At 39.3% G+C, this 72,089-nt stretch overlaps 1 protein-coding gene across 2 annotated transcripts; it reads left to right on the forward strand.

Moving 5' to 3' along the window:
- The first annotated feature begins 10,249 nt into the window (after nt 1-10,249).
- LOC129719236 (protein YIF1B-B) lies at nt 10,250-45,031 on the forward strand. Of its 2 annotated transcripts, none has more exons than XM_055670739.1 (5): nt 10,250-10,411; nt 10,540-11,027; nt 11,307-11,430; nt 44,392-44,654; nt 44,712-45,031. In XM_055670739.1, the coding sequence occupies exons 1-5, from the start codon at nt 10,384-10,386 to the stop codon at nt 44,928-44,930; spliced, it is 1,122 nt and encodes a 373-aa protein (XP_055526714.1). In that variant the 5' UTR covers nt 10,250-10,383; the 3' UTR covers nt 44,931-45,031. The 2 variants fall into 2 exon arrangements, with proteins under 2 accessions (XP_055526714.1, XP_055526715.1); XM_055670740.1 differs by having other exon boundaries at nt 10,340-10,484.
- The last annotated feature ends 27,058 nt before the right edge of the window (nt 45,032-72,089 follow it).

The raw sequence follows: 72,089 nt of genomic DNA on the forward strand, positions 1-72,089 counted from the left end.
ATTCGGTGATTTGCATTAGTCATAGAGAAGGTAAGTGGTTGGTGATCTGTAAACATTTTGAATTTCCGTCCGTATAGATACGGTCTGAAATGTTTGACCACCCAAACGATTGCCAAAAATTCCTTTTCCGTTGTTGAGTATCGTTCCTCTGTTTTACTTAAAGTTCGCGATGCGTATGCTATGGGTCTGTCATTGCCTGCGGGCCCTTGCGACAGTACTGCCCCTATTGCATAATCGCTTGCATCGGTAGTAAGAATAAATTCCTTGCTGAAATCGGGGTAAATTAACACAGGATCTAGCGTTAGAATTTGTTTACACTTTTCGAAGCATGCGTTTATTTCGGGTGTTATCTCAAACTCCGCGTCTTTTCTAAGAAGTGCTGTCAACGGTTTCACTATTTTAGCGAAGTCTTTTATAAATCTCCTATAATAGCCTAGCGTTCCTAAGAATTGACGAACTTCTTTTTCTGTTTTAGGGATTGGCCATTTTTTTATGATTTCTATTTTGTCACTGTTTGGTCTTACTCCATCTTCAGAGACAGTATGACCTAGAAACTGCGTTTCTTTTTTAAAAAATTCGCACTTGTCTAGCTGAATTTTTAGTCTAGCTTCTTTAAGTCTTTTTAGAACTTGTGCTAAATTTTTCTTGTGTTCCTGAAGTGAACTGGAAAATATGATTATATCGTCCATATAGACGAAACAACATACTCCAATTAAATCCCTTAGTATACAGTCCATTACCCTTTGAAAAGTTGCCGGGGCGTTTTTCAACCCAAATGGCATGCGAGTAAACTCGTACTTTCCTCCGTTCACAGAAAATGCTGTTTTCTCTGTGTCTTCTTCTGCCAGCTGGATCTGGTGGAAGCCAGAAACTAAATCAATAGTTGAGAAATATGTAGCCCTTCCCAGTTTATCCAAGATGTCGGTAATCTCGGGTATGGGGTACTTGTCGTTGATAGTTTTTTCATTTAGCTTTCTTGTTTTGGTTTGGTTTCGTGGTTGTTCACCTCCGTACGGGACTTTGCGGTTTTCATTGAAACGTCGTAGTCCACCGGTGGGCCTCTAGGGGTTTTAAATTTCCCTGATCCGTTCGGTTTCGCGTTGAACGTGTTACCGTGCTTGTTGTTGCTGTTGTTGTTGTTGTTCGTGTAGTTGGGTTTTGTATTCGTCTGATTACCGTTGTTGGAATTTGAAAACGGTTTTGAATTGAATGAATTGTTAGAGGTTGAACTGGAATGTTTGTTAAATTTTTGCCTGTACGCGGCATTCGCGTATTGCGTTGTTATAGCGTAGGCTTCTTCCAATGTTTTTGGTCGATAGCTCCTCACATGCATAGACAATTCGTCTGTGAGGCCATCTATGAATCTAGTAAGCGTCATCAAGCTTACTAAATTGTTTATTGCCTTAGTTGCATTCTGATAATCTTCCATCGTCGCTGCTGTCGATTTGATAGCGGTGTCGATGGTTTTGATTTTATTATAATACTCAGGAATTGTCTTTTTCCCTTGTGTTATGTAGAATAATGATTGGATGTGTGACGTAAGGTCACGTCTATCCCCGGAGGAATTCAAAATCACCTCTTTAATTTCTAGCCAGCTGTTCGGGTTGCCAGCAGCGATCAAAATCTCTTTGGCTTCGCCCGTAATTTTGTTTTTCACTGCCCTGACTAATTGGCTATACACTGGTTCATCTCGGTATCTTCTAAAAAGTTCGAGAGTATTTTCCGCGTCTTCCAGCCATGCATGGGTCTCTTTTTTATTTCCACTAAATGTTGTTAGATTTTTGATTGGGTCTGGAGTCCTGAATTGCATAAAAGGATCATCCGCCTTCTCTTTTAAATTTCTGAGTTGTTCAATCAACTCATTTTGGTTCTGGGTTAAACTTCTTATGTGCTGAAGTAAACCCTCAATTGTGATTGCCGGTTGTGGGGCTGGTTGAGGAGCTGGTTGTGGCTCTTCTTCATAAAGTTCTGGGGCTGCGAGATCTGGTGAGATCATTAAGTCGCGCTCGGCCATTATAATAAATTAACTTCGTTTGCTTTGTATTGCGTATAGATTTGTTGTCAGTATTCACTTACACTGCACTTTCACGGTTAGTTGTTAGTTTTGTTTTTTCACTTTGTGATATTTCAGGTGTCCGCTTACCGCTGGTGGGGGCTCGCACCTCTGAATTAGTATGGTTTTGTTTGTGTTAATCTTAGAAAAATGATTGTGGTTACTTACAGGAAGATTACTGCTTTCATCTCCTGGAGTCTTGGTGTGAAGTGACGGATGGATGGGGTAGGTTTCCAAATGGCGGGATCGGTCCTCTGATATCCGCAAGTCCTTGATGTTCACTCAGGGGTTGTTCTTGCTGGGTGTATCAGTTGTCTGCCATAGACGTGGGCTGTTCCTCTTTGTAGAACTCGGTGACTGTGATACTAGATATTCACTCTGTTAACACTGTTCACTTTGTCTAACCACTTGGCCTTGCGACTGCGCCAATTATGCCGTGATTTATCGCGGGAACTAAAAAAAAACTTTATTACTACGATTAACACTTTAGTGTCCGATCACTACTGAATTACACACAAGACTGAATTGAAAATTAAATCTAGAAAGCTTAAATAAACTAAATCCGCTGACTCGTCGTTCCTCCGGTGGTTCAATTCTGATGCAGCCTTTGTCCGCGTGGTTCGATCGAATCCTGCAGTCGTCATCGATTGTCAATTTATGGTTTCGTTGCTGGTTTGGTTCCTCCGCTTGTTGCTACGGGCCTCAGCTGGGTTTTTGCTGACGTCTCGGCTCCGGGTGCGCCTAGGCCGGTCGGTCGTGGTGTAACGTATATATTTTTCAGCTGGGAGGACATTTTTCGAAAAACCGAAGCTTCTGAGCCCTACCGCTTCAATTCTGAACTCTCCGGAGGTCGTTGATTCGGAAACCTACTCCGATTGTGTATTGGCATCTGTGGGGGATTCAGAGATGAAAGCCACCACAGAGACTGAACAAAAAAGTCATGAAGAGTCGGCGCATGCCAAAGGGGCTCTTCAGGGCAGGAAATTTCCTAGGCGACTGTGTGGTTCGGAGAGAAAGCGGTTCAAAAAGTTGCTTGAAGATGGGCACGACAGAGAGGAGGCCCGTCTTCTCGCAATTAACCCTTCAACAATGAACTCAAATCAAACAGCTAAGAGACCAAGGCAAATTGACTCCTCCAATTGCAGTGAAAGCAATCCTCGTCCAAAAAGGAAGAAGGAATGCCAAATTCCTGCAACCACTCGGAAGGAGTCAGTAAACAGGCGGAGGGAGGTGATTAGAGGAAATGCCACTGGGACTGAAAACAGCTCGGCCGGCAAACCTAAAGCGCCTCCCACCTACTGTGAGGTCCTTAGCCAGTTTAAAGTCGGACTAATGCCTAAGGACTATCCCACGTCTGTGCTCTCGACGACTATGATGGAACTAATCGAAGAGTCCATCCTAGCCAAAGTCGTTGAACAAAGGAAGGAAAAGTTCAAGCCCAAATTCACTAACTGCAGGTTTAAGTCCGGGTTTATGGTAATCGAGTGCCAAAACGAGGATACTGCAGAATGGTTGAAAGGGATTGCTCTGAAAATTAAGCCATGGGAAACGGCTGATCTGATGGTTGTTGATAGTAAATCTATCCCGAGACCAGAAATTTTGGCTGTCTTTTTTCCAAAGAGTGGCAAGAACGATAACGAAACCATATTAGCTCTAATCGAGGGCCATAACGATATTGCTACTGATTCTTGGAGGGTGCTAAAGCGCCCAAGCCCAACAAGAATCATGTCCAGCTCATCCTATCAGTGGACGAAGCGTCACCGAAAAAAATCGCCGATTGGAAGTACAAACTGAGCTACAAGTTCGGAGTAATCTATCCACGGAAAATCAGGGCTGGTCGAAACTTCACAAGCGCCAAGTCCGAATCCATGGAAATTACGGATGTTTTAGCTTCACAACCGAGTGGTAGTAAAAACCAACCGAAACAGCCTGTTCAAGGGGCAATGACTGAGGGCGAACAACACGAGCACCCAAAAACACCCATGAACAACCATCGGGCAAAGGGGGAGCGTAAGAAGCCCCCAGGAACAAAATTAGTCCGAAATGAACGACAAGAACATTAAGTTCATCCAAGTGAACCTGCATCGCGCAAAAGGGGCTAGTGGAATCCTTTGCCGCAGGTTCACCGAAGAAAACTTCAACGTGGCTATTGTGCAAGAGCCATGGGTGAACAAAAATAAAGTCTTGGGACTTTTAACAAATACGGGTAAGCTCCTTTATGATGATTCTTCGCTAGCACCAAGGGCAGCGCTTTTGGTAAGTAGTAGCACTAACTTTACGCCAATTACAGAATTCATTAGACGGGATATAGTTGCTGTACAAGTGGAACTGCCAACGACACGAGGAAAAGCTGAAGTAATGATGGCCTCCGCCTACTTTCCGGGGGAACAAAAAGAAGCCCCTCCTAGGGAAGTTCAGGAGTTTATAGCGCACTGCAAGAGGCTGAATAAACAGTTCATCGTTGGGTGTGACGCAAACGCCCATCATACAATATGGGGAAGTACAGACACAAACAAAAGAGGTGAGTGCCTTTTTGACTATATACTATCTAACAATGTTGATATATGTAATCGAGGTAATAATCCAACTTTTGTAAATACAATTCGACAAGAAGTACTTGATCTTACTTTATCAAGTGCTAAACTACTTTTTTATTCTAAAATACTTTGCGATGAATCGACCTTTGAAGGCCGAATACAGACAGTACAAGGTCTGGAAGAATCATCGCAGGTATTTACAAATAAAATAATATCCCTTTATAACGAAAGCTGTCCACTTCAAACGCGCGTATCTAGCAAAGACGCGCCTTGGTGGAACAAAAATCTAGAAAAACTAAGGAAGGTAACTAGAAGGTTGTTCAACAGAGCCAAGCTAACCTCAAACTGGGATGCTTACAGAGAGTCCCTTACAAAAAATCACGCAGGAGGGGATGGAGATTGATGTGTGAACAAATTGAAAGCACCCCTGCAGCTGCAAGAGTACACAAAGCCCTGTCGAAAGATCACACGAATGGCTTGGGCAGAATAAAGAAGGACGACGGTACTTTTACTGCTGATTCCCTTGAAACACTCAATGTTATGATGGAGAAACATTTCTCAGGTTCACGATCTATTCAAGAAGAAGAAATTCCGGATCCAAATGCGTTATGTGCTGGTTCGACTATCGCTAACACAAATGCGCATAATATAGCCTGCGATATCTTTACTGAATCGAGAGTGGAATGGGCAATTAACTCCTTTGAGCCCTATAAGTCCCCGGGGTTGGATGGATTATTGCCAATAATGCTTCAACGGTGTAAAAGGGTAATAATTCCATTCATAACCGGGATATTTAGGGCTAGTTTAACACTTGATTATATACCCACTAATTGGAGAAAAACGAGAGTGATCTTTATACCGCAGGCGGGGAAGCGCGACAGAACACTTCCAAAAGCCTTTAGACCAATTAGTCTAACCTCAATTATGTTAAAAAATATGGAAAAACTCATTGGTTACCACGTCAAATCAACTTACATCAAAACCTCTCCGCTAAGCAAATATCAATTTGCATACCGAAGCAATATGTCAACAGTGGATGCGTTACACATGCTGACTACAAAAATAGAGAAATCTATAAAGGCAAAAGAAATCGCACTTGCTGCGTTTTTAGACATAGAGGGAGCTTTTGATAATGTATCCCATCGCTCAATGCTAACAGCAATGAGATGTCATCGATTCGATATATATACTTCAAAATGGATTCAAACAATGCTGAACAGTCGTGAAATGACTGAAGTATTGGGAAATACCACCGTCACAAGAAAAACAACAAAAGGATGCCCGCAAGGTGGAGTTTTATCGCCTTTGCTGTGGTCACTGGTTGTAGACCAGCTGCTTAGAAACCTGACTGAACAAGGTTTCGAAGTAGTCGGCTTCGCCGACGATGTAGTTATTCTTGTGAGGGGAAAATTTGACAGTATAGTATCGGAAAGAATGCAGTTAGCTTTGAACTGCTCTTTAAAATGGTGTAAACGAGAGGGGCTGACCAATAACCCCTCAAAAACAACCATTATTCCCTTCACTCGGAAGAGAAGGTATAACATAGATAGCCTGAAATTGGGTGAAACCACACTTATGCTTTCCATTGAGACCAAACACCTTGGAGTGGTTTTGGATCAGAAACTCAGCTGGAATGCACATATTGAATATGTCATCGGTAAAGCTACGAGTGCCCTCTGGGCATGTAGCAAAGCTATTGGCAGAACATGGGGTCTATGGCCAAGTATGATTTATTGGTTGTACCAGGCAATAATAAGACCAAGAATAACGTATGCCTCGCTAGTGTGGTGGCCTAAAACAAAAGAAAGGTCAACGCAGAACAAGCTTGGCAAGTTGCAAAGGCTAATTTGTAATGCAATTACAGAAGTAATGAAAAGTGCTCCGTCAAAAGCCTTAGATGCAATTCTGCATCTATTACCACTCCACCAGGTAGTACAACTAGAGGCGGAAAAAAGTGCATTGAGACTAACACGCCTTAAAAAAGTACCTGATGGAGATCAGACAGGCCAACTGGCAATCCTCAAACATTTCCAGCTGAGCAAACATATACCAGGTATCGAAGACTGGATGAATACAGAAGCAAACTTCGAAATACCTTTCAAAATCATAGAGACCGAACGGAAAGTTTGGAAACAAGGTGGCCCGAATATCCGGCAAGGCTCTGTCGTCTTTTACACAGATGGCTCAAAAACGAATGATTCAACCGGAGCAGGTATAAATGGTCCTGGGATAAGTATCTCGATACCAATGGGCCGTTGGCCTACAGTGTTCCAGGCCGAAATATTTGCAATTTATGAATGTACACAAGTCTGTTTGGCTAGGAAATATAGGCATGCTAACATATGCATTTTTTTCTGATAGCCAAGCAGCACATAAAGCACTAAAAGCCTTCACATGTACCTCTAAGCTAGTATGGGAGTGCATCCTTTCACTGAAACAAGTGGCAGAAAGGAACCAAGTATGGTTATACTGGGTTCCTGGTCACTGCGGAGTGGAAGGCAATGAAAAAGCCGATACGTTAGCTAGACAGGGGTCATGTACCGATTTCATTGGCCCAGAACCGTTCTGTGGGGTGTCATCAAGCGCCTTGAAAGCAGAATTGAAAACCTGGGAACATAGGACTATTCAAGAGAACTGGATATGATCAGTAGGGCTACGCCAGTCTAAACGCTTCATAAAACCAAGCGTCAAGAATAGCCAGCAATTGCTTAGTTTAAATAAAAAGGGACTAAGAACGATTACCGGACGGTTTACAGGACACTGTCCAAGTAAGTATCACCTGAAACAAATTAGTCAGTCAGATGACGAAATTTGTCGTCTCTGCGGGTTCGAATGTGAAACCGCAGAACATTTGCTCTGCCACTGCAGTGCACTAATACAGCGCAGAATAAGAGCCTTTGGAAAAGGAACTTTGGAGCCTTTTGAGGTCTGGTCTGCGAATCCTAATGAGGTAATACATTTCATACGAAATTCAGTGCCTAATTGGGAGAAAGGGTGCGATATGACAACGACGATCACTTCCATCAATAGTGATATGTCTGCCACGAGTACCTAGACTAAAGAAGAGGTATACCACAAAAGATCAAAACAATGGTCACAGTGGTCCAAATCTTATTAAAAAAAGCCCTACCGCTAAACGAAATTCGAAGGCCTAGTTTACCCATAACTTTTGTTGGTTCCAGCTTGAGAATTCCTATGCTTCAGAAAGTATTTTTTTTTTTTGAAAATTTGTTTCCTGAGATAACATAAATGTCTTCCAGTACCGCAGCGCATCGTTTCTATGTCTGTCTCCTGCATCTTCAAAATTGAGCTTTATAGACATAGTTGTCCCACGACTTTTATTTTATATATCATGGCATTGTTGTGATAAATACATCAAATCACCAAAAGCATGCGAACTTTAACAAACCCGTACCCGATGTTGTCGTATCATATTCACTAACCGATCTAAAAATAGGCGAAATGGTGCCTATCGCTAAAGGCAATAAATCGTCCATGCCTTTGATAATGAATATGATATTCTTTGCTCGATCAAGACAAACGAAAACCTAAGAAACAAATAAAAAGACTCTAATTAACTAATGAGGTGTAGAGAATAAAATTTATTCGGATATTTTTGTATTTCATTTACGAACATTTCACTATCCCCAGTTGAACGTGTATTGAGTGCTATTCCTTACAGCACTTTTTTACCAGTGTTTGAGATGTTGTCAGTTGCGGGTGTTGCTTCTTCTTTTTCTTAAAAATACCCTGCTGCATCCTAATTTTTTTGTGAAAGGACAATACCCTGCATTAGTGTTGGGAAATATCGAGCAAAATCGTTAACAATAACATCGATAGTTTCCAGTCTCTTATCAATATTATCAATAAGTTATCGATATTTTTTGCGCGGATGTGAGGTCGCAAAACCAACGATAATGTGAATTTTCCCAGTACAGAATTGGGAACAATAATTGGCTATTTTGGATGACTACTATCTGATATTTTGCAAGTGCAAGAAATAATTCGCATGCTTTGTGCCACCTGAACTGCCGCCTGCGATTAACCGATAATTATCGTTAACGCCAAAATTTAACAATATTATCGATATAAAGCAATTATCGATATTAATGATAAATATCGATAACTTTCCCATATAATATATCCCCCTTCTCTTATTAATTAATTTGAAATGATTTTGCATTTTAAACTAAACTTATAAAACATACTTTTCTGAAAAGTTATAGAAATGATGTTGAAACATGTTTTCTTCGTGGGGAATACATAAACATGCTGCGGTTTAGGTAAAATATGCTGTTTTTCATCAATTTGCCGGTAACCTTTTTGCACTTTTCGTTATTTTCTTGTACTCTAATAGCGCTTCTAAATAGAGTCGCTTATGTTTAATACAGTAACAAAAGTCATGAGCTATGACAATGACTAAGATTATGCTCCAACTATTAGAAATATAGCATTTATATATATTTTATTTCGACATTGTCGCAATTTTTCACACTAAATCTGAATTACATCAATTTCTAGTGTGTTTCAACTGGAGATTCACTCTCCAACCAAAAAATCAGATATAAAACAACATAAAACGAGAAATTTCCAAAAATGTTCTGAATTCCATATAAAACGCGAAATTTTTCATAACGAGATTTGTTTGTGTGCGTGGATAGACAAAAATGTAGCATACACGCTCCCTAAAATGAATTCAAAAATGATTAGAAAACAATTCATTTTCATAAAAAGTGGAACAACACGAAAATTGAGTAACTCTGTTGTTATTCAAAATTGTGTAACCATAGTATGGGCAAATACTGTGTATTTATTATTCAGAATGATGTATACAATTGAACTCATTTTTTGTGTTTAATAAAACTCATTTAGTTCTTAAAAAATATCAGTTTATGTGTACAAAATTATCCATTTATTGAATTTAAAACTACTCAGTTTTAAAATTGAAACCTACACAGATTTAGATTTTGAAACTATCAAATTTTTGAATAGAAAAATATTCATTTTTGAATTTAAAACTAACCATTTTCAGAATTTAAAAGTACTCAGTTTAAGAATTGAAAACCACTCAGTTTGAAATGCGATGTTAGCGTAGAGAGGGAGGTTTGTGCCGGTAACAGTCAGAACAAAGCAAACAAAATCTGAACGGTGTCTAATTATATTTATTTTTTAAGTATATTTTGCTCTTTTTTTGTGATGCATAATCACTTGATATTTTACTCTCCCACAATTTTCCTGATGACACGAACAACCTGAAAACTTTTGGTTCTTTAGAATGAATAATGAAAAAAGTTTATATGTGTACCTTGAAGCTTTTTAAAATGTCCGTGACCACCTTCCCAGCGATTTTCTAATTTTTTGGAATCACTCAAACAGCCACAAGAATAGATAACACGGCCGCAAAGGCTAAATAATGGCGCACAAATGTTGAATCATGGTGCCGCCTTTTCACTCGTGTCAAATAATGGTGTCGTTTTTTCATGCTTGCTACTCAAAATTGAGTTATAGTGGTAAATTCAAAAATAAGTTATTCTAGATTAATCTAAAATCAGTGTAAAAATTACACAGAATCACCAAATGCGGTATTCATTTTTTGACGTTTCCATGCAACTTATGAAATTGAATTAAGCTAATTCATTCGCCGTGTTACTTTTCACGAGCGTGTATACCTTGTAGAACTGTCATCATACTTGGCTCTTAGATCAGGCCTGCATAGCATTCTATTTTTTTTGTGAAAGGACAATATTATTCCGCATCTATATAGAAGAATATAAATAGTTGAATTGAGTAACAATGAATTACAACGCTAACAGTCGCATCCGTAAGTTTTTCAACAGAACGTGTTCTCAAAAGTGATCTGTTTAAGTTTTGGAAGAACTTTAGTGCTTTAATGAGTAAATTCAGAAGAAAAAAAAAAGTTACACTAATTTATTTTTTTGGTTTACCCAGCCTCAGGTACAGGCCCGAAAAAACCTAAAAGGGTTAGTGACGTGAACGCCATGGGTGCGCCACCATTCAGTACATTTGAACAAACAGCACAACCTGTTATGGGCAACGTTGGTTTCATTCCACCAACTTCTGGAGCAAATCCGTACATATCAAACAATGTATATGATTTCCAACAATACGCAGGCTATCCCAGTGTATCGCAAGCACATTCACCACAACAATCAGTTATACAATCGAATCAAAATTTGCCAAATCAGCAGACTAGCGTTAGTTCAGGATTCCCTAACCAATTTGTTGTTTTTCAACAACCAATTGTGCAGGACATGGCATTACAATATGGTCAAAAGTTAGCTGATCATGGTAAGGAGCTAGTGAACACGCAATTCGAAAAATACGTTCCAGTTACCAAACTTAAATACTACTTTGCTGTTGATAATAAGTACGTCATTAATAAACTCGGATTAATTTTTTTCCCGTTTTCTCATATGGTAAGTTGTACTCTAAGCAGCGATGTCACGTACATAGATTTATGTGTCATTGCATGGATTTTTAAACGACCTATAATCCCCTTCCCCCTTTTCAATTTGTTTCTTGACATCACTGCAGAATTTTAGTGATTTGATTAAATTTTTAAAGAAATTATCCTAGTTCTTGTGTTTGTAATAAGATTTAATATGTGCTATTTTCTTTCAAATATTAATTTTAATTTTACTTATGCAGTTCCAAGAAATTAATTATCTATAGTTATATAATATGTTTATTTACAGAATTGGTCCTTAAAATATGATCACGACAACCCGGTTCAGCCGCGATATGATATAAACGCTCCTGATTTATATATACCGACAATGGCATATATCACGTACGTCGTTTTAGCTGGTTTAGTGCTAGGTAATATTTCTATTGAATTTATAATTTTTGTGCATTTGCAATTATGCAGCTTCACGAGCAGTAGGGTGTGACAAAAATGAATGTTGGCTCCCATGCACTTTACTGTGTTCCTTATGGGTTTATAACAACTGTGTAACTTTTCAGATTGTTCTATGGACTATATTTTTCAAGTTTCCATAGGATTTTATATGGAAAAATCCACTTTCTCAAAACCTCCAGAGATATTCAGTTGACTTCTAAAAATATATCGATACATGATATTTATAGGAAATTTTATTAGAAGAAGCTCTTCTAAAGACCTTAAGGCGCTACGATGTTTGTAGAAAAAGTTATTCCCCACAAACTGATTGAATATCTGATGAACAGCTCAACATTGAATTTTCCTTGCAAGACTGCTGCAGCACCCAAGTAACCGAAGCATTAAGAGATAGCTTATAATTGGCCCTAATTCAGTCTTCCTAATACCAAATCAGCTAATCTAATGCGTATTAACTTTATATGAAAATTACTAATGTTTAACAACATTATGGTAATCTAGTATTACTGACAACTAAATACCACGAACCAGGATTCGTTAATGACAAGGTATTCTGGACTGACCAGTGCATTAGTAGTAGATAGGCTGTGACGTGTTAGCTTTTTGCAACTTGCATGGAGTTGTATAAAAAATTCGACTAAATTGGTTTATTTTTGTTCTATTTTAGTTTAATGTACAGAAGGGATTCTATCTTGGGCTTCTTTTTCATCTAAACATTGGGTTATTTAGAGTGCCTGTATGAGCAGACTTAATCAAAGTCTCCCAGCAACTGTCACTAATTCTGGTTAATTTTACTTGAGTCTCGTGTACAGTATTTATTTATAGAATTCGATGAAGTTAAGTTTAGTTTTAAGCAGTGCTGGGATATACCACACATACTTGACCTGCCCTATTTTCATGGACTTTCGCCCATACACTTTTTTGAAAATTCAATTCGAGCGTAGATTCTGGTCTAAAAGCCTCTTTAACTTCCTACATGTCAACGTTTATGGAATTATTATCCCATAAATTTACCTACTTGACAATAACAAAAATCTATGTCCCTTCTCATCTGAAATGTTAGTATCATACTTTAGCCTATGGATAGTCCGTCGCAGTTGCAGGCAGGGATGCCACATATACAGATATTTCTTTATTTTACAGATTTTTGAACTGAAAATACAGAATACAGAATCTGTACTACAGAATTACAGAATATTGCCAAAAAAATACAGTTTTTTTTTTTTGCTATACCGACGAACTGAAATCAATTTCAAAGGTAGAATTCGATTATACGACTTTCATAGTTTTGTAAAAAAACAACATTAGGATTATGTTGGTATCGATCCAGAAGAAATGGAGTGTGACTTGAACGAAGCGCGAAAATAAATGTTTCGAAATATTTTTCGGGATTTCTATGCAAAGTCCGTAAAACAAATTGCAAATAGATGCGATTCCACCGATCCTGCTGTAAAAACGGCAACTTTCAGTAATCTTAAATCGTTCGTGAATTTGGAAAATTTAAACGACTTGATGCGACAATTTCCCAAATTTGTAACAGGAAATGACTGATAAGGGCTATCTAACGGATTTCGCACGCTTGGAAAACCTTTTTGACCGGAAGATTCATTAAAACAAATGACTTAACTTGGTCTGAGTTGTTAAACACCACTGGTAATTTCAAGTTTCCGTTACAGATCACTTGTGAAATTTTTCTGGCGTAGGACTACGTCTTTGTTTTCTAAACTAGATTACATTTTGTGAAATTGAAAATGAAACTGGCAAATGTTGCGTCAGATTTCAAACGATTATAGCAAGCGAACGACTTAATGCATCTTAGTCATTTATATGTCGGTGGATAGATAAAATGTGTAACAATTTTTTGATATGATGTTTAACATTGTTGCTTTACTGCTTAATGGTAAATAAGGTGAAAAGTTCCAAGGTCATGCTTTTCCATACATTTCCCTCGCTATTGGCTTGCTTCCCGAGCACAGATAACAATAACATGGAGACGGAATAAATTCCACATATTTCGATTCAAAAAAATGTTTTGTTCCGTTTGTCTTTCTCAAAACTGCGTGGCCACGCCCTCATGGCGCTGAGCTCGAAACAAAAGACTGCGTGTAGAAAATTCAGCTTCAGTCTAGTTTGTCACACAATAGCAAATGGAGTATAGCTGTTAGAGGTACGCGACATTGAGAAACGAGGCTGCATACGAATCATCTTTCTGGCACTGAGGAACATGCTACCTTTATTTTGCATACGCAGCAACAGTTACCATCATACGCTGCAGAATATTTAGCTGGCACAGTTACTGGAGGGCACAGCGGAGAGCAAACTTTATAATGCGCGGTCAAGCAAAATATTCAATGCTACCGATGGTGCGATCATCAGCGTTCTGTTGCAAGAATTTCTAACTGAAGATTATGGAATCGGTTCTTTTCAGAACTATAGATGCTTAGATAAGAGTTATGAGAATTTTCGCAACTACTACTAGTGTAAAATAAATAAATTTAGTCCTACGTCACTATTTTATACATCCCCTAGGGCTGTATACCTTGTAGTATTTTAATAAATCCACACTTTTCTGTATACTTTTAATATTTAGTTAAAACCAGAAATTGCATGGCCTCTAAGCTAATGATCTCAATTTTAAAAGCTGAATGCTACATTGCAGACCAAGGAGGAGATACTAATATTAAATTAACGAAAACTTTTAAAAATAAATTAAACAAAACCTGTATAAACATCACGTAGAGAAAAATGAATTTGTTCAAATATATTCTGCATTCGTTGTTTTGCTTTCGTCTCGATTAGACGCAAATTGTTTATCTCCGTTTGAGTTCGCAAAATAACAATACACGAGTTATCGTACGGGTGTTTTTTTGTCGATTAGTTCTTGTGCTGCGCGATAACAATAGCCTGTTATATATCGGCAGAAACATCTGCACACTGGTAGGGGCAGGCTACCCCGCCAGTGATTCGATACGCAGCTGATATATCAGCAAGAATAATTCTCCCGCACCGCTGTTACCCCGCTAGCAGCACGGACCATCATACGATCGAGCGAGTGGAAGTCAACTACAAGTGGCATCTACAAGGTCGCGTGTAGGACACGGCCACTGCGTCTCAACACGAAGCTGGATCGTCATTGTTTGTTCTGCGGAAACGCTCGATTAATTCTACTATCAGCCGTGAGGTCGTGACTTAGACGTTAGGTGACGTATTACCTTTAGAATTTTTACTATTATTATCAATACTATTACTATGTTATAATATTATTATTAATATTATTATTGATATTATTATTGTTATTATTAATATTATTACTATAATTATTATTATTATTATTATTACTATTGTTATTAGAATTAGTATTACTGTCTTTTTTTATTTGATCCATTGTAGATTGAAAAATTGTTTTTAAAATTTAACATCAACTACTTGAACCCCCCCCCCCCCCATATTCGAATATTTATCGTTTGTGTGCGGTAGAGCGTAACGCTCCCGCAAAATGGACGACATGCAGGTGCAACTTTTCCTGGAGGTGGAAACAAACGGGGAAGAAATTGAAATTTCTCCCATCAGCTCACCCCTACCTTCCCCTGTGCCCTCCCCTTTGCCAAGTCCTGTACCAAGAATACCGGAAGTACGGGTAAAAGCTTACCCAGATGCCGCTGGCGGTCCCTACGTTGTTTTTTTCCGGCCCATAAAGAAGCCATTGAATATTATTCAAATTGGCAAAGACCTGGCAAAACATTTTTCGGCCGTAACCGAGATTACGAAGGTGAGGCCGAACAAACTGCGAGTTGTCGTGAGTAGCTTGAAGCAAGCAAACGAAATTGCTGGCTACGAGCTCTTCACGAGAGAGTATCGCGTGTACATCCCTGCCAAGGATGTAGAAATCGACGGTGTGGTTACCGAGGGGAATCTCACTGTCGATGACATTTTGCGTCATGGAGTTGGCTGTTTTGAAAACCCCTTGATGCAAAGTGTAAAGATACTGGATTGCAAGCAATTGCATTCAGTATCCATCGAAGAAGGGAAGAAGAAATTCCTCCCTTCGGATTCCTTCCGAGTAACATTCGCCGGATCCGCGCTGCCGAACTACGTCCGCTTGGACAGGGTTCGTCTACCTGTACGCCTGTTCGTACCGCGGGTCATGCATTGCCAAAACTGTAAGCAGTTAGGTCACACAGCCACCTACTGCTGCAACAAGGCACGCTGTAGCAAGTGCGGAGGCAATCATGCTGAGAACGCTTGCAGTGGGGATACTGAAAAGTGTCTTTATTGCGAGGGAACTCGGCATGACCTTCCGGCATGTCCCGTGTACAAACAGCGCGAGGAAAAAATTAAGCGTTCCCTTAAGGAACGATCAAAGCGCTCTTTTGCAGAAATGCTTAAGAGGGCTGAGCCACCCTCGACAGGAAACATCTTTTCCTTTTTGCCAACCGATGAGGGTACATCTGACGATCCCGTCGAAGGGTGTTCCTATGCCTTGCCAGAGGGATCTAGGAAGAGGAGAATGCTCAACTCTCCTAATCTTTCTCGTAAAGGTCGTAAGATAACCCCTAGCGGAATGACCAATAAGACAACACAAAAAGGAAGCGGTGAAGAAAAACCGAAGCAAGTACCCCCCGGTTTTAATTTCAAATCAAACCAGGAGTACCCACCGCTTCCTGGGGCACCAAAAACCCCTCGTGCACCCATTTCTCGATCAGAAGACATAAAAGAAACAGGGCTCATAAAATTCTCTGATATTGTGGACTGGATATTTAAAACATTCAACATACCAGATCCCCTTCAAAACATTCTTCTTGCCCTTCTCCCAACAGTGAAAACCTTTTTGAAGCAACTCACAGCAACTTGGCCCCTCATTTCAGCTATCGTATCTTTCGATGACTAATACGTTGAAAGAGGTTAGGAATTTTGTCACTGTGTTACAGTGGAACTGCAGAAGTATCATCCCCAAATTTGATTTATTTTCACATTTGATAAACACATACAATTGTGATGCGTTCGCGCTTTGTGAAACTTTTCTCAATTCAAATGACCAACTTAATTTCCACGATTTTAACATCATTCGTCGAGATCGAGACTCACACGGTGGAGGGGTACTTTTAGGGATCAAAAAGTGCTATTCTTTTTTCAGAATCGACCTCCCCTCGATCTCGAATATTGAAGTTGTTGCCATTCAAACGAATATGAATGGAAAAGACCTTTGTCTTGTTTCGTTATATATTCCCCCATCCGCGCGGATTGAACAGAAGCAACTCCTTGATATAGCAGAGTTGCTTCCCGCACCTTTTTTGATTTTGGGAGATTTTAACTCTCACTGTTCGCTATGGGGGTCGCTGTACGACGACAACCGATCTTCTTTAATTTGTAACTTGATCGACGACTTCAATATGACACTTTTGAATACTGGGGAAGCGACACGTGTACCTAATCCTCCAGCACGTGAAAGCGTGCTTGACCTATCCCTCTGCTCGACATCACTTGCGTTAGATTGCCAGTGGAAAGTAATCAACGATCCCCACGGTAGTGATCATCTTCCAATCGTTATATCAATTGCTAATGGTTCAACTCCCCCGAACCCAATCAATATTTCCTACGACCTTACACGTAATATTGATTGGAGGCGTTATGAGTCTATTACAGCGGAATCTATCGAGACTCACGAGGAACTTCCTCCGGAGGAAGAATACGCGTTCTTAGCTGGCTTGATAATCGACGCCGCGACGCAAGCTCAGACGAAACCGATACCCGGGGTAACGATTATACAACGCCCTCCCAACAAATGGTGGGACAAAGAGTGCTCTGAGCTGTACGCGCGAAGGTCCGCGGCGTATAAGGACTACCGGGAGTACGGCACTGTCAACCTACTACGAAAGTACGAGGCACTGGGCAGGCAGATGAAGAGCTTAGTAAAGGCGAAAAAACGCGGGTACTGGCGGCGGTTCGTAAACGCGTTGTCGAGGGAAACAGCGATGAGCACTCTTTGGGATACCGCCAGGCGCATGCGGAACCGTGACGTTTCGAATGAGAGTGGGGAGTATTCAGATCGCTGGATACTCGATTTTGCCAAAAAGGTCTGTCCGGATTCTGTACCGGAACAGAAAACCTTTCGCGACGCGTTTATAGTAACTACGGAAGAGCCTCCATTTTCGATGTTGGAATTTTCAATGGCTCTCCTGTCGTGCAACAATAAGGCTCCAGGGTTAGATAGAATAAAATTCAACCTGTTGAAGAATCTACCCGACTCTGCAAAAAGACGCTTGTTGGACTTGTTCAACAAGTTTCTTGAGCTAAATATTGTTCCGCATGACTGGAGGGAGGTAAAAGTCATTGCTATTCGGAAACCCGGGAAACCTGCCTCTGATCACAATTCATATAGGCCGATTGCGATGCTCTCTTGCCTCCGGAAATTAATGGAGAAAATGATCCTATTACGGTTAGACAAATGGGTCGAAACAAACGGTTTACTTTCAGATACTCAATTTGGCTTTCGCCGGGGCAAAGGGACGAACGATTGCCTAGCGTTGCTTTCTACTGAAATTCAACTCGCATTTGCTCGAAAAGAGCAAATGGCTTCTGCGTTTTTGGATATTAAGGGGGCTTTTGACTCTGTCTCTGTAGAAGTTTTAAGCGCGAAACTTCATTCGCAGGGACTTTCACTAAATCTGTATAACTTTTTGCTCAATTTGTTGTCAGAAAAGCATATGTATTTCTCACATGGCAATTCGACAACTTCCCGAATTAGTTACATGGGCCTTCCCCGGGGCTCATGTTTAAGTCCTCTCTTATATAATTTTTACGTCAATGACATCGATGAATGTCTTGCAAATTCATGCACGCTAAGGCAACTTGCAGACGATAGCGTTGTATCCATTACTGGTAGCCAGGCTAGCGATCTGCAAGGACCATTGCAAGATACCTTAGACACTGTGAAATTTTCTGGTGATCACTTGTGAAATTTTTCTGGCGTAGGACTACGTCTTTGTTTTCTATACTAGATTACATTTTGTGAAATCTCTGTAGAAGTTTTAAGCGCGAAACTTCATTCGCAGGGACTTTCACTAAATCTGAATAACTTTTTGCTCAATTTGTTGTCAGAAAAGCATATGTATTTCTCACATGGCAATTCGACAACTTCCCGAATTAGTTACATGGGCCTTCCCCAGGGCTCATGTTTAAGTCCTCTCTTATATAATTTTTACGTCAATGACATCGATGAATGTCTTGCAAATTCATGCACGCTAAGGCAACTTGCAGACGATAGCGTTGTATCCATTACTGGTAGCGAGGCTAGCGATCTGCAAGGACCATTGCAAGATACCTTAGACACTGTGAAATTTTCTGGTGATCACTTGTGAAATTTTTCTGGCGTAGGACTACGTCTTTGTTTTCTATACTAGATTACATTTTGTGAAATCTCTGTAGAAGTTTTAAGCGCGAAACTTCATTCGCAGGGACTTTCACTAAATCTGAATAACTTTTTGCTCAATTTGTTGTCAGAAAAGCATATGTATTTCTCACATGGCAATTCGACAACTTCCCGAATTAGTTACATGGGCCTTCCCCAGGGCTCATGTTTAAGTCCTCTCTTATATAATTTTTACGTCAATGACATCGATGAATGTCTTGCAAATTCATGCACGCTAAGGCAACTTGCAGACGATAGCGTTGTATCCATTACTGGTAGCGAGGCTAGCGATCTGCAAGGACCATTGCAAGATACCTTAGACACTGTGAAATTTTCTGGTGATCACTTGTGAAATTTTTCTGGCGTAGGACTACGTCTTTGTTTTTTATACTAGATTACATTTTGTGAAATTGAAAATGAAACTGGCAAATGTTGCGTCAGATTTCAAACGATTATAGCAAGCGAACGACTTAATGCATCTTAGTCATTTATATGTCGGTGGATAGATAAAATGTGTAACAATTTTTTGATATGATGTTTAACATTGTTGCTTTACTGCTTAATGGTAAATAAGGTGAAAAGTTCCAAGGTCATGCTTATCCATACATTTCCCTCGCTATTGGCTTGCTTCCCGAGCACAGATAACAATAACATGGAGACGGAATAAATTCCACATATTTCGATTTAAAAAAATGTTTTGTTCCGTTTGTCTTTCTCAAAACTGCGAGGCCACGCCCTCATGGCGCTGAGCTCGAAACAAAAGACTGCGTGTAGAAAATTCAGCTTCAGTCTAGTTTGTCACACAATAGCAAATGGAGTATAGCTGTTAGAGGTACGCGACATTGAGAAACGAGGCTGCATACGAATCATCTTTCTGGCACTGAGGAACATGCTACCTTTATTTTGCATACGCAGCAACAGTTACCATCATACGCTGCAGAATATTTAGCTGGCACAGTTACTGGAGGGCACAGCGGAGAGCAAACTTTATAATGCGCGGTCAAGCAAAATATTCAATGCTACCGATGGTGCGATCATCAGCGTTCTGTTGCAAGAATTTCTAACTGAAGATTATGGAATCGGTTCTTTTCAGAACTATAGATGCTTAGATAAGAGTTATGAGAATTTTCGCAACTACTACTAGTGTAAAATAAATAGATTTAGTCCTACGTCACTATTTTATACATCCCCTAGGGCTGTATACCTTGTAGTATTTTAATAAATCCACACTTTTCTGTATACTTTCAATATTTAGTTAAAACCAGAAATTGCATGGCCTCTAAGCTAATGATTTCAATTTTAAAAGCTGAATGCTACATTGCAGACCAAGGAGGAGATACTAATATTAAATTAACGAAAACTTTTAAAAATAAATTAAACAAAACCTGTATAAACATCACGTAGAGAAAAATGAATTTGTTCAAATATATTCTGCATTCGTTGTTTTGCTTTCGTCTCGATTAGACGCAAATTGTTTATCTCCGTTTGAGTTCGCAAAATAACAATACACGAGTTATCGTACGGGTGTTTTTTTGTCGATTAGTTCTTGTGCTGCGCGATAACAATAGCCTGTTATATATCGGCAGAAACATCTGCACACTGGTAGGGGCAGGCTACCCCGCCAGTGATTCGATACGCAGCTGATATATCAGCAAGAATAATTCTCCCGCACCGCTGTTACCCCGCTAGCAGCACGGACCATCATACGATCGAGCGAGTGGAAGTCAACTACAAGTGGCATCTACAAGGTCGCGTGTAGAACACGGCCACTGCGTCTCAACACGAAGCTGAATCGTCATTGTTTGTTCTGCGGAGACGCTCGATTAATTCTACCATCAGCCGTGAGGTCGTGACTTAGACGTTCGGTGACGTATTACCTTTAGAATTTTTACTATTATTATCAATTCTATTACTATGTTATAATATTATAATAAATATTATTATTGATATTATTTTTGTTATTATTAATATTATTACTATAATTATTATTATTACTATTGTTCTTAGAATTAGTATTACTGTCTTTTTTTATTTGATCCATTGTAGATTGAAAAATTGTTTTTAAAATTTAACATCAACTACTTGAACCCCCCCCCCCCCCCATATTCGAATATTTATCGTTTGTGTGCGGTAGAGCGTAACGCTCCCGCAAAATGGACGACATGCAGGTTCAACTTTTCCTGGAGGTGGAAACAAACGGGGAAGAAATTGAAATTTCTCCCATCAGCTCACCCCTACCTTCCCCTGTGCCCTCCCCTTTGCCAAGTCCTGTACCAAGAGTACCGGAAGTACGAGTAAAAGCTTACCCAGATGCCGCTGGCGGTCCCTACGTTGTTTTTTTCCGGCCCATAAAGAAGCCATTGAATATTATTCAAATTGGCAAAGACCTGGCAAAACATTTTTCGGCCGTAACCGAGATTACGAAGGTGAGGCCGAACAAACTGCGAGTTGTCGTGAGTAGCTTGAAGCAAGCAGACGAAATTGCTGGCTACGAGCTCTTCACGAGAGAGTATCGCGTGTACATCCCTGCCAAGGATGTAGAAATCGACGGTGTGGTTACCGAGGGGAATCTCACTGTCGATGACATTTTGCGTCATGGAGTTGGCTGTTTTAAAAACCCCTTGATGCAAAGTGTAAAGATACTGGATTGCAAGCAATTGCATTCAGTGTTCATCGAAGAAGGGAAGAAGAAATTCCTCCCTTCGGATTCCTTCCGAGTAACATTCGCCGGATCCGCGCTGCCGAACTACGTCCGCTTGGACAGGGTTCGTCTACCTGTACGCCTGTTCGTACCGCGGGTCATGCATTGCCAAAACTGTAAGCAGTTAGGTCACACAGCCACCTACTGCTGCAACAAGGCACGCTGTAGCAAGTGCGGAGGCAATCATGCTGAGAACGCTTGCAGTGGGGATACTGAAAAGTGTCTTTATTGCGAGGGAACTCGGCATGACCTTCCGGCATGTCCCGCGTACAAACAGCGCGAGGAAAAAATTAAGCGTTCCCTTAAGGAACGATCAAAGCGCTCTTTTGCAGAAATGCTTAAGAGGGCTGAGCCACCCTCGACAGGAAACATCTTTTCCTTTTTGCCAACCGATGAGGGTACATCTGACGATCCCGTCGAAGGGTGTTCCTATGCCTTGCCAGAGGGATCTAGGAAGAGGAGAATGCTCAACTCTCCTAATCTTTCTCGTAAAGGTCGTAAGAAGCGGAATGACCGTAAAGGTCGTAAGAAGCGGAATGACCAATAAGACAACACAAAAAGGAAGCGGTGAAGAAAAACCGAAGCAAGTACCCCCCGGTTTTAATTTCAAACAGTGGCGTCTCGTCCTATTGTGCACTACGTGCACTACACCAGGTGTTGTGGGTGGGGGCCGATTTCAAGAATATCAAACAAAAGTCAAAAGCTAAAAAAATCCATCAAACAGTATCAATGATCAACTAGTATTGCTCGCTGTGTACCATTTCTAGTGCACAAAATGAAAAAATACATGTGACCATGCTTTACCCACTCTACCTTAAGTTAACTCTGGAAATCAATGAGTGATGAGAACGTGAGACATAAAACAGACCCAAAATCTCTCTGCGCAGTGCACTTTTCAATGTACACAATATTGTTATGTATCTACATACCGAGCGTTTACGCGTGTGGCAAGTGGTTTTGGTTTCAAGACCGATGTGTTAGTGTTGATTCCGTGCACTCCCGTCAGTGAACTTGAAGAGATGAGAGCAAACACGGAGAGCGTTGAAATTTGACAACGTTGTACACTCTCCGCAAGTATTGAATGCTGCTTCATCAGAGAAGGGATAGGTGGGAAACTGAGGCCTCTGTCATGCCGAGTGCGGCGCGGCGCGAACTACGGCAAAACAGTTCGGGATCTGCTCTGACGCGCGTGAGTCTTCATTGCTGATATTATTCCTCACCGTGAGAAGAGACGCAGCTCGCGCCGCGCCGCACTCGGCATGACAGAGGCCTGAGTGAGGCCCTCGCCATGCAGTATGCGGCAATACGCGACAAGTGTCTTTTCTCACGGTGAGGAATAATATTAACAATGAAAATCCCGAACTGTTTCGACGCTATTCGCGTCTCGCCGCATTCTGCATGACAAGGGCCTAAGGCCGGTGTTAGTATTGGCTACTGAAAATACGCTCGGTGGCATTGTATATATGTAACACACACGCGATGTTGTATTGCCTGGGTGGTAGAATGAAATGATTTTCATTCAGTACTTTTTAAGAGGCAAGTGCAGTACGTTAAAATAAATATGGAGCTAGATCTTGTTGAAGACCTTCTAGTCAAGCCATTCGTAAGGCGATCTGTTGAAGAAAAGCTCTTGATCACAAAAATGCAAGTTCCTCGACCAAAGCTAGAAAATCTCAAGTCAACGTTTGTCAGAGGTGGAAAGACAATTACACGAAAATTTAACGTGAACGCTTATGATGCAACGTGGCTGTGCGGCTCACAGACACGTGGTAAACTATTTTGCTGGCCGTGTCTCTTGTTTCAAAATCCTAGTGATAAATGCGTGTGGATAAAGGATGGATATGGAGATTTGAACCATCTTTCCTCGGCCATGAAGGGGCATGCAGCGACTAAAGAGCATATTAACAACGCTATGGCACACCGCACGTTTGAAAGAACGAGGATTGATGAGGCGCTGGATCATGCACACGAAATTGCAAGGAAAAACCATAACGCTCAAGTGAAAAGAAATAGGGAAGGAATGACAACATTGATTGATTTAACATGTTTCCTTGGCTCGCATGGTCTAAGCTTTCGAGGTCATAACGAACAACACGATTCCGTCAATAAAGGCAACTATAAGGATCTCTGTGAATTCATAGCATCCAGAGACGTGGCCTTCGCTGATTTCATCAACAACAATTCAGTGTTTTCGGGAACATCCGCTTCCATTCAGAACGAGCTTATAGAAGTCATTGGATCTTTTATGATTGAAGAAATCTTCCGGGAAGTGCAAAATGCTGAATTTATTTCTGTGATGGTCGATGAAACCACTGATGTTGCGAGAAAATCTCAGTTGGCTACGACTTTTCGATATTGTTTGAAAGATGGTAAGTAAAATTAATAGTATTTTTTGTGTAATGAAAAGGATTGAGTTGAAATGCATTGTTATCTTTGTGAAACCCGTCTGTAGGTACGCCCGTTGAAAGATTCGTGGATTTGTGTGATGTAAGCAACGACAAAACCGCTGTAGCCCTTGCCAGAGAAGTAGTTTCGTTGTTGGAAAAATTCAGCGTGACCCCTGAAAAATTGGTAGCACAGACATACGATGGAGCTCATGTTATGTCGGGTGTTGCTGGCGGAACGCAAGCGATCGTCAAAAAATTATACCGTGATGCCGACTACATACATTGTAAGGCCCATGTTTTAAATCTTGTTTTGCTGCACGCTTGCAACTACCAAGATACAAGAAAGTTTCTCACTACACTGTCTACACTGGCTTCGTTCTTTACTCAAAGTCCTAAAAGAGATTCAGAATTGAAAAACTACATCCAGCGTAAAATTCCAAACGTTTGTAAAGTGAAGTGGGCATATACATCCAGAATGGTTAATATTGTAGAAGCTCACTATTCTGAACTAACCACGTGTTTGGGCGAAATGTATCTCGGAAACGTTAAATGGGACGGCGAAACTTGTTCCCTAGCAAGGGGGTTACACAGTTTCATGCTCGAATTTGACACCATCTTTTATTTGAAAGTATTTTCGGCAGTATTTTCGTTCACTGATATTTTGTATCAAACTCTTCAAACGAAGGAACTTGACTACATTGAATGCGGCAAAAGCGTGAGAAATACTCGTGAAAACATTAGTAATTTACAGACGGACAAGAAGTACAAAGCGATCTGGCAGGAATGCTTGGAAATTACTGGTGAAACATACGACGGAAATCGATACGACCAATACTTCAAGAAATATAACGCAGTGATCACACGTATAATTTCTGAATTTGACCAACGTTTTGCTGACTTAAACAAGCGGAGCTATTTGAGTTTGCTGGACTGTTCTAAGTTTAGCGGATATTGCGAGCAGTTCCCTAAGGATTTGGTTGATGCTATCTGTTCTCGGTACACTGGTTTTGACAAAGTGAAACTGGGAAACGAACTTAAAGTTTTCTACTCAAAAGAGGAATTTTCGGGAGAAAAAGTACCGGAAATCATGCAGATCCTAATGGAAAAAAACCTTGAAGACATCTTCTCGGAGATTTCACGCCTTGTCCGATTGGTCTTGACGCTCCCTTCCACAACAGCATCAGTCGAAAGAAGCTTCTCAATCCTGAGAAGACTCAAATCATATCTACGATCAACGATGGGAGACAATAGGCTAAAATGGCTTATGCTGATGGCTGTTGAAAGTTCTTTGCTACACAAATTACAACATCAGAGTGGTTTCAGTGATGAAACAATTGATAGATTCGCCCGTAGAGCGGATCGTAGAATTCCGCTGCTGTACAAATGAATGCTTAATTGAGAGTTTCTAAGAATAAATCTGGTGTTTGAAGACGATATTTTTATAAATAAATTTGATTCTTTTTATGACAGCTAATGATAGATTTTCAGAAAATATGAATACTAAATCAGATAAATGCAATGCATGTGTTTTATTATGTACATTTCTGGCGATGGCCACTGGGGAAGGAGGAGGGGAGGGGGTAGGTGTTTGTATGGGACAACCTTGAGTGCACAGTCAATATCCAAATCCACGAGACGCCACTGATTTCAAATCAAACCAGGAGTACCCACCGCTTCCTGGGGCACCAAAAACCCCTCGTGCACCCATTTCTCGATCAGAAGACATAAAAGAAACAGGGCTCATAAAATTCTCTGATATTGTGGACTGGATATTTAAAACATTCAACATACCAGATCCCCTTCAAAACATTCTTCTTGCCCTTCTCCCAACAGTGAAAACCTTTTTGAAGCAACTCACAGCAACTTGGCCCCTCATTTCAGCTATCGTATCTTTCGATGACTAATACGTTGAAAGAGGTTAGGAATTTTGTCACTGTGTTACAGTGGAACTGCAGAAGTATCATCCCCAAATTTGATTTATTTTCACATTTGATAAACACATAAAATTGTGATGCGTTCGCGCTTTGTGAAACTTTTCTCAATTCAAATGACCAACTTAATTTCCACGATTTTAACATCATTCGTCGAGATCGAGACTCACACGGTGGAGGGGTACTTTTAGGGATCAAAAAGTGCTATTCTTTTTTCAGAATCGACCTCCCCTCGATCTCGAATATTGAAGTTGTTGCCATTCAAACCAATATGAATGGAAAAGACCTTTGCCTTGTTTCGTTATATATTCCCCCATCCGCGCGGATTGAACAGAAGCAACTCCTTGATATAGCAGAATTGCTTCCCGCACCTTTTTTGATCTTGGGAGATTTTAACTCTCACTGTTCGCTATGGGGGTCGCTGTACGACGACAACCGATCTTCTTTAATTTGTAACTTGATCGACGACTTCAATATGACACTTTTGAATACTGGGGAAGCGACACGTGTACCTAATCCTCCAGCACGTGAAAGCGTGCTTGACCTATCCCTCTGCTCGACATCACTTGCGTTAGATTGCCAGTGGAAAGTAATCAACGATCCCCACGGTAGTGATCATCTTCCAATCGTTATATCAATTGCTAATGGTTCAACTCCCCCGAACCCAATCAATATTTCCTACGACCTTACACGTAATATTGATTGGAGGCGTTATGAGTCTATTACAGCGGAATCTATCGAGACTCACGAGGAACTTCCTCCGGAGGAAGAATACGCGTTCTTAGCTGGCTTGATAATCGACGCCGCGACGCAAGCTCAGACGAAACCGATACCCGGGGTAACGATTAGACAACGCCCTCCCAACAAATGGTGGGACAAAGAGTGCTCTGAGCTGTACGCGCGAAGGTCCGCGGCGTATAAGGACTACCGGGAGTACGGCACTGTCAACCTACTACGAAAGTACGAGGCACTGGGCAGGCAGATGAAGAGCTTAGTAAAGGCGAAAAAACGCGGGTATTGGCGGCGGTTCGTGAACGCGTTGCCGAGGGAAACAGCGATGAGCACTCTTTGGGATACCGCCAGGCGCATGCGGAACCGTGACGTTTCGAATGAGAGTGAGGAGTATTCAGATCGCTGGATACTCGATTTTGCCAAAAAGGTCTGTCCGGATTCTGTACCGGAACAGAAAACCTTTCGCGACGCGTTTATAGTAACTACGGAAGAGCCTCCATTTTCGATGTTGGAATTTTCAATGGCTCTCCTGTCGTGCAACAATAAGGCTCCAGGGTTAGATAGAATAAAATTCAACCTGTTGAAGAATCTACCCGACTCTGCAAAAAGACGCTTGTTGGACTTGTTCAACAAGTTTCTTGAGCTAAATATTGTTCCGCATGACTGGAGGGAGGTAAAAGTCATTGCTATTCGGAAACCCGGGAAACCTGCCTCTGATCACAATTCATATAGGCCGATTGCGATGCTCTCTTGCCTCCGGAAATTAATGGAGAAAATGATCCTATTACGGTTAGACAAATGGGTCGAAACAAACGGTTTACTTTCAGATACTCAATTTGGCTTTCGCCGGGGCAAAGGGACGAACGATTGCCTAGCGTTGCTTTCTACTGAAATTCAACTCGCATTTGCTCGAAAAGAGCAAATGGCTTCTGCGTTCTTGGATATTAAGGGGGCTTTTGACTCTGTCTCTGTAGAAGTTTTAAGCGCGAAACTTCATTCGCAGGGACTTTCACTAAATCTGAATAACTTTTTGCTCAATTTGTTGTCAGAAAAGCATATGTATTTCTCACATGGCAATTCGACAACTTCCCGAATTAGTTACATGGGCCTTCCCCAGGGCTCATGTTTAAGTCCTCTCTTATATAATTTTTACGTCAATGACATCGATGAATGTCTTGCAAATTCATGCACGCTAAGGCAACTTGCAGACGATAGCGTTGTATCCATTACTGGTAGCGAGGCTAGCGATCTGCAAGGACCATTGCAAGATACCTTAGACAATTTGTCTGAGTAAAACGATCTCTCAGGTTTTAGTCGCTAAATATCTCGGGGTCTGGTTCGACTCTAAATGCAGCTGGGCTTGTCATATTAGGTATCTGACACGAAAATGCCAACAGAGGATTAATTTTCTTCGTACGATTACCGGAACCTGGTGGGGAGCCCACCCAGGAGACCTTCTAAGGCTTTACCAAACAACGATATTGTCAGTTCTTGAGTACGGCTGTTTCTGCTTTCGCTCCGCCGCGAACACGCACATTATAAAATTAGAGAGAATACAATATCGTTGTTTGCGTATTGCCTTGGGTTGCATGCAGTCGACCCATACGATGAGTCTTGAAGTGTTAGCGGGTATTCTTCCGTTGAAACATCGTTTTTGAAATCTCTCTTACCGGTTGCTAATTCGATGCACAGTTATGAACCCATTAGTAATTGAAAATTTCGAGAGGTTGGTCGACCTTCAATCTCAATCCAGATTTATGACTTTATATTTTGACTATATGGCTCAAGATATTAATCCTTCTTCATACGATTCCTCCAATGTCGCACTTTTAGATACTTCTAATAATGCTATATTCTTCGACACCACCATGAAACAAGACATTTCTGGTATCCCGGATCAATTGCGACCCCAAGAGATCCCTAAGATTTTTTCGAATAAGTTTAAACATGTTAGTTATGATAAAAGGTTTTACACTGACGGATCTAATCTAGATGAGTCCACTGGCTTCGGTGTTTTCCACGAAAATTTTACCGCCTCCTACAAACTCGATGCTCCTGCTTCCGTGTACGTCGCAGAACTTGCTGCTATTCAGTACTCTCTTGGAATCATCGAAACCCTACCCACAGACCACTACTTCATCTTCACAGATAGTCTCAGTGCCATTGAGGCTCTGCGATCGATGAAGCCTGTGAAGCACACCCCGTATTTCCTGGGGAAAATACGGCGGTTTTTAAGTGCTTTAACAGATAAAAATTACCGGGTTACCTTAGCGTGGGTCCCTTCTCATTGCTCGATTCCGGGTAATGAAAAGGCTGACTCTTTTGCTAAGGTGGGTGCTATTGATGGCGATATTTATGAAAGACAAATTGCTTATGATGAATTTCATAGCATTTTGCGTCAGAGAACACTCAACAGTTGGCAATCATCATGGAACTCAGATGAACTGGGACGGTGGCTACATTCCATTTTTCCTATGGTATCGACGAAAGCATGGTTCAAGGGGTTGGATGTAGGTCGGGACTTCATTCGCGTGATGTCCAGACTTATGTCCAATCACTACACGTTAAACACGCATCTCTTTCGTATAGGGCTTGTAGACAGTAATCACTGCGTTTGTGGCGATGGCTACCATGACATCGAGCATGTTGTTTGGTCGTGTACCGAATACTGTGGTGTTAGGTCCGAGCTTATAGATTCCCTTCGGGCCCGAGGAAAACAACCGAACGTACCCGTTAGAGACATTCTGGGAATCGGTGATCTCCAGTACATGACACAGCTATACTGCTTTCTGAAAAACGCTGACATTAAAATTTAAAATTTTCTTTGTCTATTTGTCAGATTAAGGATACAAATATGCTATGCTGAAGACACGGAAACGAGAGCCCGCATCTATGCTTACACAAATATTTTGAACCCACAACAAACAAGAATACAATTGCTCTACCAGTTGAAAAACGAAGTTCCAAAATAGTTTTAAGTCAAAATTGTATCTCCCCTCCTCTCACCTTAAATCCCCACTAGCTCGTAGTCGGCCGCGAGAATAAAGAAAAGGCCTCCCTCTTTTCCCTGCTAACGTAGAATTAATACGAATTGTACTTGGCTCAGTAAAACAGAAAATGTATCGTGTCGTGTCAAATAAACTAATTTAAACCTAAAAAAAAAATATATTCTGCAAGCAAAAATGTTTTCATCCAAAAGTCTGAGTTTGCTCGATACAGATTTTTTTTTTCTTGAGATACAGGGGTGGTATTGCGCAGCTCGATTCGAGCGATTTTCGAGTAGGTCACATACTGCCAGGTATGCTTTAAGCTGAGAAGGAGCTGTCATTGTCATTAGTCCCGCGACTCATCTAACCCGCAAAGTCGGAAAAAACACAAAAATGGAACATAACGCCCCTCAGCGACCATTTAGTTTTATTCGAGTTGCTCGAAACGAAATACGCAATGCCACCCCAGATATACAGATATTTTCAAAGAAAAATACAGATATAAATGTGGCAACCCTGGTCGCAGGATCAGTTCAGACACGCTGTTTGTTTCAGCTTTAAAGGTATACTAGATGTATACTACGTTTTACTGCAGTATTATCGAGGAAAAAGTAGTAAAGCGAGTAGTATTTGCAGCAAAAAAATACTCTCGTTATGAAATGCTATGCATTTGCCGCATTTCATTAAAGCTAACACGTCCTATTTAAGAGTGTATGTGTGAATCGTGTATCGAAACACTTCGAGTCCAGAGTATCTTTCCATTAACGTACCCTGACCGCGAACGCTAAAATGTAGAAATGTGGAGAAAGCTTTTAATTTTATCGTGCCAAAGTGCCAAAAACAAGTTTAAAATGAGCGGTGATTCTTAAAAACAGGTATTCTGTGCTCATTCATGTAGTTCAGCAGCGGCCGAAACAACAACGAACGAATACCTGGAATAAACCATGTGGATTACTCGAGAGTGCTCCAAATAAGCAATTATGATGCTTATTATTCCTGAAAAGATAGTCCAATTCTGGCGTTGAATTAATGCATGATTTTTAGATTACTAAAAATGCTAGTTTTTTTTATTGAAACATAATAATGAGTGATCATTACGGTGTTAACACATCGATACATATCAAATACCAAAATTTAGTTTTTTTTGAAAAACGTGAACGAATGCGGATATTTGAAAAAAAGGTGGCAATTTCACTTAAAGCGAGGAGTCAAATTGCTGCAGACTTTCTTTCTAGGGTTAAGAGTTGCCATCTGCAGCACTTTATTGGCTTTATTGGGCAAGCTGCTGGCTGCTGTTGCAATCTATCCGTAAGTAGGACGAGAAATAATTTCGCATGCCGCAGAAGTATTGCTAGAAAAGTTAAAAGTTTAGCCGTTCGTCAGATATTCAATCAGTTTGGGGTGAATAACTGTTCCTACAAATATCGTAGCGCCTTACGGCTTTCAGATAAGTTTTCCCAGGAGAAATTATTCCAAATATGTATTGATATATTTTTATAACTGGACATCTTTGGAAACTAGGGGGGTAGAGCTCATCGAAACTTAGCCAGCTGAACACTCACCGATTACCTGACGATCTTCCCGACAGGAAAACGTCTGCAAATATTGTCTCTCATAATAGTATTTCGCTCACTGTATCACAAGCTATTGCGAGCAGATGGGCGATGGAGAGAAGAGAAAAGCATCGGGGCACGAGAGCCAAGTATCTCCTGGGTGGCGCTGAACGGTGAGAGCGAAAATGCACAAGAATGAAAAGGTGCAATAGAGGTGCCTCACCAGACCTCGCCACCGAACTGGAGAGATCATCATCATCATCGAATTTAAAGAGGCCTGTGGCCTGTGCGGGGTTTCGGCTTGGTCGGGCATGGTTTGGGGGTGCCTCAGGGCGCTCAAGGTTTCGGTGTTTTGACCCTCGAGGGTTAGCATTCTTGATGGAGGGTTATGTTTAGGATGCCTGCTGAGCATTGGAATAATTAACTTGTGGTTTGGTGAATCATTTTTATGTTTACTAGGTATCTTGACCTAAATTTGTTGTTGGGAATGTCCATTTTTGGGGGTCGGAGCTTCGGCGCTTTGGAGCGCCATTGGATAGTGTCCGATTGGGCTGAAATTTTGCGCAGATTGTTTGACATGACCAGTTTCGCTGCCACCCTAACACACATACATACACCCATATGCACATATGTGATTCGTTTTAAACTACGCGACTTTTTTACTTTTGACGTAGAACTACGTTTTTCTTTAGCCTACCACATAGGGATGTAAATACGAAAACTATAAACGAAAAGGGGACAAAATATGTCCCTTTTTAAATGCTTATAAATCGGTTTGTTTTCAACCGATTTCCTTCATTTCCGCAGCAATTGTTCGGAAAATTATACACGCATCCACCCAAATGAAGAAAATTGTTGATTGATTATGCAAACTATTGTTCTATTGATAATTGTCAAGCCTTGTTTAAACGAAAATTACGTCCTCTGATTGGTCACTCGCTGCCTTTCCCTAAAAAGGTCGACAGAATAGTATAACTAGTTACCTGCAGTAGCGGGTTGCGCCAGTACACAAATCACAGTACACAGCAGCAGCGAGGTAGCTGTCTTATTTACTGAATGCGGAAACTGCTTTTACAGAGTTTGAACAGCGAAATGCCTTTCTCAAGGCGAATAATCAAGTAATTGAAGGTTAATAATTTTTGGCAATAACACAATCATGCTGTGCTGGATTCTAGCAATCAAATTACTTTATTTATTTACTTAATTCTCCTCACTGCTGGGGCAGCACAGAGGCTGCGATCAGCATAACCAATCTAAGCAACAAACTGCACTGTTTGAACGCATTTTCAAAGGCAGTTAATTCGACTATGCAGAACTGATATGAAGTCGATATAATCCATCAGCATGGAGAGAACTTCGTCGTCTCCCAGAGTCCCAGCTGCTTAGTTGCAATTGCAACATGATGCAACACGCAACAGCGAGCAAACGAAATCGCTTGCTTGATTACAAGCCGTAATACGATACGGGTTAAAATCGTTGCGTGCATGAGATCACTATCGGTGTTTATTCGCTGGATACAAAATTAAATGCGAATTGTGGAATAATTCGTCTAAAGAAAATTACAGAACGGGTAAACAGAACGGAAAGGCGTGGCCTATTTCGTAGCAACTTTCGGCTATGAAACAGTGTTTCTGGTAAAATCAGCTACTACATTCGTTAGTCGAAAGGTGAGCTGGCTGGATCATCCACAACGTGGGCAGGAGGCAGATAATGGCACTTAGTAGTCAGGGATGCCACATATACAGATTTTTCTGTATTTTACAGACTTTTGAACTGAAAAAGCAATACAAATTCTGTATTACAGAATTACAGAATAATGCCAAAAATACAGATTTTACAGATTTTTTTTTTTGTTATACCGACGAACTGAAATAAATTTCAAAGGTAGAATTCGATTATACGATTTTCAAAGTTTTGTAAAGTAAACAACATCAGGATTATGTAGGTATCGATGAAGAAGTAGGTAGTGGAATGTGACTTGAACGAAGTGCGAAAACGAACGTTTTGAAATATTTGTCAGGATTCCTATTCAAGATTCGTAAAACAAATCGCAAAGAGGTGCATTTTCACAGATCCTGTTGTTAAAATGGCTTTAAGTTATCTTAAATCGTTCGTGAAAATGAAGAATTTAAACGATTTGATGCGACAATTCCTCAAGTTCGTAACAGTAACTGACTGACAAGGGCTGTCTAACGAATTTCGCACGCTTGAAAAAAACTTTTTGACCGGAAGATTTATTGAAACAAATGACTCGACTTAGTGTGAGCTGTTGACCACCATTAGGCGGAATGGTCAAGTTTCCATTACAGATCATTTGTGAGAATTTTTTAAATAAATCCACACTCTTCTGCTTGCTGAAAACGCTTATTTTGAGTATATAGTTGAAACCAGAAATTGCATGGCCCCTAAGCTAATGATCTCAAATTTAAAAGCTGAGAGCGACGTTCTATACCAAGGAGGAGATGCTAATATTAAATTAACAAAAACTTTAAAAAATAAATTCTGTATAAAAATCAAGTAGAGAAGAATGAATTCGTTTAAATATGATCTGCAATTAACATTTTCACCATCCAACCTTCTGAGTTTGCTCGATACAGATTTTTTGGCCCGAGATACAGATATACAGATATTTTCAAAGAAAAATACAGATATAAATGTGGCAACCCTGTTAGTAGTAACAGCGGTTTGGTCACCATGTCTCAGGAGCAGCGCGGTTCTTCTCAGCGTGTGTCGCCAGACTGCTATTATTCCCCCACTGTTGGGGCAGCATAATAATTACCATCAGCAAATCTAGTTTTAAACAGCTAAATGCCTTTTTCAAGGCAAATAAACAAGTCATTGAAAGTTAATAATTTTTGACAACGTAAGCAAGCGTTCTGTGCTGTGGATCCTAGCAATTTAAATCTGTTGCGGCCGTCTAATTTACTGATTGTGAAACAGCTTTTACAGTTCGTGTTTTCAATGTCTTTATTTCCTCACTGTTGAGGCTGCTCAAAGGTTACGATCAATACCCGATCATGATCAGTAAAATGCCTTTTTCAAGGCAAATAAACAAATAATTGAAGTTTAATAATTTTCTGACATCAACACAAGCAAACATTCTTTGCGGGATCCTAGCAATCAAATACTGCTGTAGTTGTCTAAATTTTACTTTATTTAGTTAATACCCCACTATTGGGATAGCACAGAGGCTGCGATCAGCATAACCGATTTTAAGCAACAAACTGCACTGTTAGAACGCATTTTCAAAGGCAGTTAATTCGACTATGTAGAACTGATATGTAGTCGATTCAATCAATCAGCATGAACAGAATTTCGTCGTCTTCCAGCTGTCCAGTTGCAACATGATGCAACACGCAACAGTGAGCAAACGAAATCGCTTGCTGGATTACAAACCGTAATACGATACGGGTTAAAACCGTTGCGTGTGTGAGAGCACCATCGGTGTTTATTCGCTGGATATAAAAATCAAATGCGAATTGTGGAATAATTCGTCTAAAGAAAATTACAGAACGGGAAAACAACAGAAAGGCGTGGCCTTTTTCGTAGCAACTTTCGGCTATAAAAGAGTGTTCCTGGTATAATCAGCTACATTCATTAGTCGGAAGGTAAGCTGGCTGGACCGTCCGGTCTGGTCCGGAGCGCGGTTCTTCTTAGAGTGTGTCGCCAGACTGCCATTATCCTCCCGCTGTTGGGGCAGATTGCCATCAGCAAATCCAATTTTGAACAGCAAAATGCCTTTTTCAAGGCAAATAAACAAGTCATTGAAAGTTAATAATTTCTACAACGCAAACAAGCGTTCTGTGCTGGATCCTAGCAATTTAAATCTGTCGCGGCCGTCTAATTTACTAAATGTGGAATAGCTTCCACAATGCATGTTGTCCGTGTATCTCAATTCCCCCACTGTGAGAGCAGCACATGGGTTGGCGATCAGTAACCGATTTTGAACAGCAAAATGCCTTTTTCAAGGCAAATAAACAAGTAATTGAAAGTTGATAATTTTCTGGCATCAACACAAGCAAACATTCTTTGCGGGATCCTAGTAATCAAATTGTTGTAGTTGTCAAATTTTACCTTATTTAGTTGATACCCCCACATTTGGGACAGCACAAAAGCTGCGATCAGCATAACCGATTTTGAATAACAAACTGCCCTGTTAGAAAGCATTCACAAAGGCAGTTAGTTCGACTATGCAGAACTGATATAAAGTCGATTCTATCAAACAGCATAATAAACAAGCCGTAATACGAAACGGGTTAAAATCGTTGCGTGTGTGAGAGCACCATCGGTGTTCATTCGCTGGAAACAAATATCGAATGCGAATTGTGGAATAATTCGTCTAAAGAATATTAGAGAATTAGACAACTGAACAGAAAGGCGTGGCCTATTTCTAAGCACCCTTCGGTTATAAACGAGTGTTTCTGGTAAAACTAGTTACATTTTTGAGGCGGAAGGCGAACCGGATGGACAGTCTACACAACATTGACTGATAGTAGCGGCAGCAGTAGCAGCTGCAGCGGGTTGCGCTGGTAGCTGTTTCCGAATTTGCATTCGGATTGAACATGCTACTTGAACGGTTGGTCACATGTCTCTGTAGCAGTTCGTTACCTCTCAATGTGTATGGTCAGAGTGCCTTTATTCCTCCATCAGCATATCCGATTTGGAAAAGCAAAATGCCTTTTTCAAGGCAAATAAACAAGTAATTGAAGGGTAATATTTTTATAAAACACAAGCCAGCATTTTGTGCTGGATCTAAACAATCAAATTTTGTCGCGGCCCTCTATTTTACTGAATGTGAAAACAGCTTTCAAAGTGCGTGTTGTCAGAGTGCCTTATTCCCCACTATCAGAACAGCACAAAGGATGCGATCAGCAATCGATTTGGAACAGCAAAATGCCTTTTTCAAGGCAAATAAACAAGTAATTGAAGGTTAATAATTTTCTGGCATCAACACAAGCAGACATTCTGTGCAGGATCCTAGCAATCGAATTCTGTTGTAGTTGTCTAATTTTTACTCTATTTAGTTAGTTCCCCCACTGTTGTGGCAGCACAAAGGCTGCGATCAGCATTACCAATTTTGAACAACAAACTGCCCTGTTCTGTTTGAGCGCCTTAACAAAGGTGATTAATTCGACTTTACAGGAATAAATTGAAGTCGATTCAATCAATCAGCATGAACAGAATTTTGTCGTCTCCCAGCTGCTCAGTTGCAACACGATGCAACACGCAACAGCGAGCAAACGAAAACGCTTGATAGTTACAAACCGCAACACGATACGGGTTAAAACAGTTGCGTGTGTGAGAGCACTATCGGTTTTTATTCGCTGGATACAAAAATCAATAAAACTGAACAGAAAGACGTGGCGTATTTCGTAGCAACCTTCGGTTATAAAAGAGTGTTTCTGGTAAAATCAGCTACTACATTCATTAGTCGGAAGGTGAGTTGGCTAGTTGTCAGCAGTAGCAGCAGATATCAGCACTCAGTAACAGCGGATTGCAGTGGATAGCAGCGGGTTGCGCCTGTGGCTGCCTTTAAATCAAACAAATCACCCGCCCGGTGGTTGGTCACCATATCTCAGGAGCAGCGCGGTTCTTCTCGCTTCTCAGTGTGTGTCGTCAGACTGCCGTTATTGCCCCACTACTGAGGTAGCATAAAGGTTGCCATCAGCAAATTCAATTTTGAGCAGCAAAATGTCTTTCTCAAAGCAAATAAACAAATATTTGAAGGTTAATAATTTTTGACAACTCAAGCGAGCAATCTGTGCTGGATAGTAGCAATTTAAATCTGTAGCAGCCGTCTAATTTACAGAATGTGGAACAGCTTTTAAAGCTCGTGTTTTCAGTGTCTTTATTCCCCCACTGTTGAGGCAGCACAAAGCAAGCATTAGTAGACTTTATGACTCATTAATGAAACACCTAGAACAATGCATTTGTTAATAGTGTGCGTAGTTCTACGTCAGTTATGCGGTCGTGTCTTGGATACAACCTCCTACTTTTTTTTTTGCGCGGACGCATCAATGCGTATAAAAAATAAAAAATTATACATTCTACGCATCTAGTGCATATTCGAAGTAGCGATGCTTATTGTTCCCTAGGATAACGGATAGGCTTTGTAGGTTACCACTCAGCGAAAGCAGATGGTCAGGCAGCGGCCGGACAGAGTGGTAACTTAGTAATTACAATTATAATTACAACTGGACATCTTTGCAGAATAAGTTTTGAAAAAGTGGTTCTCCCCATATAAAATTGTATGGAAACATAAAATATCGGGCGCGAAAATATAGTTCCACCGGTCGATCCAAAGAGTTACACAGTATGGCCTATAAGAAACACGAAAAGTGCATGGGAGCGAGAAAATAACACCATCGCTTCTTCCCATATAACCGTGTCCCAGTCTAACGAGTAGTTAGCTTTTACCGCTCAGTGGGACCAAACTGAAAGAAGACGATCAAAAGGCTTCTCCGATGTTTTAGCACGTAGGTTGCTTCGGAAAAGTTTCTCAAAATAATGTGACGGTATGGCATTCGTTACAAATATTATAATAATGAAGGACTAGCGTAAAGATAACACTAACAATATATCTGCTCATAATTGAAGACTGGAATAATGTGCTATTTTTACTCCAATCGAGAAAACAGTTTCTCGTGACACTAACTCCTGGGAAGACAATCATATTTTGATGTGCGTGAAAGGATAATCATGTGTCAAATTGACTCCCGACTTTCAAACAGTGGAAAATTCAAATTTTACTTCATAAATTATCAATGAATGGTCGTTACGGTGTTAACACGTCGATGGATCACAAACACCAGAATTCAGGTTTCAGTATTACTTTATTGATTGAGAACATAAATACACAATGTAATATTGCTGTGAGCTAGTAAACCTCGCCGAGGAGTCAAATTGACGCATAACGTCTTTACGGAAGCCGACTTGTAAAAATGCATTTGCAGAGGCAGAAAATGTAATACCATATTGGCTAATATCCAAAATAATTGAAAAGTTGGCTGAAGTTCTTGTGGGTACGGGCGTCAAGTGAGCAATCGTAAGGTTCTTGCATCGAATTTCGCCTTTTCTTCGAAACATATTTGAGGCGACAAGATTTTTTACGCACCGTTAAACTAATGATCATATGATCAAAATTTGTAACTTTTTTTTTGCTTTTCACATTCTTACACATGCTACTTAGCTCTTTGATTAGAGAAGAGCATTGAAGAGAAAATTCAGATTTCTTTTCGGACTTGATGAAATATACATAACAGGAAAGTGAATTTTGAGTTCATCATGAATTAATTATGTTATTTTCTGGGCTTGGTGGTTGAGCTCCGATCTCGGGTTCTTATAGCTTTACGGAATCCTTCTACACGCAAAAGTTGGATGGTGCGAAACCAGTACAAAATTGTGCGTTCTTAGCGCAATTGTTGACGTAATTCGGAACCAGTACAATGATTGCGTGTTGGGCATAACGCAATTAATGCTCTAGCGTTTCTCCAATGTATTTGGCAGCTCCAAACTACTACACCTAAACAGTTTCAACTGGTATCAAGCACATCCCTGTCACGAACGTCATCCCCATACATTTCGCTTGAAGCCGTTTTTCTCTGGCTCTCTGGCTCGATTATACGTCAAAAAGCTGTCAGTGCTTGCGAAACAGCCGATTAAGCACCGTCCATGCGAGATCAACTGTTGCTGCAAGTGGTGTGAAGAGATGCAAAAAGCGAAAAACGATTGTTTTGTTTTGAACGTTTTATGGATTTTATGCCATAAATGGTCACGTTCAAACATGTTTCAACACGTTCCGGATAGCCCTACATTAAATATAGTTAGAAGCACGCAAAAAATCCGTACAGTAACACATGCGGCACAATGAACGGAGCTTATGACCATATTTCCAACAGTAGCGCCATCATCATCGGCGGCGGCTTCAGGAAACTGTTGCCATGACATCGGTCTAGTATCAAGCAGCATTGCAATGCGAGCGAGAAGCAAAACCATTCTCCTCCTTTCTGCTTGAGGACGAGACATATGCTACGCTTTTCAAGTCTTTTGCACACACGCTTTTGAGACACTTTTTCTTCTTCATGCATTCCTCTGAATCTGTTTAAAGCATTGAACGTTAAAATATTTTTTTCTCAACTGTGGTAAAATAAATATGTACTTCAATTGTCTTTACAACAAATGTAATTTTGTGTAAATAACCTAAGTAATTTTGCTATACACTAATGTCGCTTTTTACGCGGGGGATACGTACCCGCGTTAAAAAAATCGCATTAATTCCGGAATCCGCGTAAAAAAACGCGTAAATTCCGGAACCCGCGTCAAAAAAACCCATGTAAATTCTGCAATTCGAGTGAAGAGAAACCAAAATCCGCTTAAATTCCGGAATCCGCGTGAAAAAACCGCGTAAATTCTGCAATCCGAGTGAAGAGAAACCGAAATCCGCGTAAAAACAATGCGTTAACTCCTGAATTCGCATAAAAAACCGCGTAAAAAGCTACGTTAGTGTATTTATGCACGCCAATCCAGCACGCAAGATTGTTAAAATATGCCATTTCGCGTTTTTCTTATTCAACATTCATTTTCCTATGTCCAAACCTATCTTTAAGCGAATGCAAAAGATTATTTCCCTGTATCGCATTTTTCAACCCAAAAATAAAATTAAGAAAAACCACCTCCGACCAATGAGGACACTTTGAAGAAAGCGCTATACCTTTTAAATAAAATCTGTTGGTTGCAAATTCATTTTTTCATCTCCAAGATAAATGAATTGAAAGCTACAATTTGTTTATTTACCGTATATTGCAAACATCGATTAATAAATAATTTTTAAAATTTATGTAACCTTATTTACCGAGTACAGGAATTATTTATAAGCAAACTACCTGTTCGGTTATTTTAAAAATTTGGTTATTCAGATTGGAATATTTTTAAAATTCCAGATAAATGAGACAGACGTCGCAAATTGAGCATGGCGCTGCCATTGTGCTGCCATGCATCTTCAAAAACCGAAAAAATATGAGCAATATGTTCCCTGTCGTCAATCATAATAAATTCAACTAATAATAAATTAAACCGTCTACAACCTCGAAGAGTTTTTGAACCTGAGCCGGCAGTTCAGTGAGATGTGTAGTTTGTGCGGGTTGCTCTAACTGTGGAGTTGCATATCTGCTATATATGAGCTAATAGAACGACCGTTCAGCAATTCTCTGCATTCCGGGCAAATGAACATAATTTTGCCAAGTGCGAAAAGATCTTTGCACACTCTACTGTTAAAACCACAGCATTGTTGGTTTATGTGGTAACAGTCTTCACAGAAGCCACATCGGATTGGTTCGATATCATTGACAGCTTGTTTACATTCTCCACACAGTTTCTTCTCCATTCTGTTTTGATTCATTTCGTGGCGCAAAGAGCGGCAAAATTCGACGAAAGATGTGTTTTACTATCAAACCAAAACAAAGGTAGCCTGTACAACTTGGCTGGAGAATCCACACAATAAAATTGCTCGTTGGCGGCAGCAAACTAATGATTCAACGATATTTCACAACGTTCGGGTGATTTAACAAGTACACTTTACTATACGCAGGTAAATATCACAAAGGAATAGCTTTGTCTCTTTACGAAATGTAAACTAGATTGAGAAAATCGAAAAGAAATTCACCATAAACTCAACGAAACATGAATTTTTTATATGGAATATGGTATATCTAGAGAGAGTTTTTATAAAAGAGAAACGCAATTGCGTTTTTATACAGTATGCTAGATGGGTTCTGATTACACTGAACGGATTCAAGTGCCATGTTCGATTTGAGGGTTGAATTCGACTCCGAACAAAACCTTTAAAAAAATATAAGAAAAGCAAAGCCTTGGTGTTACATTCCGTATCGGAATTCGACCTTCTGTTTTACTATACACAGATTTCGCAGCCGACTGTTAAGTGTACAGGGCAATTGCGGGGCTAGGCGCTACGATCCTACTGACACTAACAGTCTCTCCCGAGCCGGGTTTCGAACATACGACGACTGGCTTGTTAGGCCCGCATCGTATTTCGAGACCAGCTGGGATCGATCTTTAAATAAATATGTTTCATTCAAATACATCATGCATTTTTTGATAAGGTTATAATCGAAAAGTCACTGTACGTCTATTTGCTTTTTTAAAATTTCCCAATTTCCACGTACGTTCTTATATACTGCAATTGTATACGAAAATGTGTTTTCCAAATTTTTTGCTCCAATTATGCTCTAAATCGTTATAGCTCTGGGTCGTATCAAAAGATCGTAAACTCGTTTTTTATTTTATTCAAAAATTTTATATTGTTCCAATCATATTGAAGGACTTTTTTATTGGTTCTCAGGGTGACAATTTCTAAAAAGGAGTGATATATACATATTTTCTTTAAATTTCAATTTTTAAATAATTTGTAACTGTTGAGTTGTTGGATCGATTTTAAATTTTTTGGCATTAAATTGAGGGTAGTTAATGGGTCTTGCAAGTTAATTAACTATGCGAAAATCATGATACAAACCGTATTTTGTTAATTTGAGACCCAGAAAATTCTATCGTTTAAATATTTCGGATTCCTCCTTGGACTTCTGTTTCTTGGATTAAATTTTACCCATGGGCGCAACTACGGGGGGGCTAAGGGGGGCTACAGCCCCCCCTAGCAAGTTTTAAGCCCCCCCTAGAATTTCCCAGAGAATAAGTAGTCAATATAAATACATCCCATACTTCCTATCAGAGCATCAAAATCAACACAAATTGAGAAGTCATCATTCATTGGCTGAGAACTAGTACTGTGCCCAGGATCGAATCTCAAACCTAGCTCTCTTACTTACCTCACTAATAAGATGAGTGCCGTGGTGGCTCGTGCTGTATCAAGGAGTTGTTGCCATGCTGCTCGGTTTTGGGGCTGTGTTTCGCCAGTTCCTCAGACGTCTCATCACCCGCAAGTCTCTTTCGATCTGGTCGAGCCATCGCGCACGCTGCGCCCCCTAGTCCACAGGGTTGCTGAAGAGAAGTGATTTCACAGGATCATCGTCCGGCATCCTTACGACGCGACCGGGCCACCGCAACCTATTGACTTTCGCCAGCTGTGCAACGGGGTTCTCTCCAAGCAGCGCGTGCAGCTCATGGTTCATGCACTGTTATCCGTCGTCTGTCTGTACTCCACAATAGATAGTCCGCAGCACCTTCTGTTCGAAAACTCCAAGAGCGTTGAGGCCAAGAGCGTTGATGTATCGATTCCGTAGAGAACTACCGGTCGTATCAGCTACATCGTCAACTTTTTACTTCGTCGCACTAGACTCGATCGAAGTGGTCATGCCAATACACCCACCACAATTGGTGTGTACGTTTGCATGCCTGAGAAAAAAGAGCCGTCGTAGAGAACATGGTCAATTTGGTTTGTTGTACGTTGGTCAGGTGATCTCCAGGTGGTTTCGTGGTTGTCTTTTTGGGGAAAGCAGATTTTTTTTCCGTGTTGGGTATTTTATCACTGCGACCAATTTTTTGACCTATTGTTACAAAGCAGGTTCTTCGGACTGCCAGTCTGCGGGAAGCTGCGAAGTTGACGCATCCCTGGCCGTTGTCGTTCGTGACGGTGTGCAGCACCTCCCTGACACGTTCGTAGTCTGTACTTGTGTATACGCGGGAATGAAATGGCATGTTACACTGCTGTGCTTCACACTGCTATAAACAGCGACATCGATAGATTGGGCAACACTGAACGGGAGTGAAGAGCACGTCAGATATCTTCTCTTTGCGGCCATTGTTGTTTGGGGCTCGGCATCGAGGGGTTCGTCATAATGGAGGTACTGTCAAACTATAGGAAATGAGATTACGGTGTCAGGGAGGTGGTGTGCAGGCTGTGCGGGCTAATCACCGGCTTATATATGTTTTCCTTACCGACCTGAGCGTTCATGTCCCCAATGACGATCTTGATGTCTCTACGTGAGCAGCTATCGTAGAGTTTCCCCAGCTGTGCGTAGAACGTTCCTTTCTCTATATCGGCACGTCCTTCGAGAGGGCAGTAGGCATTGAGGATGGTGTAGTTGTAGAACCGGCCTTTTATCCTCAACAAACACAACGTGTCGCTGAACGCCTGCCACTTGATCGCACGATTCTTCATCCTGCCCAGCACTATAAAACCGGTACCCAGCTCATTGTTTGTGCCGCCGTTCTGGTAAAATTGTGCCCTGCGGCCACAAATTCGCCGTACCTTCTCTCCTTTTCGGTAAAGCTCCTGGAGCGCAACGATGCCGAACTGGTGAAGTTCTAGCTGATCCAGCAGGATACGGTCGGCATCCGAGGCGTTAAGCGATCTACTGTTACATGTACCGTGTTTTTATCGTCGGCCTTATTTCGTCACTAGATCATTGCGGGTAATTCCGGTTCGTTTTCAATTCTTGATTGTTCGTAGCATGTTTATTTTAGCATGCTGCTTTACTAGGGCTGCAATACCTAGTCTCGCGACGGGGCCGCCGTATTGGGTGTAGAGGCGAGACACCGCATTTCATAGTTCACCGTCCACTTCGGATCAGTCGCTGTTCGAGCCGCCCCCATCCTGAGAAAACAGACGCTCAGACAAGCTGCTCTCCAAGGAGAACAACTACCGCTTCCCTGTCAGCATACGACCAAGTTCCCACCGGTTCCCCAATCTTCTCATGGTTGCTCGTATTCCAGTCGGTTCCACGTGGAGTTAAGAATATGGCATTATGCCTTGGACCACACTGGGATCTATTTTATACCGACTAGCACGGGTGTACTGCTGGTACGCACTGCCCAGCCGTTTACCAAACCTAGTTCGCCTCAACATCGAATCAGTGTCAGCTGAAAGAGATGGTCAAGATATTCAATACATCTTCGGAGATTTATTCCCGATTGAAGTGATTTTGTCTTCTGTTACGACACTACTTTATGCGTTTTTAAATAGGCGCATTGTAACTCTTTTTCCTATTTTTTTTTTAAATGAAGTGTATGAAAACTAGCCCCCCCCCACCCCCCCTAGAAATTTTCTTTAGTTGCGCCCATGATTTTACCTAAAATGTCGAATTTCTACGGAGGTATATATTTTTATTGTAATATATACCAATCGATTTAGCTCGACGAATTAAGCAATGTCTGTTCGTGTGTATGTGTGTTGTCTGTGTGTATATGACGCTCCATATTTATACATGCATATCCTATTTTATACATGCGTTTAATATATTTGTTTATATTTCAGGATTTCAAAATCGTTTCTCTCCAGAACAATTAGGAATTCAAGCGTCCAGTGCATTGGCATACAGCATTTGCGAACTTGTGATATATATATTGACTCTGTACATTGCTAACATATCAACAACATTGAAAACGCTGGATTTATTGGCTTTGAGTGGTTATAAATATGCATCAATTGTGTTTATTCTACTCTGCAGCATACTTCTTAGAAAAGTTGGTTACTATCTCTCATGGTTATATGTCAGTGCTTGTCTTGCATTTTTTTTGGTAATCTATATACAATTCATGGAAAAAATATATTCATATATACAAATATATTTTTAGCTACGCACTCTTAAGGCTAAAGTGCTATCGGAACCAGCACAAACCCACGAACCACCTTCTTACGATCCATATCGTCAGCAACAGCAACAATTTGAACACAGCGTGGGTCGTAAAAGAAAGCTGTATTTTTTATTTTTGGTTACCGGATTACAACCGCTGTTGGCGTTTTGGTTGTCGATGCATTTGATTCCAAATGATGTAGTTGCAAATGTTCAGTGATTTACAGTTTATAACAGAGCTGTTACTTATTCTAAATGTTTGGTAATTTATGTTTTTTGTAAAGCACTGTTAAAAAAATAACTAAGTAATCGATGTGTGAATGTTCCATTGTGTACAACTGATAACTAGAAAAAGAAGGAATATCCCAATAAATGTTTTACACCTCCGAACATCTTAAATGTAGAATATGTAGGTATGTATCATTGACGATGCGGCTTACTAAACATAAAATTTTTCCAGTCTAGTGGAAATACTAGGGACGATGTTTGCAGCACCCTCTCAGATTCCAATGAAACTTTGTGGGCGAACATATTTTTAACTAGGAACATCCACTAACTTCGGATAACATTCACCTGCTCCGCCCCGTTAATAATTTATAGAAAGTTTAGGAATTAATAAACAACACTCATCCACGCTTCTCAACAAAGACACAGGTAACCACCCTGCATGGCTATTGAATCTTCTTCCCAAAAACCCTAGCTATATGGTACGGTAAACAACCGATAATTCACGACCTAACTTCAATTCAGAGGGCTAAATTTCAATTTTTACTTACTACAAATAAAAAACAGAATTTACGCTTTGCTCTTTACCAGTCCACATAAGCACTGCTGATGATTGTATGTAGCAATCGAAATACGTATTTGTACGGACTAGTAATATTTTCAATATTTAGTTCTCAAATTTTCAGTAGAGTTTAATGGAAACTTATAATTCTTTTTTTGAAGTAGAATACTTCTCTCAGGAAGTTCGGCTACATAGGGATGTGAAATGAAAATCTAAAACCGAAAAAAGTGAAAAATATGTCCAATTTCAAATGCTAATAAATCGGTTAGTATTTGATGAATTTCTTTCATTCTTGCAGCAATAGATTGGAAAATCTTCTAAGATTTTTTCCAAAAGAAGATAATTGTAATTTTATTATTCACACTATTGTACTATTGAAAATAGTCAAGCCTTGTCAAAACGAAAAATTCGACCTCTGATTGGTCGTTATATGATTGCTTCCCAAGCACGGTCGACAGAATCATATACCTTGCAATTGAAAACATGCTATTTGGCCTATATAAGAGCCTGTTTCAGCCGAAGCCGCTCATAATAGTTCTAGACAGCGACAATGAAGTCGTCCTCCCTTAGCAGCAGCACTAGCAGTGCAGTAGCTACCAGCGATGGCGGTAAGCGGCCACAGCTGTGGCGTAGCAATGGATAGCGCACTAGTTGCAGCGGATTTCAGCAACGATAGCAGCTGGGCCAGCTGATTCAGGTACAGTGGATACCAACGGCAGCGTATAGCGGCCACAACTGTGGCATGGCTATGGATAGCGAACAAGTTGCAGCGGATCTCAGCATCGATAGCGGCCGATGCACTGAGGCACTTTAGTAAAATGCAGTCTCTGTGCGATAGTGGGCACTAGTAAATGCATTCAATGAAAAGTTGACTCATTTTGACAACACGTGAGCCGTCTAGTTTTGAGTGTTATATCAGCATTTCATTGTTTACTTTATCACAAGGAATGCTTTATTCGCCCTGTCAGCGATAACGCAAAGATGTAATCGGCATCTTATCCGATAGTAAAATGAACAACAAATTGTCCTTTTCAGGATGAAATAAAAACTTGATTGAAGAGTTAATATTTTCTAATGAGTTAATTCACATTTTTAAATTTGTAAAACTTATAAATTTTACTTCATCTCTGTGTCTCAAAACGTACTGAATTATCTTTTTCTTCAGTCATGAGCACGACATCCGAAAAAATTTCATCTCAAAATTTAAAAATTGTCAAGCCCCAACCATGACAAGCAACTTACTATATTGCTGAAAATGGTCAATCCTTGTTGAAGCGCAAAATTCGATTGATCTGATTAGTCAACGTTTATTAACTAGAAAAAATGACTGACACGCAAGCAGCCGGGTTATCTTTCTTGTAAAAGTATTCTACTTCAACCTTGCGGTCGTGGCTTTGCTCACAACCCTCCTGTTTTTATTTCTCACTAAACTAAGCAATTTTCCATAATTCATTTTTCAAAAATTGTCTAAACTCATTGTCGAAAAAAGCTGAAAAGCTGTCGATATATATCTGAATATGTAATTACAAGAAATCCGGGACTACGAGGGTGCTGATATTTGTTTGATTTTTGCATAAGAAAAAGAAAGTAGGAAATATTTTTGCGTTTGTCATGACAAACATTTAAACAATCACATATGAGAGTTCGCGTGAGTGCGAACAGCGTGACGATCAAAGAACGGCCTCCCACTTCATGGTGGGACAAAGAGTGCTCCGATGTCTACACGGAAAAATCCGACGCGTAAATGCCTTCTTTCGGGTGGAAGTTAACCCCGACGACTTTAAACGGTATTTGGAGCTTGAGACCAAGTAAACGAAACGTCGAGGAAGACATCGATGAGCACTCTTTGGAACACAGCCCGAAGAATGCCAAATCGTATAACGGTCAACAAAAGCGAGGAGTCTTCATGTCGGCGGATATTTGATTTTTCCAGGAAAATATGTCTGGGCTCTGTTCCTGTGCAAAACTTTGTTCGCGATACGTCTCCGGGCCATGACGCGATAGAACCACCTTTTACGATGGCAGAATTTTCAGTTGCCCTCCTGTCCAGTAGCAATAACGCGCCTGGGTTAGATAGAATCAAATTCAACTTGGTGAAGAATCTACCCGGCACTGCCAAGAGGCGCTTATTGAATTTATTCAATAAGTTCCTGGAGCAGAACATTGTACCGCGGGATTGGAGGCAAGTGAAGGTGATCGCCATCCAAAAACCGGGAAACCCAGCCTCTGATCACAACTCTTATATGCCGATTGCAATGCTATCCTGTATCCGGAAATTGATGGAGAAAATGATACTCCGTCGTTTAGACCATTGGGTCAAATCAAATGGTCTACTATCAGATACTCAATTTGGCTTCCGCCGTGCCAAAAGAATGAATGATTGTCTTGCGTTGCTTTCTACAGATATTCAGCTAGACTATGCTCGCAAAGAACGAATGGCATCTGTGTTCTTGGACATTAAGGGGGCTTTTGATTCCGTTTCTATTGACATTCTTTCGGGCAAACTTCACCGACAAGAATTTTCACTAATTTGAACAATTTTTGCATAATTTGTTGTCCGAAAAGCATATGCATTTTACGCATGGCGATTTGGCAACATTTCGTATTAGTTTCCCCAGGACTCATGCTTAAGCCCCCTTCTTTACAATTTTCATGTGAATGACATTGACGCATGTCTGGCAAATTTATGCACGACTAGTTGAACATTCCCGGCGATGCTCGGGATCAAAGGTTTCAAAGATAAGAATCATTTTTTTTATATTTCAGTGGAAGTCGGCATTTTTTAATCCACAAAACTTGGTAGAAAATAAGAAAATAAAAGATTTTCAATGCTTGGGCTGCCTCTTATTCGATATTCAAACCAATGATTCGTAACCTTTCCTCCAGCTAAATGTCCCAAGAGTTCTAGTTTGGATTAACGTAAAAAAAAGTAAAAAAGTAAGTCTAAGAGCTGAATGACTTTCTGGTTCAAAGTCAAATTCAAAAGTAAAAAAGTAAATCGAATGCCGTAATATGTAGCTATTCACAAAACTACGAAAACATCAGAAATGTAAACTGTTTATGCTCGAGACATGGATTATTCTGCAAAAAAAAGTAGATGCTGAAGGAACAACGAACATTTTATTGAAAAAAAAACACAAATCTTTGAATTTTGATTAGGAGGCGAATTGCGCATAAAAAGTTAAAATTTCGCATATATACGTATAATACGTATAAATTAAAAAAAAGTATTTTCAGGTGTTTTTCTGTATTCTGTATGCTGTATGTGGTCCTCGTGGCTCTGTGGTGAGCGATGTCGATTGACTCCCACACGGTTGTGATATCGAGTTCGATCCCCGATCAGGTCGAGAATATCTTCGATCTGGAATTTTTTTCGACTCAGTCCTGGGGCACGGTGTATCGTTGTACTTACCCTACAACATGCAAAATGTGCTAAAACTATATCGATAACGAATTTTTTCAACTAATCTGGTTGATCGAGAACGCTATTAGAAAGCTAGCGTGCAATATTGTTATGCTGTATAAAGAAAATCATCTTCAAACACACATTTTATTTATCCTGAACGTTAACAAATATTTTAATGAAAAAAATCACATGTCATCGCTTTGAAATTAGATTTAGAGGCAAATTCAGTATGAAAATCATAATTTTGCATGTTTTACGTAGTTTTGTGAATGAAATCTCAAGTTTTAGTAATCAGATACTTTTTATTTTCCTCAAATGTCTTTTCTGAACATTAACAAACATTTTAATGAAAAAAAATCACATGTCATTACTTTAAATTTTGATTTAGAGGCAAATTCAGTATAAAAAATAGGTAATATTTTTGCATGTTTCACGTAGTTTTGTGAATTATACCTCAAGTTTTAGTAATCAGATTCCTTTTATTTTTCCTCAAATGTCTTTCCAGAACATTAAAAAACATTTTAATGGATAAAGAATCACATTTCATCGCTTTAAATTTTGATTTAGAGGCAAATTCAGCATAAAAAGTAATATTTTTGCATGTTTTACGTAGTTTTCTGAATAAAATCAAACCAAACACTTTATTTTTCCTCAAATGTCTTTCCTAACCGTAACAAACATTTTCATGTAAAAAATGATAGTGGTGACTGTACACCACTGAGACGGAGGTAATAACATCAATAAGATCAAGCGTTACGGAATTCCATTTTTATATAGTAGATAATACAACTTGCAAACGACAGCGTGGTGCCGATTTGCAAGGACCATTGCAAGATACCTTGGACAATTTGTTGCTTGAGCTTTACAGCTAGGTATTGAATTCTCTCCGGAGAAGACTGAGTTAGTAGTTTTTTCTAGGAAGAGCGAGCCTGCTCAGCTCCATTTACAGTTAATGGGTGAAACGATTTCTCAGGTTTTGGTATATAGATATCTTGGTGTCTGGTTCGATTCGAAAGGCACCTGGGGATGTCACGTGCGGTATTTGATGAAAAAAATGTTAACAGCGAGTAAATTTTCTCCGGACAATTACTGGGTTATGGTGAGGCGCCCACCCAGGAGACCTTATAAGGCTTTACCAAACAACGATATTGTCGGTGCTTGAGTACGGGTGTTCCTGCTTCCGCTCCGCTGCAAACACCCATTTAATCAAGCTGGAACGATTGCAGTATCGTTGTTTGCGTATTGCCTTAGGTTGCATGCATTCGACCCATACAACGAGTTTGGAAGTTTTGGCGGGCGTTCTCCCATTTAAAGACCGCTTTTGGGATCTGACCACTCGAATTCTCATCAAATGTGAGGTTTTGAACCCCTTGGTAATTGGAAATTTCGAGGCTAGTTGAACTTAATTCTCAAACCCGTTTCATGACTGTGTGTTTCAGTCACATGTCTCAAAGTATATACCCTTCCTCATACACCTCCAATCGTGCTAACTTGTTAGATACTTCTGTTTCTACCGTGTTTTTCGATACATCCTTGATGGAAGAAACTCGTGGAATCCCGGATCATTTACGCGTGCAGCAGAATACTAAAATATTCTATAACAAATATAAAAACATCAACTGCGACAATGCGGTTTATACTAATGAATCACTTCTCAACGGGTCTACTGGCTTCGGTATCTTCAACAATATTTTTACCGCTTCCTACAAGCTCGATAATCCTGCTTCTGTTTACGTCGCAGAATTGGCTGCTATTCAGTATACCTTAGGGATTATTGAAAAAATGCCCACGGACCATTACTTCATTTTACGGACAGTCTCAGTTCTATTGAGGCTCTCCGATCGATGAAGGATGTAGGGCACGGGAACATCTGAGTGCTTTATCCGAAAAATCTTCTCATATTACCTTAGTGTGGGTCCCTTCTCATTGTTCCATTCCGGGCAATAAGAAAGCGGACACTTTTGCTAAGGTGGGCGCAACAAACGATGATATTTACAACAGACCAATTGCCTGCAATGAATTTTTAATATTTTCACGTCAGAGTACACTCATCAACTGGCAGGCCTCGTGGGATAAGGGAGAACTGGGGAGGTGGCTACACAGCATCATCCCCAAGGTTTCCACCAAACCTTGGTTTCGGGGGTTGGATATAGGCCGAGATTTTATTCGCATGATGTCTCGGATTATGTCGAACCACTACGGGTTAGATGCACATCTCCTACGTATTGGGCTGGCGAGCAGTAATCATTGCGTTTGTGGATTGGGGTATCAAGACATTGAACACGTGGTTTGGGTGTGTGCTGAATTCCGCAGCGCCAGATCTCTTCTTTTGGATACCCTCAGGGCCCGAGGAATACTGCCCTATGTGCCAGTTCGTGATATCTTCGCTCAGTGAAACTTGCCATACATGCTACATATTTATAGCTATTTGAAGAGCATAAAGGTGCCCATTTAACAGCGAAACGAGTCCCGGATAAAAAAAAAACATGTTAGTTTTAGTATTAGATTTTGTTTCAGCTCGTAGTCGGCAACGAGGATAAAAAATTTGCTTTTAGCTTATAAGATATTTTAGACCATAAGGCATTAGATTTAATTGGCTCCGTAAAACATAATTTGTAATGTGCCATGTCAAATAAATGTTGTGTGAACAAAAAAAAAACTTAATCAATCCACCTAGCGGTGAGACCCAGCCTTACTCAATCGAACTTATTATTTGTTAAAATAGATTTACACCAACGCTTAAAAAATACACCTTGATAATTTCAGCTGGATTTGTTATTCATTCTTTACAACAAATTTTTGGTAGCCAACAGCACAACTATACCGAACATTTAAAATATAACATTCACACACATATGAACATACATTAACACATATACATGCAAATAACATCAAATTCTTTCAAATATATGATGCGATTTTGTTTTTGATCGTGGTATAATCGATTTGTACTCATATGTTGCGTATAAATATTTAGATTGTTTATGTAAACTTTAGTCAGTAGATTTTAAAAAATGTATAACTAAATGTTGTTCTTTGTACATTGATTTGAATGATCTTATCAGTGAAAATGAAATTCTTTAAAGCAGTTGATATTACTGGTCGTTTCTGAAAGACATCCAATGTATGGCCAAATACCAATCAATATGGGTTCTTGAAACCTGGATTATATCCAGTGGCCAGAATCCGACCTCAAACCCCATTTTTAATCTAGATGACCACTTCTGGTTGCCTGATAATCATAAAATCACAAAATCCATCATAAAATTGCCGAACTGCCTGGGTATTTCGATGGCAAAGATGGCGACAGTTTCCGATCAACAGCCAAAGTGACAAATATCATCCAATATGATTTAGGGTAGCAGTATTATACCCGGAGGCCAGAAATCATCTTCAGACGCCATTTTAAATCACTAGACAGTAGCTTCCGGTTTCTGGAAACCAGTATAAAAGGGACAAACATTACGCAATGTGAGTTTTTCAGTACCCGGGATGATGCTCAGAGGCCAGGAATCAACTCCGTACTTCATTTTGAAATCCGAATTTGCGAATTCCGGTTTCTGGAAAACATCCTTCAATTGCCAAATATAATCCAATACAGGTATATCAACTCTGGATTTTAGAATATTGATGTTGTATTTGAAGGAATAATTGGAGCATAGTATTTGAAATTTGACGTAATATTTGTACTAAATAAATAGTTTCTCTATCATAATGACTCCTAATTTCGAACTTTGATCAAAGCAGCTAGTTTTAAACAGCCTTTGGGTTTTGATTCTTTGGAAGTTTGAGGAACAACCTGTTCGTTTGACACCTGTTTTCTTTAAATAAGTCGTGTAATCTTTGAGAGAATAAACTTTCAATATTTTTACAATTTAACACATAACGGTTAAAATAAAAGTCCGATTACACTGGTCAACACAAGTGTGGCCCCGAAGGTCAAACTGACAAAAATGAAAAAATATAGCTTTTCCTGTGAATTTTTTTCTTTCTAGGGCAACTATTGTGAGCTTTAGAGCAGCATTTTTTTCGATTTTGTCAACCAGTGTTATAATCAAATGAAATGGGTTCCAATGAAGCAACTAAACCTTCAATTTAAAACTAAGGTTGTTGAAATCAGTCATGCCATCTTTGGCAAAACGAGTGAAATAAAAAAAAGTTTTATGAACACGTTTCTTTTCATAACCTTCGAACTACATGTTCAATCATCATAAAATTCGTTATTAAGGGGTTTTGAAGGCAGTCCGTTCATTTGATACCTATTTTATTCAAATCGGTTGTGTAGTTTCTGAGATAATGGAGTTTCATAACTTTTACATTTTGATACATAACAGACAAAGTTACAGTCCGATTATAATAAAATTCAATAGGGTCTCGTCAGGCAACTAGTCCTTTCTATTGCGACTTATTTTGTGAAGATCGGTCCATCCATCTCTGAGAAAAGTGGGTGAGTTCAAGTAGTCTTAGAAACATGGGTCTTGTCATAGCCTGATTTCCCATTATTATACATAACGGACAGAGTTAAAATCCAATAACAATAGTTGCTAGTTGTATAGTTTCTGAGATAATGAAGTTTTGTGATTTTCACATTTTGATACATAACCTCGAAACTAGAAATCCGATTACAATAAAATTCAATAGGGTCTTATGGGACAACTAGACCTTTCATTTGCAATTAATTCCATGGAAATAGGTACATCTCTGAGAAAATCGAGTGAGAATGGGAGACCGTTACATGCATACACACACACATACAGAAAATGCTCAACTCGTCGAACTTAGTCGATTGATATACGAGATTCGACCCTTTGGAGCACTTTTATACCTTTGGTTTTTTTCAGTGATTGCTATACCTTTCTAGGAGGAAGGCAAAAACGTGCGAACTTTGATTGAATATGGTGGTGGTCAGTCTGAAGACCAAGATGCAATATTACAAATTTGAACCAAAAATTGTGATTTATTTTTGAAAACTGATATATTATTATCTTTGTCCTAAAACGGAAAACGTGATTGGAACGAAGTCGATATCTTGTACCATTTCTGAGTTTTTGAAAAAGCAACCGAAGCTGCCGAATACCGCTGGTTACCGTACCATACACACCTTTTATTTGGCGGTTATAGACGTAAAGAGACACAATAATGAGTAGAGTTATATTTCAGTACGACTTAAACTGCCTTGCAGAACGGTCGCATTTTATCAACAGCTCGAGGCTTGTCTTAAGCCTGTATCAGACTAACCGTTGCAGCGGTCAACCGCTACCGTTCCGTTCTTTTTCGACCAATCAGAACACAGTGGTCGACCGTCGCTTGTTGTTGTTGCAAAAAATAGACTGCTGTCATTGTCATGGCGAAGGCAAACGTGCCTCTTAACACCTACACAAATTCACATTTAGAGACATGTCAAATAAAAATGTGTGCTTCTCTTTTTGGAACACACGACAGCCAGTCAAAACATTGATAGTACCGGCAACGCTGGTTGGCGATGTCTAGTTTCAACCAACGCACACTGGCAAAAATGAACCCAAATTTCCACTCTCAGATTTCATTTTGGATGATGAGAAAATATAGGAAAGTGGATTGTGAGATTACCATGAATAATAATATTTTCGTTATATTATTATATTGCTGCACGTAACAATTGTCTCGTCGTCCTTTTCATCCACACTTGTGCTTCCGTGTTGTTTAAATAAATTTAAAATCATTTTCATCACCAACGAGTACGATATAATTCACATCGTATGGATATTAGCCAAATTGCACACCGTTTTGTCAACTGACCTTTCGTTTATAATTGTAAAACGGCTACTGTGTTAAAAATACGTGGCGGATGGAATTTTTCTACAGATTTCTCTGTTTCAACTCATCGGCATGGTTCCAGCATATATGAAGGGTGATATACTCAATAAAAAAGTTGTCATGAACAGTCAAAATATGTTGTACCGACAAAAAACTTTCAAATGCGTTTTTCTCGATTTGATGCCTATGGCATATTAGCCAATTTTTGAATTATGGGCAGTATAGGGGATCAAGAATTTGAAGCTTCTTATTCTGAGCAAAATGCCGGTTTTAAGGAAGCTCAAGTTCCACCTATTATGGTAATCGTTGCAAATTTTAAAGCTTTTCGTTCAGAACTTTCATAATTTTTTGCTGATGTGAAAGTTAATTTTCAAATTGGCCGCTGAGGCGAAATCCGTATTTTGGCCGAATCTTTTGAAGGCCATAAACATCTTTTACAGTATTTGACTGAAAAGATGTACAAATTTTATACATATGATGCCAAAAACGAGAAACCGTATAAGGCTGTTTTGAAAGGTTTTTCACTATTCATGAAATTAAAGATTGTTTGAAAGAATTACTTGGTTTTCCCCCAACCAAGTAATTTTGATGAAACGCAAGTCAAATACAAAAAATGATAATACTGGAATACACCAGGAAAATTACTTGGTACATTTTGATCATACCAAAGTACACTAAAAATATGTTTCACGTTATAATTACCGGAAAAGTTATGTGTATATTTTCCACTGTCATTTTCATGTAGATTTTACGTGATTGTCATTTGAGTTCATCATGAACTGGGGAGATAATTTATCCTGTAAATCTTATTCAGTAGACATATGCATTTCATGTGAGTTTCACGTAGAATTTAACTACCGGTAAAGTGAAAAGTATTTGATTGTCTGATAAGTTCTACGTTTTATACAACGTATAATTTTCAGTTGTGGTTTCCCAAATTTTTGAGAGACTAGGAATAGTTTTTAGAAATTTTCCAAATATGTTGCTTGATAAGTCGCACGGGCATGCAAAATCGCCAATTCGTAAATGATTAACTCATTACATTACATACAAAATGGCAAAATGATATCGAGACATTCGCTGGCGAGCATCACTGTTAGCTGCAACAGCTTACGTTCAGGAAATTCCTCGCAATTTGAACTGAATCTGTGTGAAATCTCGATGCCGGATTCTTATGGTTTTTCCAAAGCTCACTTGTTGGGAAGTCATCGAGGAATTGCTTTCATGTTCAAAGACTGAATCAGACAACAGCTTCGCCATTTTGATTGCTTTGTATTTTTGCACGGAGAGTTCACGCGGTACTTCATTCTGTTTGGCGTTGCCTAGTTGACGTAGATACTACGTGATAAAACATAGTATGCATGTGATTTTCACGCAGATGTTATGTTTGTCACATAAATCATGCAAAATGATAGAAAATGAATAAGTACAGGAAATTTCACGTAACAATAACGTGAAAAATATTTTGAGTGTAAGTAATTCAAAATTTTAAGAAAAGGCACGTGTTTTATTCAATGTGCGAATAAAGTGGGAAAATTTCAAGAGACATGGAGGCATCCATAATCTCACGCAATGCCGAAATTGTCAAGCCTATGGCCATGTAACTCGCAACTGCCATATGACAACAAAATGCATGATTTGTGGTAACTCATCTCACACAAAGGACATCTGTCCTGTGAAAGAGACCACTGATAATTTCAAATGTGTAAATTGTAAGGGTAAACACAAATCAAATTTCTTTGATTGTCCTGTTAGGTCGAAAATTATTACCTCAAGACAACGTAGGTATTCAAAACCACCTGCTGTCAATAACATTCAAGTAAGTAATCAAAAAACTTTCAATACTGTTCAGGCATCACCAGCCTCTCCTGTAGCTAGTATGTCTGTAGGTAATATTTCAAATTTAGAAAACAACAAAATTGAAAACAAATAATCCTGTTCAGGCAGCACCAGGCATTTCATATGCTCGTGTCCTTTCAGGTAAAATTTCGAATTCAAACAGCAACAAGCCTTTCGTGTTTGGTGCTGAAAAGTCAGCCAGTATTGATTTAGGTAGTTCAACTTCCGAGAAGATTGACTACCTACAACAATCCGTGCAGCAGCTAATGTCCGCTTTGTTGAACTGTAACTGTAACTGATGTACGACGCTGTTCAAGAAGGTAAAAAATTTACAACTAATATTGTTATGAAATTAAAATTCAGCAATGAATTTAAATAATGCTGTAAATTTTCTAAATTGGAATGCTCACTCTTTAAAAGCGAAAGAAGATGATTTGTTTTAATTTTTCAACAGTCCATGGTGTGCATATTGCAGTTGTGACTGAAACGCTTTTAAAGCCTAACATTAAACTAAAAAGAAACCCCAATTGTATAGTTCACAGGTTCGATAGAATTGATGTTGCCGGCGGTGGAGTTGCAATAGTTACCCACCGTCGAATAAAACATCGTGTTATGCCCCATCTTGAAACGAAGGTTATTGAAAGTTTGGGAATTGAAATCGAAACAGATATTGGTATTTTATTTATAGCCGCAGTGTATTTACCTTTTCAATGCACTGGTGAGCAGAAAAATCATTTCAAGGGAGATTTACAAAAATTCACGAGGAAATAAATCTTAGTTTTTTATCATTGGTGATTTCAATGCAAAACATCGATCGTGGAATAATGCACGAAGCAATTCCAATGGAAAAATATTGTTCAACGATTGCTCGGCTGGATTTTATTCAGTTTTATTCCCAAATGGTCCTACATGTGTTTCTTCTGTTAGAAATCCATCCACAATTGATTTGGTATTAACAAATGCTGATCATGCTGATTTTGATTCTGATCATCTTCCTATAACTTTTTTCCATATCCCGTGATACTGTTTCAAATTTCACTAGGTCTGTGTTTAATTATCACAAGGCCAATTGGGATCGATATCGTACCACGATCGAAGAAAGTTTGAACTGTGATATTGTTCTACAAAACAGTGCTGACATTGACGGAGCATTGGATGATTTGTGCAGTTTAATACTCAATGCCCGAAACTTATCAGTTCCTCAGGCTAGAGTGAAATTTAATACACCAATCACTGACAATGAGCTTTAACTTCCTATACGTTTGAAGAACATGCGGAGACGTCAATATCAAAGAACTCGTGATCCTGCTTTGAAAGTTATTTTTAAAGATTTACAAACGAAAATCAAACATAGATTCACTTTCTTGAGAAATGAAAATTTCATGAGAGAAGTTGAACAACTAAAACCATGTTCCAAACCTTTCTGGAAGCTTTCGAAGGTTCTTAAGAAACCTTCAAAGCCCATTGCAGTCCTCAAAGATGGTGACCACATATTTCTTACGAATGAACAAAAAGCTCAAAAACTTGCTCAGCAGTTCGAGATTGTTCATAATTTCAATTTGAACGTAATGAGTCCTATTGAAAATGAAGTATTACAAAAGTATGATCAGATTACCACTCAAGAATTTTTTCCTGAAGAGGTACTAGAAACAAACTTGAATGAAATACGAACTATTATCAAGAACTTTAAAAACATGAAAGCACCATGAGCATGATGGGATTTTTTATATCCTCCTCAAAAAGCTTCCCGAAAACTTTTTAAATTCCTTGGTGAGAATTTTAAAACAGATGCTTTGAATTAGCATATTTTCCCTCAAAATGGAAAAATTCCAAAGTCACTCCAACTTTAAACCCTGAAAAAAATCCAGCTGAAGCATTAAGTTATCGTCCAATTAGTTTACTCTCTTCTATAAGCAAACTTTTTGAAAGAATGATTCTTAATAGAATGATGACACATATCAATGAAAATTCAATTCTTGCAAATCAGCAGTTTGGATTTCGCTATGAGCATTCGACTACTCATCAGTTACTTAGAGTAACTAATATGATTTGTACTAATAAATCTGAAGGTTATTCCACTGGAGCTGCTCTCCTAGACATAGAAAAAGCATTCGACAATGTTTGGCATAAAGGTCCAATTTTCGTTTCCTCTTTACATCACAAAAATGATACAAAGTTACTTGACAGACCGCACTCTTCAGGTTAACTATTTGAATAGTAAATCTGATAGCACAGACTAACAGACGTAACACTGGAACCTGGCTCCATCGCCACAAAAAACGTTCATTTTAAATTTTCAATCGAATAACAGCCATCGCGCGAAAACGTCGTCTGGGGCGCTGTCATGCAATCTCATACATATTTTGTAGTTCCCCATTTGACACATGCAGTAAAGCTGGCGCTGATGTCGAAATACATGACGTAGCGCGAACACGACAGCAGATGGTGTTAGTGTTACTAACGTTAAGTACTGGAATCATCCAAACGATGATTATATTGAAAATTTGTTCGACGTGTTATGTCTGTTAGTCTGTGCTGATAGATTGCCTGTTAGAGCTGGTGTACCTCAAGGAAGTATCTTGGGCCCAGTCTTATATAATATTTTTACTTCTGATCTGCCTGATTTACCACCAGGATGTGAGAAATCTCTGTTTTGTGACGATATAAGTATTTCCATAAAAGGAAAAAGCCTTCGTCTCATATGCAGTAGGCTGCAAAAAAGTCTAGATATATTCTCTTCATATTTGCAAAAATTGAAGATATCTCCTAATGCATCAAAAATACAATTAATTATTTTTCCTCATAAACCAAAAGTTTCCCATCTCAAACCCACCAATAATCATGTTGTTAAGATGAACGGTGCAATCTTGGTCTGAACAAGTTAATAATTTAGGGCTAATTTATGATAAAAATCTTACCTTATATCCAAACAAAGTGCGATAAATATATAAAATGTATCCTCTTATCAACAGAAATTCTAGACTTTGTCTCAAGAATAAACTAATTTACAAACAAATATTTAGACCAGCAATGTTATATGCAGTCCCCATTGTACACACCTAATTTAACTCGGCAAACTTCCCAACAGCTGATGGAGCTCGGCGAATTTTTTAACAAATGTCAGCAATAAATTTCGACGAACATTCAGCAAATATATCGATCCACCGTAAACCAGCAGATATTTAATTTCGTTTGCCGAAGTTTTTGAAAATTCTGCCGAAAATTTGTAGAACATTTCGCTGAATTTATCAGCTGTTCAGTTCTCGGCAATAATCTAAGTGTGTAGTAGTTACGAGTTTTAGAGTGTTTTATTTATTGGAAATTGGAGAAAAATATTTTTCAGTGTTTCACACGCAACTTTATTCGTGTTAGGATATAGCTAACGCAAAATTATATGCAGCAAATGGCAATTCAAAAAACAATAAGTATGTGCGCGCCGTTACGTGTGATGAAGAAGGTGAACAATGTGATTTGTCAGTAGAAGAGCTTTATATTGGGGTTGTCGATGATGATGATGATAACAATGACGATGTGTGGCTTGAACAAGTAAAAATCAACGGAAAAAGTGTTACTCTGAAGCTGGACGGTGGTGCGACGTGTAACGTGCTACCCTATAGCATTTTTCGCACACTTGGGGAAAAGTTGATGGACTCAACAACAAAACGCTTAGTATCGTACAGTAATCACAAGTTGTACGTGAAAGGAGAAGCGGATTTGCCAGTTATCATAAAGGGCCGGTCAGAGAGGGCAGTTTTTAAAGTGGTTGATGGGGATGTGACGCCGATACTTGGCCGTAAAACGTGCGTTCGTTTAAACTTGACTGCTAAAGTAGAACAGTTGACGATGGAGAAGTCCTTGTTTAGTGGTCTAGGGTGTGTTAAAGGTTTCGAATACGACATAGATTTGGTTGAAAATCCGACGTTCCAGTACAATCCACCCAGGAGGATTCCACACTCTTTGCGCAACCAGGTTAAGACAGAACTAGATGTTATGGAGGAATTAGGCGTCATTGAAAGTCATAATAGTTAAAAATCTGTCCACGTGGTATGTAAATGGCCCCTTATTCAAATATTTTACCATCATGACGCCACCGTCGGTCCCTGCCGCCTTCGTCGACATTGGAAGCCGGCATGAGTGTCTTCTGTTGAAGGCTCGACCATTGGTTAAAATCTTTTTGATATCTGTGAAACATTGTGAGTTTGGTGATTTTGGTAGATTTAGTCGTCTGTGAGATGGGTCAAAGTTTTTCTTACCTTTCCCAGAAAATTTTTAACTCATAAGCTATGAGAAGTACGAAATTTTGTTTAAAGAATTAAATTTTACGCTGAACAAATTATATTCCTAAAACACATATTTCTTTTCAAAATCTAAATTTCTATGCCATCCCATGGTTCAATATTTAATTCCATTTTGATTTATTTTCGACCAGTTTATCACCCAATGTCGGAGGATTTATAATAATTTGGGCAGCTTCTATATGCATTTTTACACCATTTCGATTTAATTTCAACATGTTTTTGAATTAAATTTTACTACGCATTTATCCATTTCTCGAACATTTTGAATCACTTTTGTTGCAATTTTTCTTTATATTGATCGTCGGAGGTCGAAGCAAGCCATGACCGAAATCGGACGTACAAATTTTCGCTCGTTGGATAACCGAAGGAAAATGGTTTGATTCAGTAGTGCGTGTTCGTTATAGATGTTCTGGCGAAGTGAGTTTATTTTTTAAATTTACAAGTGTTTTTTGGAAAAGTTCGCGGATGCTTGTGTTGTTAGTTGTGAAACATCCACCAATTGCGTGTAGTAATGCCGTAAACATCGATGGCTGCAATACAGAGAGAGAGTGGTACTACGCCACCGTCGTTTGCAGCTGTTTGCTTGTACAGATAGTTGCTCTGCAAATGGCTGTTATGAAAGCGCAGTGTTGTGTTGGTGACATTTCTTAAATGCATGCAGAGAGTATATTGTGTATTAAGTTCATCGCAGTGAAACCTCTTCTTCAGTGTTACGCTGTACATATATACTTGTCGCCGATAGCAAGTTCTGCTGAGAAAGGCAAAAACCGTGAGAGCGGCAACTGTAATCATGTTCTAGGCTCACTGAATGCGACTGCGGTCCAAGTATGATGACAGTTCTACAAGGTATGCTACATTTTTTGTCTATCCACGCACACAAACAAATCTCGTTATGAAAAATTTCGCGTTTTGTATGGAATTCAGAACATTTTTGGAAATTTCTCGTTTTATGTTGTTTTATATCTGATTTTTTTGGTTGGAGCGTGAATCTCCAGTTGAAACACACTAGAAATTGATATTAATTTAGATTTAGTGCGAAAAATTGCGGCAATATGTCGAAATAAAATATATAAAAATGCTATATTTCTAATAGTTGGAGCAAAATCTTAGTCATTGTCATAGCTCATGACTTTTGTTATTGTATGAAACATAAGCGACTCTATTTAGAAGCGCTATTAGAGTACAAAAAAAACGAAAAGTGCGAAAAGGTTACCGGCAAATTGATGAAAAACAGCATATTTAACCTAAACCGCAGCATGTTGATGTATTCCCCACAAATAAAACATGTTTCAACATCATTTCTATAACTTTTCAGGAAAGTATGTTTCATAAGTTTAGTTTAAAATGCAAAATCATTTCAAATTTCATACAAAATTGGAAAAAGTTCATAACGATCACTAATACTAATGCATCGACGTGAATAGCATACCTTGTAGAACTGTCATCATACTTGGGACTGCGGTGTCTAAGATGAGTGCATACATTTACAGACATGTTTATTCAAACTTCTGGTGGCTTTTACCGACATGAATTCTATACTCATTTTTCGTATCCGCGTGTGTGTTGTACACCCCGATTTCTTAGGCAGATTGTATGATGAGGCTAGATGAGACAAATCACAGCGTATTCATATGTTTTCTCATTGTTGATATTCATATTTCTTACCAGGGAAAAGACGCGTACCGCACAGCTTGTTTGCCTATTTCGCGATATTTCTTAGTTGTTAAAATGTTTTTAAATTTTGAACTTAAAATTTGTCTAATTACACGCTTTTCACGCGGTTTTTTTTACGCGGATTCCGGAATTGACGCGGTATTTTTTTTGCCCGGATTTCGGTTCCCCTTCACTCGGAATGCAAAATTAACGATGGTTTTTTTTACGCGGATTCCGGTATTTACGCGGTTTTTTTTTTACGTGGATTCCGGAATTTACGCGGTTTTTTACGCGGATTCCGGAATTTACGCGGTTTCTTTTTACGCGGCACGTATCCCCCGTGTAAAAAGCGACTTCAGTGTACTTGGTTTCGATATGCATTGGAAGGTAGTAGTTTTCACCGACAAGAATTAAATTGTTTTACTTTTATATTTCGTATTATAGTGTGTGTAGCACACAGAGATGCCAGATATACAGACAAATCTGTATTATACAGACTTTCTGTGTTGCGATACAGACACGCATAAGCCTACAGATTTTATACAGACATTTAGTATAATACAGATATTACAGAGATATCTGATATTCTACATAATGGTTTTACCAGTATACACAAAAAAACGAACACAAAAACCAAAAGTCACTGTAGCCGTTGCTGGAAAAAGTGAACTAGGAACTGAACACTTTGCTGAAAATATTAATCTTGCGTTTTTGAGAGTGAAATCATGACAACGGAATCGAGTCAGGCTTTCGGGGTTTTTATCGGCCCCGTGGGCACTAATCTGCCTGTTTCGCCCCCAGTAACAAACAGCTGATTGTCTCGATCGATTGCCATGCAGGTTATATTGGTGAAAAGACCGTTTGTTCTATTCGGAGCAATATCCAACGTTGAAGAATTGCTTAAAATGTCCCAAACCTTGAAGGTACTATTTTTATAACCGCGAGACTTCTGCCATCATGTATCAGTTTAGCTACATTACGACGAACGACGATTTTTATCACGGGAAAGACTCTTACTTCTATGTGTTACTTAGATTTAAAAGATAAATTAGTTATCGATTAATCGACCAACTATGATAGACGCGAAAAAGAACAATCAAAACAAGCAATAAAACAAAACAATTCTGACAGGTCGACAAATAATTAGATATCAATGTATCGGTAACTTTTTTTCGCAGCGGTATACAGACTTATACAGACATTTTTATAGATTATACAGACTTGCCAAAAAAAAGTCTGGCATCTCTGGTAGCACATCATGATTTTTTTAGCGATGAATTTGTGCGCCATTTAATGGCGAATCCATCTTCCATGTGTAGCTACTACGGCGTGGCACTTTAGCACTTGAAAAGGTGTACCACACAATTGCTGTTTATCTATTTTGCGATTTTTCCTAATGTTAAAAATGTCTTGAAATTGCGAACTGAAATATATCTGATGACTCTGTTTTGGTATGCATTGTCATTCCTTTTCTATATATGACTTCACTAGCTTTTGAATAATTATTTTTACGCTATGGCAAATTTTTACGGCATTTTAGAGCATTTGTTTTGTTGTTGGTGTTCTCGTGTTTTCGGCCTGCAACCTGTCTCTTCCGGGTGTAGTCCGGGATAGAGGGAATGTAGTCGGATACGGAAAAAGTCCGAAAAATGAAAGAAAAAACAGTACAGGACAGAAGTGTAGTCCGGGTGTGAATGCGCCGAGGAGGCGAGTTCGATATGACTCATGATTCTACGCATGTCGCGGTGTTCAACAAAACGGTACTCAACGCTCAACTTAGTAATGAGCCAACATAACGCGTAACATTACTTGAACTCGTCGAGGTACGAGTGTGCGCGGTCATGCTCTAAGCAGGGTTTTATTAGAAAGAGATGTTTTCACCCAGATAGTACTGGTGTGATTTGTGGAATTCGGAGTATATGGTGCATTGATGCTACTCGGAGTCGAAATCTTATGATTAAATTTTTTCGATTTTCTTAGCTATTTGTATACCATAGAGGTTTTTGTATACTATGTCCCAATTTCGACTAGTTCGGCATTTTGTTAACAAACTTGAGATAAATATTTTGGTCAATATGCATATCTGCATTTTTTAAAATATTGGGGCTTTGTATGCATGAAACTCTGCCAATTTTTCTATTTGATAGGCAACACTTGCATCGACAACTAATAGAAAATCGGCGTGAAATATCGTGTTCCTGAGCGTCTGCGTCGGTAGGCGGAAATTGAGCGGTCGTGCATAATACTTCGGTGTAAACGCGTTTTCAGCCCGGAAAGTTTTGCTCATATAAATGCAGTGGTGGGCACCATTCCGCTAATTCGCTAATTAGCGACGCTAAAATTCAGTTAGCGATTTAGCGATTTCGCTAATTTTTGAGCTGGTTAGCGAAACTGTTAGCGTCGCTAAAATTTTGGCCTTCGGCACGCTAATCGCTAATTCGCTAAATTTTGTAGAGAAGCGACAATAGAAATATTTAGAAAAACTGTAAATTGCTGATGGCGTACGTAAATTGCTTCGAAAGATGAACATACTTTACTGCGAAAGTTACTTTTGTCAGTTTTTTTACCCTAGAATGGAGTTCCAGTTATCGTACAAGCCACAGAAGCATTTTGAAGAACAAGCACAAGGTCTAGATTAAATTTTCGGCACACCAAGAACTTTGGTAAATTGCAATGCGCTTGAAATTTTGACAACTTTGGTTTTACTTTTTCGATTCAGATAATAATTGAATTTTCATGAAAACATTCCTTAGAGTACCTATTTTCAATGCAAGCTAAATAACTTTTGTTATTCTTGTTTTTACAAAATCAAATATGAATACCGTTTCGTGAACCTCTTACTGTAGATAGCTTTAAAAAGTAATTGTTTTCGTTTGTTTAACCAAAACAGATCAAAGTGGTCCAAATCTTACAAAACACGAGCAATAAATATAGCGATATGTCTATTTACATATTAAAAAGTTAGCGATTGGCGAAAGTTCCGCTAATGTGGGTTTAGCGTTTTGCGTTTAGCGTTTAGCGATTATCGAGCTAAATTTTCCGGTTAGCGACTTAGCGATTAGCGTCGCTAAATTTTCGGTTAGCGGTGCCCACCACTGTATAAATGTTTTCGGAATGTAGTGACCCAACTCAATGTGCTCGCGTCTTTTATGTCGCTGATTGGACATTATATTTTGGTTTTTAGATTTATTCGATTTTTTTACGGTTCCAATCTTTACCTTTTTCCTATGTTTGTCTTATATCTCAGAGGCATTAGTTGACTTTCCAACTCCGATGTTTCTTTTGATTTAGTTTCAGTAAATTCTTCTTTATTCTTGTTTTCAGGATCAGGAAGTAGCTGATTTAAAGATTCTGGTTTAATGGTGTTATTCAAGTTAATCAATAATTTCTCTAAACGCTTTTTTTCTCCACATTTTCTTCTGCTGCCTTTATTTTCCGCTTTTCCTCAGCGATTTCTTCTTCTCTTTGCTCTTTCTGCTGTTGAGTTATTTGTACTACAAAGTTCCGAAAAAATAAAATCAATTCTAATACATTTTCTCCTTTATAATGTTCACATTGTTGTAATTTTTCCAGTATATAGTCTTCTTTATTGAGTGATTCTTTTATTTCGTTTCCTTTGTATTCTCCGCTCTGCTTATTGGTTTCTGACACTTCCTCATTTCTATCTTTGTTAAATTCTACGATCCTGCCACATGCAGTTTCATTCAAATCTTTAATTAACTCCTTATCTCCACTAAAGCTTTACCAAGATCTTGTTCAAGCTGCTTTGGCTCGATCGCTTCCTTTTGAGAAGGGGCTAAGTCGGAAAAATATTTTTGAAAAATATATGTAGCTTGTCTATAATTTCATGTAAGTATTTTTGTGCTTGCGACACCCTTGAAAGCGCAAAAATTCTGACTTTGTAATGAATCAAGCGAGTGCAGAGCTTATCGCTCAAGCGTGTAAATGATTTTGGGTTTTCCAACAGATCGTGGATCACGCCAAGCTTCGATTTAATTATACAAATTTCTTCGGTAACATCTCTCCAAGTCGGTGAGTGCGCTACTATTCTCATTCCCCTCTCTTCTCGCATCTTCTCCTTCAATTTACGTCGCTTTACACTCTCGTGTTCGGTAGGACTGAATAATATATTCCGAATCAGTAACTCATGTTCAACTTCATCAACCGAAAGATGAGACACGTTGAGATTTTTATACACTTCCTGTAAATCCATAATGAAGTGATTCTAATAAACTTTTTCCAAGCACCCAGTGGACGTTTCAATTAATTGGCAAAATCAAGACCCATTAAGTTGATTGTTTAATCTAATAATAATTCTCGGATCCCGTATCTTATATAATAGCGACTGTAACTGAACTTTCGTGAGTGTTCGCGCACTTGTAAGATTATGCAGACAAACTGAATACTATCGTTGAAGAAGATGATATTGTGTCACAATTCAAAGCCCTAGCTTCCATCGAACTGTTATGAGTGAATTACCGATATCCCTACTGTAATTTCTAACCTCTTCTTTTATATTGATGATACTACGTCTCTGGTCGGTATTGTCTGTTAGTTGGGCGCCAATTGTTACTGTGGTACGTTACCAGAAGGGTCACGTCTAGTTTCCCCAAGTCCCTGGCCGTTCCTCTGGGGACTAGCTATCGGGTGAATAGAAGTGTTTCGAATCGTCAACCAGTACGGACGTGTTTTAATTAGCTCTCGGCCACGCGCGAATTTAAATTTTTATTTTTTGTTTACATTCTTTTTTCGCTTGTAGGTGCTTCTGTGCCAGTAAGTCAACTCAAGCTCCGCGCGAGTAAGTTTGTGCGTAATTTACACTTTTTTTTTTGTAAACATGACATCGTTAGTTAGTGGAAACTGTGTGGTGTGCGGTTTTGGGTCTTCGGACAACCGGAACTTATGGAAGTGTGAGGGGTGTTCCCTACGATTCCATGCCGCGTGCGCAGGTGTTCAACGAAACAAGGAAGACCCGATTAGGTCCTACATGATGCCAGCCTGCAATGATTGCCAGGAGCGAATCGCGATGGAATTAAATTTTCGTCACCTGGTACACCAGCAGGCTCTTCTTGCTGACTTAAGCCCTATTTAGAGTTCCAAGCGAAGTGAAAATCTCATACAAAATGTTCATTTTTTCACGCTCGTGAAAAATGCAACCTGCAAAAATTTCACTGCGCTTGGAACTGTAAACAAATTCGATCCAGCGAAATCGAAGGTTGTGGATCTGATTTCACTGGGGTTTACTTTTTTCACGCATGCAAACGATAGTGAAATGGGCAGCAGCAAGCGAAATCTAGCGTGCGTTTATATTCTGTCAGTTGCAGCCAATTTTCATTTCGCTCGAAGTGTAAACTCGTGAATTTCGCTTCGATTAAACTGTAAACTGCAGGCTGGTGAAATACCTGCGTGTTCCACAAACGGGTTTTCACGACAGATTTCGCAAGCGAAAATTTATGCCTTTTTACTTGTCAAGTTTTTCACTTCGCTTGGAACTGTAAACTATGCTTTAGTGAAAAAGCATAGCGAAGCAATACACAAATCGACGTCCACATTGCAAAAAATTGGAATCGTTTAAGAGGCACTCGAACGGCAAGAAACTCTATTCGATGAACTAAAACAGGAGCTTTCGTCTGTTAAAAAAGTGAACTCTCCTACAAAAGTAGTGAGACAAATCAATAACCACGTGACGACACTTTTCGACGATGCTATAACTTCCGCTAAAGTTAACATGACTGAGTCGCTTGGGATACTTAGCAACTCGATTACAAATAAGCTGACCAGTCATATTGATGAAATAACTAATAAAGTCGACGAACAGCTTGAAGCTGTTAATGAAAATTTGATCGATGTGGCCACTCAATGTAGTGTACCTGAAATCTTGGAAGAATTTCGAATAATTGGCAGCAAAATTTCTGAGTACACGCCGAGATTGATGCCCATCGAAAACAGCATTGGCTATCCAAGTGTGGCAGATGAAATAACTATGGCCGGCCAGCCTTCAAATGATCTTCCAAACAGTGGATGGCGCTTCCTTGGTTCGAGAAAAGTTTGGAAACAGGACTGGACAGCGTACGATACAAAATTACACCGTATTATGCAGCAGCAAAAACAAGCTGACAAATCAAGAAAACGGAGGACCAGAAGACGAAATCATTATAGGCGAAATAATTACAACAGAAACAACAACCCTAGGCATAACCATATCATTCACAACAACAACAACGGTAATAACAACAACTCTTTCAATAACAATAGAAATAACAACAACAGCAATTACTACAATAATAATAACAATTCCAACAACAACCGCAACAATAAGAACTACTTCAACAATAACAACAACAATCAGAACCAGAATCGCAACCTCAACTTTAACAGAAATCTCAATAACAACCATCAAAGTACCAATCGAAACAACTACAACTTCAGCACCAATAGTAACCGTAGATATACCAACCCCAACCGTCACGTCAACAACGGTTTTGGAATAATAACAATAGCCCCATAACATGGTCAACAGGCAACAGAATAATGTCACCAACTCCTACAATGATCAACAACACACCAACTCTAATCGTTTCCATGCAAATCAACTGTTACCACCTGACAGAGTGCTTCTTGCAGCAGCGAAAGACCGATTCTCCAGACCTCAAGCTAACTTCATTCCTACGATTCAATTTCAAAGAGGCGAAACTCTAAACCCATACCCGGCGAACGACGCGTTTCCACTTTCTCAACCCCAGATGATCAGCGAACCTGCACACCTTCCTACTTCACAATGCATTGCGTGCTCATCTTGGCACTCGTGTCTTCAGCGCAATTGACTCACTCATCAGAGGACCGTTGCTGGTGATAATTTTGTTCAACCTAGAGATGTAGGAAATGACGCGACCTGCTCTGCTCTGGTAAACACTTCTGTTAAGGTGAAACGGGATTGTGGCCTTTTCCTATACAATTTTGAGGTTAGAGTTCTTTTTACTTCTGTATTTTGATCGTAAAAAATTCGGCTTCCACTAAATAAACAGCACTCAAATTGCTACTTCAGGCATGCAACAGTTGTGAAAACAATTGATCACAGTTTCATGTACGTAGTTTTCATAAATCAAGAAAAAAATAGATTGCAAAATTCGAGTTGATCGCGACCACGTCCCGTTTCACCTTAATAATGACTCTCATTCTTTAGCTTCTACACCTGAACACCCCTTCACTACCGAGATCTCTGTATATTGCCAAAATTTCAACCGCATGCGAGGCGCTCACAAAATTAACGAAATTCAAAAAAATGTACTATCCTGTTCATTTTCTGTTATTTTAGCAACCGAAACCAGCTGGGATGAGGGTGTTCGCAGCGAAGAAGTCTTCGGTTGCCGATATAATGTTTATAGAAATGACCGTAACTATCAATTATCTGAAACGAAATCCGGTGGTGGTGTTTTGATTGCGGTATCAGTAGACTTTAATTCAGCGCTTATCGACACCATTCAGTTCAAAGAGTTCGAACATGTTTGGGTGAAAGCAGAACTAGCAGGAGAGACACACGTATTTGTCTCTGTCTATTTCCCTCCAAATAATGCGCGGAAAAAAATCTTTGAAAAGTTTTTTCATGTTGTTGAAAATATTGCATCTGAGCTGTTACCTGAAGTAAAACTCCACATATACGGTGATTTCAACCAACGCAACATTGATTTTATTCCGGACATCGATAACCATAGCATTTTACTTCCGATTATTGGCGAAAATGAAACGCTGCAGCTTCTTTTTGATAAAACCTCTAGTCTTGGCCTTAATCAAATAAATCATGTGAAAAATGGACAAAATTGTTATCTAGATCTGTTAATGTCCAACATTAGTGAAGACTTTTGTGTGACTAATTCATTACAACCATTATGGAAAAACGAAGTTTATCATACAGCAATAGAGTTTTCTTTATTTGTGCATGTGAATAAAAGACCTGACGAATATGAATTCGAAGATGTTTTTGACTTTCAGTCAGCAAGCTATGATGAATTAAAACATAAACTAAATAGTATCAACTGGCAAGATGTATTGTTTAAAGACGGAAACGTCGATTCGGCTATAGAAAATTTTTATAAAATATTATCTGATTTATTTATTAGCGAAATACCATTGAAAAGAAGAAGACGTCATGGCAATTCCAAATACCCAGTCTAGTACAATAGACAAATTAAAAACTTAAAAAATCGCAAACAAAAAATACAAAACTCAAAATAAACGTGATGCTTTAACAACTTATCTTAACATTTGCGGCGAATTAAACGATGCCATTAGTAACGCGTTTGAAGAGTTCACACTAAAAACTGAGCTTGAAATTAAATCCTGTCCAAAAAATTTTTTCAAATATGTTAAATCAAAGTTAAAATCTAAAAATTTTCCTTCAAAAATGCAACTGCATGACAAAGTTGAAGAGAACCCGGCATACATCTCTGATCTATTTGCTGATTTTTTTCAACAAAGTTATACAACTTTCTCAGAATCTTATCGTGACTATACATTCTTCACCAACTTTGAACACGTCAGCGCACACGAAATTAAAGATACTTTAAAAGCTCTGGATGCGTCTAAAGGTCCGGGACCAGACGGAATACCGCCAGCATTCATGAAACATTTAGCTAAAGAGCTAACTTCCCCACTGTTCTTGATTTTCAATATGTCGCTGGAATCCGGTTGCTTCCCGAAATTCTGGAAAAACTCATATCTAGTGCCTGTGTTCAAATCTGGTAAAAAATCCGACATCAGCAACTATCGAGGCATAGCCATTCTTTCCTGTATACCTAAGCTTTTTGAAGCAATAATAAACAAAAAGTTATTCCACCAAATAAAAAATAGAATAACCCCAACGCAACACGCTTTTTTCAAAGGGCGCTCAACAACAACTAACTTACTCGAGTTTATCAACTTCTCTTTGAACGCAATGGATAAAGGTAATTATGTTGAAACCTTATATACTGACTTCAGTAAAGCTTTTGATTGCATTGATATACCCCTGTTTCTCTTCAAGTTACGAAAAATTGGAATTCATCCACAATTACTCAAGTGGATTGAATCGTTTTTGACGGATCGTCAACAAACAGTCAAATTTAAAGGTAGACTATCGAAACCTATTCAGGTAACCTCAGGAGTTCCTCAAGGCTCTCACTTGGGCCCTCTACTATTTATATTATTTGTAAACGACATTTCCTTTATTCTAAAACATGTAAAAACTCTTATTTATGCCGACGATATAAAATTTTTCATTGAAATTAAAAACGCTGATGATGTAAACATTTTTCGTAACGAGATAAAATATTTTTACATTTGGTGTAAAAAAGCCTTCTTCAGCTAAACGTAAAAAAATGTAGTTTGATGGCTTTTGATAGAAAAAGAAACATGCCAAGCAATATTATTTCCTTAGGAGATCAGGTAGTAGATAAATGTGAACGAGTTAGGGACTTAGGAGTCTTACTCGACTCAAAATTAACATTCACTGATCACTACAATACAATTATTAATAAGGCTAGTAACATGCTCAGTTTTATAAAACGTTTCTGCTAAATAAACAGCACTCAAATTGCTACTTCAGGCATGCAACAGTTGTGAAAA

Source organism: Wyeomyia smithii, chromosome 1 (assembly GCF_029784165.1).
Source record: "Wyeomyia smithii strain HCP4-BCI-WySm-NY-G18 chromosome 1, ASM2978416v1, whole genome shotgun sequence".
Lineage (NCBI taxonomy): Eukaryota > Metazoa > Arthropoda > Insecta > Diptera > Culicidae > Wyeomyia > Wyeomyia smithii.

Bases quoted from the DNA above. Each gene is read 5' to 3' on its own strand.
- LOC129719236 (XM_055670739.1), top strand. From the start codon at position 10,384: ATGAATTACAACGCTAACAGTCGCATCC. The intron at 11,431-44,391 runs GTAATATTTCTA...TTTATATTTCAG, and splicing joins TTTAGCTGGTTTAGTGCTAG to GATTTCAAAATCGTTTCTCT. The intron at 44,655-44,711 runs GTAATCTATATA...ATATATTTTTAG, and splicing joins CTTGTCTTGCATTTTTTTTG to CTACGCACTCTTAAGGCTAA.